Genomic DNA, 67500 nt, shown 5'->3' on the forward strand with positions numbered 1-67500 from the left:
TCTGTAGCTCTCATCCACAGACTCAAAAGTTAGAACCACCCTTTACAACATGATAAACAGTGGCACAGAAAAGTAATGCTCAGTTGCTTTCGTTTGAATGGTCAAACTTTAAGGATTTCACCCAACAGACTCCAAAGTTAGAACCACCTTATACATTATAACAACCGATACCAAGGGAAAGTACTACTTAAATAGTAGGTCTAGTAGCTTTCATTTGAAGTCTTTGATTGGTCCTACTTTGGATTTTATCTTATCTACAGTCTCAAAAGTTAGAGCCATCTTTTTAAGCATACCGTAATAAACATGCAGCATCACAGGGAAGTAGTCTACTTAGTTGCTTTTATGTTCACATTTAAATGTTTCAACCACAGACTCAAAAGTTAGTACAGCATAATGTTAACAGTATCACAGGATAGGACTGCCCAGTAACTTGCACTTGAACGGTCACACTCCACGCAAGGGCACAAAAAAACGTATCGGTCTCTTTCATTCTAACTGCTATACTTTGCGATTTCATGCACAGATTCTGAAGGCGAGACGTGGTGGAAGGAGATAGCTAAATTTCTCGTTTGAAGAGGGTAAGGCAATGTTATAATGTTGTTTTACTTAACTTAATATAGAAGTTATATAATACGAACACTAAAGAAACAGTTTCCGAAGAAAATTCCCCTGTTTACATCGGAAGAGCTTGATTTGATGTTACACTGAATTATCTGTGGTCGAAAGGCGTTGAAATGAATGGTCTTATCTTTTTATTTCAATCTTTTACCGCTACAAGCTATATTAAAAACCAGCACCGAACACACCTGCTTCGAAGACTGGAAACAATTTAGACGGGCTTTCTTTGACATCTCTTCATTTTGTCACTCATTTCCTATACAATAAAGTTTCAAGGGTTATATAAACACACATGTCGGTCTTGACATAACCTTGCAAAGTGTGTTTTTTATTTTTTAATCAACCATGTTTTTGAACAAGTCAGGTTCCTCAGAAAACAACTAGACGTTTTAATCATAGTGTCCATTAGCGACTGAAATACTCCAAATACTGTAATTGACTAAATGCGCTTTTAGAACGTTCTATGTGGGATAAAAGAAATTCAATGAAATCTATCGGTTTCGTGTAATTTTATGAACTGAAAAAAAAAAGGAAATTTGAATTTGAGGGTATGAATTGACGATTGTCTAATCAACCGGCCTTTTTTTACACAAGGATATGTTTGTCTTGCCTCATTCAGCAATATTGTTTGAGCAAATAAACTTAGTTACGTAAGAGAAAAGAAACGATCAGGCCACACGAGAGATTTTTTTGAAGAAGCAATTTGAAAAATCCGTTCCGTTTTTAGTTTCCTTCCTTTCCGTTAAACTGACGAATTGTAAGAGAATGGATCTATTCAAAAGCTAACCCTAAACCTGTTTTCTATAAGAAATAAATCTTTTATCACAATTTTCTACTCTTTCTTAGATTTGAGGGCTTTTAGTTCACCAGACATTGACCCTCATAATCTTGTCTGTATATACTAGTAATCGCCCAGGGCAAAGACTTAAAGCTAAGAAAAAGAAACCAGATGTTTTAAAGTCCTCATCTCGCGGTTAATAAGATTTTCTCATCCAATAAAAGTGGGTAAAGAGTTATATTCATCACCGGCGTTTTGTTCAAGGTTCATCAAAGGATGAAAAAAACCGATAACATAGTAATTTGTTAGGTGACAAATGAAAAAATACGATACGTGTCGAGACTATTTGGGCGTAAAAACTAAAGGCCTTGCGGCAAAACGCAAGAGACTCCGAAACTGACGAAAAACACAAAAGTCAGGCTTTGAAGAATTCCGAGACATGATTTTCTAAGCTGGCACCATTGGCCGTCCTTGTTTTGTTAAAAAGAAAATAAAGATATGCAACATGCAGCTCTGAGTGGGGTCATTTTGTGCGGAAACTATTGTGCTATTTTCCGAAACATTTTTATTTTTATTTCATATAAAATCGCAGATAAAACAAGTAATTTAGTTTTTGTAAATAATCCTTAAAGCATGGTACTAAAACTACTTGATGCTCTGCTTTAATAACCCATTGAGTATCACTTCATTTTCGCCGTCTGAAAATGAAGCAATGACGACTAAGTATAATTTTGTAAATTACCAACAGAAGCTACAAAGCACTGAACATAGTCAAATGGGGCGCACCCTTTCGACTGTGGGTGACAAACGTTCAGTTTATCATATACACCTACCGCAGTATTAATATCAATATACAATCACTTTTGAGTGTGTGGGTGAAAGGCGCAGGATTCATAAAGCTGACATCACGTGACATCCTATAGAGAGACCATTCAAATAATGAGTAAATGAATAAATAAATCAAAAATAATTTATTTGTCACCCCAGTAAAATGGTTTTTCAGTAACAATTGCTTTAAAAAGCTATAAGTATATAAAAACTATCCTCGCTAGTGTAAAAAGAGTCTTAGTGTAAAAGGTTCTATGAACTGACTATAAAATTCTCCCACGCGCAACTCATATATTAAGAGCAACCTCAAAATTGATCAAAATATTTACATCTGTTAAGGTTGATTTTTACTGACGCGTTTTTGGCTACGCACGTTAACGCACGTAACTTTTAATCACGTAAATAAAATAGGGGCAAGATAGAAAGTGCCGAGGTTCTACTTACGTGCGACCTTTCATACACTGCCTCTATTTTATTTGCAAACGCAAATTTACGCACGTATGCACGTAAAAATTACGCGAGAATGGAAATCAACCCGTAAGAGTTTGAGGTAATTCATTTCAAAGCTGAGTGGCTCTGTATACAATTGACCGTTGGCTGGTAGCTGTCCTGAATAGCGGTACATACAACTTGTTTCTGTGTCTAGTATGGACATCAGCCCTAGCAATGAAATTGCTGCTCAGATATGCTGGGGCTAATCCGTGCAAAGATGTAAATGCCATTAAAGCGTCTCTGACTTTAAGCTACCGTGCAACCATAGTTTTTTGGAGGAGACTGGTTATGAAAAGCGGCAAACATCAATGATAAAAACAACAGTGCTACAGTTTATGTTGGAAGCACCCTGAAAGTGTACAATCCTTTGTTTTCTGTTGGCAAATTGTTACGGAATAAATTAATGCAACGTTTTTATTGGTCAATACAATCAAAATGATAGGAATTCTTTTGAACGTTGTGCACTTTCAGGTCCACAAAAACATATAACAAAGGAGTCTGACGGGTTTCATAACCATTCCACTCAATTAACTATGGTGCAACTGGCAACCAATCGAGTTGCTTTAATATGGGGGTGATGTAGTCAAATTTTCTTGTCCGGCGGCAACCCTAGACGCAAAATTTTGCACTTTCTGAACTCGAGCAAAGCTTTTCTTTGTTGTACTGGCCCAAACTGACGAACAGTAAAACATTTACTGAAAACCAGAGAATTTATGGTCGCTATTAGCGGCGTTGATTTATCAAATAGATGTTTTACACGATTTATTTGATACAAGCTAGCTGTACACTTGGACACCAGATCAGTCACATGTTCATTAAAACTTAGGTGTTCGTCAACTACAACACCCAAATCCTTAGCGGACTGTGACGGCCTTATCTCCTTGCCAAGTAAGGTGATCGCTAAAATCCCCCGGCACTCATGCTTACATGTGCGAGGTTCCCAGAAATGGCGGCTTAGTTTTACCTGGATTAATAAGAAGGCTATGCGTGCAACACCAGGAAGCAATCTCCTGCAATTCCGCGTTCAATTGAGCTGCAATCTGGTCCGCCTCCCAGACAGGAAACGACAAGTAGCGCTGCGAGTCGTCAACATAGCTTTTCAGTGAGCACCCACTGGGGATCGATGTTAAACAGGGCGGGTCCTAAGATCGACCCCTGAGGAACGCCATGCGCTACTATGCGGGAATCTGAAAATTCACCTCCAGGAGTCCATGTTCGATATTGTCGAACGCCTTTGATAAATTAAGCAGCACTAAAGCTGTAACTTGCTTTCGGTCCATCGCCTTATAGGTCAAATCCGTCTTAAAAATATTCAGCGTTTCTGTAGAATGTTGTTCTTATTTCCGTTCTGATGTTCAGTGAGACAGTTGCTACGTATCATGTACTCTGTTCGCTGGTTAAGTGCTACGTATCATGTATTCTGTTCGCTGGTTAAGTGCTACGTATCATGTATTCTGTTCGCTGGTTAAGTGCTACGTATCATGTATTCTGTTCGCTGGTTAAGTGCTACGTATCATGTATTCTGTTCGCTGGTTATGTGCTGCACGCTCACAGATCTAAGACAGAGCAGGCAGGGGTGATACAGGCCGGTTATTATTAGGGATCTCATGATCTCCGTCTTTCAAAATTGTTACAAAGTCAAATTCTTTTCAAGCTGAGGAAAAAACTGATGTTAAAAGTGAATGATTCACAATGTCAGTTAGAACTGCCAGGATAAAAGGAGGCCACCTTTATTACTTGTCTTTCCCTGGTGCCTTGTTTGAAGAAAATGGCTGAACAATTTTCCGTGTTTCTTAGGATGTTGCTACCCGGAAATAAAATGGAATTCATCTGTCAGACAATGGGAATCAAAGTGGGCTCACAGGAGGAAGATTGTTTACTAAAGCGAACCTCTTTGACTCATCTGCAGCACGAGCCCGGCCTGCTGAAGCAAAGAATTCGTTAAAATCGTTCGCCAATTCCTTCATATTCTTTGAGTACATCGGCCCAGAATTCTCCTTGGGGAGGCCTCAGTTTGGTCTAAAAGTAAGGTGGGGGCGGCCCCCCCTGGCTCCTCCCCTGGATCCGCCATTGCTACTCCCGATAGGAGTCGAACCTATGGCCTTCTGGTAACTAACCGGTTCTAACTTTCCAGTTCGGGACTGGTTTTATCTGTTTATTTTCTATTCTGAGAAATTCTCAACTTGAGTCTGAAGTTTGCCGTTTGTGGTAAACGTGAATGTCTCTACTATCATTTTTCTACGTGTAATTACAATGAGGCGTTTTCTGCACTTTCTCTCACTACGTTAAATGAGAGATAAGTCCGTCGTTGTCAGACTTGTCAGGTCTTTGCTGCAAGACCACAGAATGAAACCACCCGTTACATTTTATTCTGTCTCAACCGGGGGAAGTTCAGCATAATCATCATCTTAGGTCAGGAGCTAACCTCCACTTGCGCCAGATTTGTAAGACCAAGCACACTCAAGATTTTATTAATACTTAAAAGTATTAGTTGTTGGTAGTTAGTAATTTTTGAAGTACCTTTGCGATTTATTATCTATTTTTGTACATATTATTTTACGATTGTAAGTAGCTCTGTAATTCAGCCTTAAATGTACAATGTATTGCTCCAATGAGTTTCTTTTAATAAACAGCCATTATAAGAGAAAGTGAATTAAGTAGTACACAGTTTTTCACTAAGCACGGTGCACAAAATTTGATGCTGTAGGAACCTCTGAAACTCTTGAATGAGTAAATCATCAGACCGAAGTATGTTTTAAAGATGCTATACGTATTTTGTTGTACCATTTTACAAAAGTATTCGAATTTACTGAGCTTGAAATCAGGAATTTTTTTACTTCAAATGATGTTTACTCAGCAGCCTTTTTTGTGGTGTAGGCATTTTTTTTCTGTTTTCATGCCATTCGAAGATTGAAAGATGTGGTTTGTTTCGGTTAATGTTAAAATAGATCAATGATCACGAATTAGCGGCACGGCTTTTAAAAGGGCCAGTTTTGTTGATTGTTCTCCCAGATTTGTACGCGGTGATGCCTGAGGAGATTTAGATAGAAGTCTAGCAAATCCCATACTAGGCCTGTGCCACGGCGTTTTTACGTCATGGTTTATTTTTAGATCCATTTTAGAGCACCTCCTGCGAAAGTGAAAGCTCCTCTCCATCTTTGAGCGCACTAGAAGCATAATATACGGAAATAAACTATATTAAAAGGTCAAAAATATCATTTTCAGGTGCGTAGGTTTTGCGGACTAGTTTGTGGTACTGAAAAGATATTCTACTGAAATTCGCCCCAAATTTCTCTAAAAATAAGCTGCTCGGTGAAAACGCCGTGACACAACTACATGAAAGTTGCTTGCTCCAGATTATGGGCTCGGCTGCTTTGTTCATCAACTACTCCAGCCAAAATAATCCATGCGAAAGAAAGGCGATAAAATGAGCAACAAAGTTGGCTATAAAAAAAGGAGTGCAAAGGGAAAAAGTGAGCGAGAAAGAAAGATCGAAAAAGATTCGCAAACATGAATAAAACTGGCTTATGTGCATGCGCCAGAAACAAACGAGCTGCTTGTATCAGTTGCCAGTTTTGAAAAGTTGAGCCGTTTGTCAGTTGTCAGTAAACCCCGTCCAGACCCTCTACTTTTGACTTTCATTCGAGCCCGCGAGTAGGCTCTCTTGTGGGGCAGCAAGAGGGCCGCGACACTTTTGCGCGAGCCCGAGCCAGCGCGCCGTGCGAGTGGTAACTCCTCGCGCGAAAGTATCGCAGACAACCTAGTTCCGGGTTAATTAACTATCTGGAACAGCCGTCCAACATGTTGGTGTGATTCAGCCAATTAAAAAATCGGATTTTAACCCCTTAAGCCTTCGCACAATTTTCCTTAGAATGGAATAAAACGCAAACGTTTAGCTTTGTGATTTTGTGAAAGAAGAGTTGGTTCATGGCCGAGTATTACCCATAGAGTTATAGGTTGTCCCGTCGGTTAGGTATTCCAAAGTGCCTGTATCTTATCGCAAATAGTGCAGTGAACTTCGCAAATATTTAAAGAACCGTAACAGAAATCAAATTTTAGGGTAAGAAAAATATCATTTTACGGCTCAGTTATATCTATCATTATTTACCATCTTACGATTTTGGAGTACAATTTTAAAACTTTCGCGCAAATTTCTTCTTCCATTTCAACGCTTATTTTGGATTACCGTGAGATTTGTCCTAAAGCTTACGCTGAAAAACATAAACGACCATAAATGATTTGACTTAGTACGACCTGAGAATGACAAAAAAAAATGGAGCGTCAACTTATAGCCTTTTAAATATACCCCGTCAATTCATGTTTCTGTATCACAACGCACTAATCATGTTTGTAAGCAATGATATTTTTAACGCAAATTGTCAGCCTAAGGCATTTCCACCTCGGCAGCATTCATCGAGGACTTCTTTGACAAAGCACGTATACGCACACGAGGGAAACCTTTTTTAGTCTTACAAAATATTGAGTTAAATTGTCAAACCGCACAGGAGCCAAATGTTGGATGTTCTTCAATTTAAAGAATAAATAAAAAACAAAGACTTCGGCGCATTTGTACTGAATAAGGAGAAAAACATTCAGCCGAACTTGGGATTGCTCAATAACCGCTTTGATAACACCATTAACGCGTTTGATCTTATTAGAGCTAAAACATTATCTCAAAAATATGCCGCAAAGATCACAATGTATTTTATTAGACACGCCGAAATCACAAACTTATCGTACTCAACTGATCACGATTGTTTATCGAAACAGCCACTATATGCCGACAACGCGCTCAGCGTTATAAATGTAATGTTTTTTCCTCCGGTCGTTAAGTTTTCACATATTTTAATGGGGAATCAATACTTATAGCATTGAGAACACCCGAGAAACTAAAAGAACAATAAGATAGCAGTATTTAATTTTTGCCGAGACATTATCACTTATCATGATATTCAAGGAAACCTTATCGTCGCTCGCAAACAAAAGCATAATGTCAATTTAAAACACGTGAAATCGAAAAGAGCCATTACCTAAAACAACATTCACCTTTTGTAGTTCAGTACCAATTTACTGTAAAATAACATAGCTATTGAAAAATGCAAAACGCACTGAACGCTTTAAAGATAAATTGCGTTGTTTATGTTATTTCTTTTTGTTACCAAAACTCAAAAGTTGCACCACAGATTATTTTAAGTCAGAAAGTCTTGAATATTCTAATTTTCGGAAGGGGCTGTTTTATTATTGACTTAGTCATCAGATAAAAGCTTCTAAAAGAATTTTCAAGCAATTATCTTTTAAGAGGACATGGCGGAAGAGAAATTGAAGTTGAATTGAATGCCGACAGCGCGCACAAAGGCGTAACAGTGCCTAACAGCAGACATAGTTCTCGAAATCTTTTCATACGCTAACAGAGAAAATTTTGCAAGACAATACAGGTCGTGGCTATTTTAGACGAGGGCAAATATACGGACGTCCACCAAAGCGCATAAATAACACAAGTTCGTTTATTTTGCGCTACTGAAACTCTTTTAATTTCTTTGAACATCTGAATGTCCGCAAACAAGGCCAAAAAGAAAAGAACGATAAATTAACGGCGTTAGAATCATCTCAAATTGGACAACGGCTTGAAAGTTAAATTGAAAAGAAAGCTTTAATTGGTGGGAAAATCTTTCGGTCACAATGGAAGCGTAATAAAACAGCACTTTCTGAGCGACTGTTTATCTAACAACATCTTTAACTATTTATTGAAAGTTTACGGTTAAATCTCCTGAAAAAATACCCTTAGCTACTGGCAAATTGCGGTATTAAAATATATTTCGGATGTGGGGAAGTGTGTTATAATGGGAAATCTCCTTTGAAGTGGAATGTCATTAAAGAGAGCTTCCTTTGTTTACTGCGAACAATATTTTCGCACAACAAGAAGCAATAAACACTGTGTAATGTAAATTTATCGAAAATGCGATTATATGAAAAGCATTCGGGACCATGCCGAGTCAGTATAAAAAAAGAGCATGCCTTTGAAAAATTTATCGTTAATCAGTGAATCACTAACGAGCTGACTCCTGGCAAATGTTCCCCTTCGAACAGTCTGGATTGAATTATCTTTTGTAAATTGCACCGAAAATAGATGCAAGAATTCTTGGGAAAGCCTTTGAATTTATGCACCTGTTTCGAGGCTCAAACTATCAACGATCAATTTACTGATCCGAGACTACTGCGGCCTGCTTTCAAGTGCTCAAATTTACTGCACAGGCCCTCGGGAATCCGGATTTTTAGTGCACGTTTGCTTGAGCATCGAAAACGTGTTTTGAAAGCAAAGCAACAGTCTGTTGTTGAAAGGATTCGAGATGGTATGGAGTTTGTTCGCGGTGGGATATCATTAAGGAACAAAGGGGAGGAAACGAGATTCAAACTAAATATTCCTCTGTCATCTTACAAGGCCATTAAAGGCATTCAATTAGCAACTATTGACGGTCTTCCTTTGAAAGGAAATTCGTTTATTCGGTGAAAAAGAGATATATCTCCAGGAAACGGTTTCCGCGCGATTTCGTTAATTGTTGAGGACGCATGAATAACTGCGTCATTGCATATGTCCCACACTATTCAGTGTAATAATTTAAAATAGGCGATCAACACATTTGACAAACACTCCAAGGGTTACCATGCAGATTTTTAAAAGCATAAAATATGGTTTCCCCCCCAAATAGTTTTGAAAGATTAAGATGTTGTTTTAAAATTTTTGCGCGCGCCAGTCGAGGCATGAACGCCTTCATAAAAGATGATGATTTTGTTCTGAAACAGCGCATGAGCGGAGCAAGTTGAGTCGCCTTTGTACGAATAACATCGCTGTAGCCGGGCAATCAGAGATTACCGAAGGGAATTTGACTCGATCAAATAACAATGGAAAAACGTATGTTGAATAATTTACACAGAACAAAGAATAGCCCCACTTCAAGAAAAACAAGTTGACAGTTCGTTTTTCAGAACATTATTTGAAGTTTGGCCATAAAAGTTTTTGCGGCGGATAGAAGACAATGCAAACACCTCGCTGTTTTTCTAAAAAAATAACGATGAACGAGTGAATTTCAAAATTGATTTGCGACCTCGTTTTTTGTTCCTTCTTAATTTCTTTTTTTCAGACAGTATCAAGTGCATCATGTAAATTGGTAGTTATCAGTTATCGAATAAGAAATATTTACATCCTAACTTTCAAGTCAGCAGGAAATGGATTGTGAAGAAGCTCTTTGCCCGCCCAGAAAAAAAAATTAATTTCAAGAAGCAGGCTGCGATAAGAAAACAAGAAATTAAAAAGAATGAAATAACGAAGGGTATACGGAAATATGTGAGCCATGGCGAGCAGTTTTTGAACAAGCGCTGTCTCGAAACACTTGCGATAAGTGCTTCAAAGAAAAACAGCCTTCCAACAGCAGTTATTTTTGTTCAAAAGCCAAGTTAAACGACATAAACAGAAGGCTTTTGAAATAGGGGTTTAATGAAAGCTTACACCGCATGGCGCGGACTTAGCGAACAAAGATGAACGTGTGTTTCCTTGGTAACTTTGTTCATAATAAACGTGAATGGCTCAACTTAGGACGCGGCGGCATTTGAGCTGTTGCAAATTAGTTGAGTTAAAAAAGAAATTATGAAAACCATTTGTTACCCTCCTAAAGACAAATTAGGTAAAGTTTTTCCCTGATTAATGGTAGAGAGACAGCGAGGCGTAGATGTTACGATCAATAGAGTGCGCTAGAGACGATAATTGTTGCTAAATGAAACTAAATTGAGGTGACACGGAAAAAACTGATGCTTTTGTGTTGTTTGGCCAAGTCGCTAAAATAAGACATGATCTCTTGAGCTCAAAGCAAGAAAACAAAGTAACACGCTTAGTTTTTGGAGCGCACAACTAGCCCGGCAAACAGTATCAAAGCCTCGGGCTGTTTTCTAGCATTTCCGTATCAAACTATGAGGTTAGCGAGGAAGTTCTGTTTTCCATGTTTTTCATGCGGCAATTCATATAGAAATAGAATAAATATTCAAAGGCATGTGACCGAAATCTGAAAAAAGGAAAAAACTCCCTGGTAACAGGCTACATGGACAATCAGCTGTACCAACATAAATTCATTTACTTGCGTCAGTCGCAAAAAGCGCATAGCAGAATCCAAAGTGACTGTTTTCTTTTCAATTTTAATTTCCAACTGAACGAGAACGTGAAGTGTTAAATGAGTACCCCGCAAATTCTAAATTAACCGAGTGGGATTGCTCCCGCAATTAATTTTTTTTAGCCGCGAACGATTGCCATCGAGTAATGGGAGGCTTGTTGAGTAAAAATCGCAAATTGTTAACTCATTTCTGCGCAGTCTTGGCGTTAAATGCTGTCATATAAGAGCTCTATTATAAAATAATTCCAGCTGACCTAACATATAGGTATACAACAGGGCGTCCATGGAGCGTGGTCGATAAATAAAATGCAAAAAAATTTCTATTTTGCCACTGTTAATGAAAACTGTAGCCGATATAAATATAGGTATTTCTTGCGAAGTTCGACTGCTCGCTTAAACTGTGCTGAAAAAATGCCGCACACTCTGGCCTCGTGAAGAGTCAACATTTCGCTGCACCTGCCGCAAATATGATATAAGTTTATAGTTCCTTTCAGTTAGAACGCGAATTTCTATTTCTGTAGTTACTGAACTAATCCCTTTTTGGTCGTAATCTAAGGCAAATGAGAAACGCAAAGTTTGTGTGGGATATTTCACTTTGTTCTGCATCGCGGGAAACTTTTTTAGCGAATTAAATTAACATATCTCACTCTATTGTCAACATCCTTTCGACAGGCTGAAATAAAAAGACTTTTCTTTTCCGCGGAAAAAGGAAAGACCATATGGATAGATTTTGATCGAATCAGTTTCCCGCTTAGTTCGCGAGTTTAGCGAATTAAGATGCGATACGAATCGAAAGTTAGGTGGGTTTTAAGAATACTAATGAAATCGCAAGCTGCGAATCGACCATGGAATGAAAACTGCGTTGTATACTTTTTCATCCCACAAGCTCCGCATTCGGCAAATGTACAGAAGGAAAAAAGCCAGTGCAGTATTTCGGCATGAAGAGAATTTCGTCCGCGACACGACAGAACGATACACTTTAAGACAAGTTCAATTGTACAAAGTTCGGCCTTCAAAATGGGTCGAAGGGGCTAAACAGAGAAGGTTTTCTTTGTTGACACCAAACACAATAAAGTAAAACTCCCTCCATCGGAATCGTAGTCTACGGTTAACAGTTGTAATAGATTCTCTCTCGAATTTTTCTCCTTCTTTGGCGAAAGATTCCACGCGTTTTGGAAGGACTTAGTTTAAAGCCCATTTCACCAGGGTATGGTTGATGAGTTGATATGTTAGACTTGAGAAAAAGAAAACTGAATAAACGTTAATTAAAACATTGAAGTAAAATAATGAATATTCTTAATAGAACAAAAATTCCAATATGGTTTGAAATTATGAATTTCTAACATCACAGATTAAAGCTTATGGATTCCGAAACTTCGCGGTTCTAAATTCCTTTTTGGTTTAAAAGTTTTCTTTAAAGAAAATCATTTCCAAGAGACTGGAAAATAATGGAAAAGTTTAAAGCACGTGCATAAATTCTCTCACACGGGGTGTGAAAACAAAGCCGTAGGATTTTTACTAAATGGATTCTGTAGACACCAAAAATCGCTTTTAAGTATCTTCCTTATTGATGCGACAGAATATGGATGATGGGTCAGGAAATTTATGTTTTGAGTAAACAAATAAAAAAGACAGCCTTGCTGTAAGCACAGGATTTCCAATAAAAACATCTCGGCTCATCTGTATCCGATCTTCATTTTAATGTTACTGCGTTTGACTGGGACAGTGAGTCGCATTGTTGAATACTTGTGTGAAAGTAACAGTCGCATAGATACAACGTGTGGTGGATTTGACTAAGAATTCCTCACTGGAATAGAAAGGTTGTCTTAACAGCGACCATGTACAACACACGGGCAAACAAAGACATCGGCCTCGAGTTTTGCATTGCAGTGAATTAAAATGAGTGAGCGAATCTTCGCTTTTGACAAATATTGCTTTTCAATGACGGCAGTACATAGCCATCTGTTTTTAAACTGTCCGAACTTTCTGAAAGAGCAATTCAATATTCAAATTCTGCTCAGATAAAGCCCCTCAAGGCGGCTATGCGAGTGTCGTGAAATGAAAGGAGAAAAATAAACACTTGTGATCATGTATAGATGATCGCAAAAATACGATCTTCGACCTAAAAATGCGATCGTGCTCTTCGACCAGCGCGCTTTGTTTTTCCTCCTAAAGCTTAAATTTGATCAAACTGACAAGCGATCTTTTCGCGGAAAACTCTTCGCTAAAGAGGATACATCAATCAAGGGGACTAGGAGACACAAGTCATCGGCAATTTTATTAGATTCCATTCTTTGATTTTATCTTTGACTCAATGAGATTCTTCAACGAGGTGATTACCGTATGTCAGCGACTTTGTCTACGAAATTAGAAGGCGCGCGCTTCATATAGACGAGGAGTTCTCAATACCTTCAACCGCGGAAATCTACCATAAAAACTTGAAATGAGCAACAAAAGGCAGTTTAATATTTTCTTTCGTTTACTGAATAGGAACGTTTCATCAAAGAATCCGCTAACTTTCTACACAATATTAATATCAGTAAAGTGGGAAATTTTCCACGGAGCAGCTGCGCGCTTCTCAAACAACAAACACAACTTGCCTTGCATAACAGCGCGCGTTAGTCAACTAACAAATTGGACATAAAAAATTATACAGATTTGAACTACTTATAACTTTAAACTGTCTTTCGCAAATTTACAGCATGTGAAAGAATTCGTCTGAATATACCATAATTCCCTTGCATAAAAATTTGTACAATACATTTTAAATTTATAAGGTTTTACCCTATCACATTGTCCTCGCGTCTTTGTAAATAGAATACTTTTTGCAATTTTCATACAACAAATATACATTGTGGCATTTTTTTTCTGTCTCTTATTTCAGGAAAAAAAGTTCAGCCTTGTCTAACTGGGACTTGCAGGACTATAACTTGACGATTTTCGGGTGGATGACATTTGTTAATGTGGCGAGTCAAACCAGGCGAGCTATAAAATGTACTAGAGCAATGTTTACAAGAGTAAATTTCACCTGTGTGGATTCTTGCGTGTCGATCAAGGCTTCCCTTATTGGCAAAACCATTACCGCACACGTTACAAATAAATGTCTTAGGTCCCACGGCGTGGTTAAGAACGTGTTTAGCGCGGTTTGTCAGGCTGCGGAAAACTTTTCCACAGTACTGGCACGGATAAGGGCGATCATCGTTGTGGTTGTTCATATGTTTTCTCAGATAGGCCTTGCGCCTGAATGTTTTGTTGCATACTTCGCACACAAATTGTCCCTGGCTGTTACCTACAGGGCTGGTGGCTCGTAACTCGGATTCCGCTGCTGTGGTGCCGACTTTGCTCTCTTCGGCGCCAACTTTCGGGCTGCTCGATACTTGATCGCGCGTAGATGGCGATTGGGTCGGAGCTGGCTTTTTCTCGTGCGGCGAACGAGGTCGGTGCCATCGGCGGTGCGAAGCCAGGTTGGCAGGGCAGCTGAAAACTTTGTCGCACTCGGGGCATCGATATTCAGTGTGCTGAATTCCACTACACCTGTGTTGGGCTAGCGAAAATGGATCTGTATAAACCTCCTGACAAAGTTGGCAGATAAATTGAGACTGAGGCAGTGGACCTTTGGTCTTGGGAAAGTCGAACTTATCTTGGCAAATGGCAAACTCCTTGTGTTCGAGAACTGCGGTTTTACCACCATGATCCGTGTGTTTTTCGTTAAGCGCTTCGCGTCCGTTTGAACTGCTGTCTTTATTCTTACTCGGCTTGTCACGGCTCTCGATCGACGTCGGGTTAGGCTTGAATTTCTTGGCTGGGGAATTTTCCTTTTCTTTTTCCAATTTAAAAGGTTTAAAGGCGCTTGATGTGATGTTGTTGTTAGGCGCTGAGGTGAGCAGCGCACTTAACGAGGTTAACACCGGTGGTTTATCCTTCTTCGGCGATGAATGCATAATTTCTGAAACCGCAGACGTAGTGGAAAACACATCACTCTTGCCCGCGCGATATTCCGGAACTGCATCGTACTCAAAATGCCTCTTTTCCACCGATCCAGCTCCGCCACTGTGCAGCCTCTTGTTCTTCTTCACAAGGAATGCTTTAGGCATGATCTTCTCCTTTTGTCTCTTAACCACTACCAGTTGCACTTCGAAAATATTTTTTTCTAGGTCAACCAGGAACCTCGCTCGAACAAGAAAAATAATAGCAGTCGCGAGCGTGAATATTTCACACCGTTATCAAAGTGCCCTCGCTGTTTATGCCTCTTTAGACTGTACGCTGGTGGACTTGAGCGTCGAAATTTCTTCAGTCAGGTTTACTCGCGAGATGTCTACGCTATCCGTTGGAAGCTGAAATGTTCTTGAGATCGGAAACGCAAATGTTTTAATTGTGTCGCCTGAGCGGCAGCTGTGCGCGCGCGTATACGGTGGTTGTTAAGAGGTCTTAGAATGTCCATTGAAATGTCACACGCGAGAGGCCCTCCCTTTGTTAAATATACTTTTTGTTGTCATTCCCCACACGTGTTAGCCATTGTTTCTATGGCGGGTGCGTAGCCTTATTAACATTTCATTAAAACCCGAGGGTGTGTCGCTGTCTCTGAGCTGCCCAAAGGAGAGCAACGGTTTCAGATTTTCGCCGACGCTGCTTAAAAGCACGAGAAAAATCCGCCCAGTACACGCGGATATTGAATTGGCCTATTTGCTCATAAAATCGCTAATATTTTCGCAAAACAACCACAAAATAATGCCTTATGCAAATCGAAGTGTTTATGCATAAACAACAGTTTCCGGCAGAAACGGAACGCACTGTCTAATTACGCAGTAATTTGAAACACGTGGCGATGATTGACAGCTGTCCCAAGACGAAGGCTTTTCATTGGCTTCTCTGCAGTTAGGACAGACCGTTTCATTGGTAGGACCTTGAATGGTTCATGCCAGAACACGATTTACATTTTATTATTATTTCAAACAGCAAGAATTTGGACTCTTTACATGATCAAGTCAAAGAAAGTAAAATCGAATGCCGGAACTAACCATAAATAGTCTAAAGCAGTTTATATAAATAAGAGCAAAAGGAAACATCGCGAAAATAAAATATCCTCCATGAAAGCCATTTTCGTTGAATTAGTACCCTAAGATGCAGTAAAAATTCACTAAAGTTCCATAAAGACCGATTTTAGCGATGAAGAAATTTTTCTACCGCGACAGATGTTTTAGGCCAACAAAATGATTTTCAATAGATTAGGAATTTTACGAACATAATTCCAGGCTCACCAAAATGAAGGTAATATTCTACATTAGTTAACTTTCAGGTCCCTTCAAGAAACAGTGTAAGCCGTTATTAATTTATTTTCCAGACTATGCGAACAAGAATGGCCTTCTCAAACTAGGCAAATTGCATTACTCAGATACTTTCATCTATTAAAAGGGAGAATTCAAAAGCTGTGAAAAATATTCGAACGCGGTTATTGAAGAAAAAGTCTCTTTTTGGGAGAATAGATGTGTTATCGTCGAAAATGTCGCCAGATGCCGTAAAAAGAGCAAAATATTTCGAAATAAATTGTAATAAGTGAACTTGGACATTAAAACCACACGAGCAGCTGTGTTGTCTTTTTTTTTCTGCTTTTAATTTCCTCCCGCGCTGAAAAAAATTTAGTCCTTCATTTTCGGCTTTTTCAACGATTCATATCTACTGATCGCCAAGTTATTTTTTGTATCGGAAAAGTCTTAGCTAAGTAGAAAGTAAATTTTCTTGAACTTAAAGATTTGCTGGTTTAGTTTCCAGGGTGAATTACTGAACTCTGCCGAATTCGCTGAATTTTTCTCATTCAACTCAAGGTGTTCCCCGGAGAAATAACTCAGGGTTCCTTTTAAACAGAAAGTAAACATCCTTCGCAAGCATTGTATATCACCAAGGCATCGCAATTAAACCTATTGACAAACTGTCTTCGCAGCTTTTTCAATCTTCAATTCCATCGGCTCGAAGCGCGGATGTAAGCACACGGAGCACTCAAGATTGGCCAAACCATCAAAAGAGACTTCTAAAGGAATTGTCTGTGGTTCATTACCGTCGCTCTGACTACCCACCTCCCAAAAATTTTATTTTGGGTTTTTTGTTTTAACAAGAACAAAAGAAAAAGCTTTGGTTCTAGAAGGCGTTACTTGCTTTAAGGCATGCACGTTTGTACAAATCCAACATTTGCCCTCAGTAAAAAACTGTCAGAAAATATTCACACTATATATAACAAAGCACTCGATCTTAAAGAATACATTTTCATGGTCACGTTCGCATTGCGCGGGCGTGTTTCTTTGGAACTTTTTAGACAAGAAAAGGACATCGTAGTACAGAGACGTGAAAAATAAATAATTTGGGTGAACTCACTCGAACGAGGATTAAGGATAGGAGTCGATGGATAATTACAAAAACACAGCCTTCGCCGGAGCAGGTGTAATCTTGAATAAATGAATACTATCTTCGCAGAGTATAATTAGAGAATTTATTGTACATTTCTCAAGACACTTTGCCGTGAATTTACATATGTATGGGAATCATCTGTGAGTTTGATCGCCTCTCTCACGGCTCAAATCAAACGATAATAGAGCAATTTCATGGCGACTTGACGGCAGGCCACAAGATCAATGAATCAGCCTGGGCGTTGTATAATAATTACTTAAAGTTTGTTCGCAGAGTTACCTGACTTAATCGCTCAAAACACTGATGAATATGTTTTGTGATCTTAAATGAACAAAAGGGCCAAGTGTAAGTAGAAAAAAGAACGTAGCGATCGGAAATCTGTTGGCGCAAAAGCGACAAAACTTCAAGAATGTGTGTTTTGAATAACGCCACAGGAAAGAAGACCAGAAATTTAAAAGCAATCTTTCGCGCGCCCCCTAGACGTTAATTCCCCGTTCGGGCCTTGTTTAATTTTTCCATATGATTGACTTCGTTCAGAGTTTTAATAAAGTATTTTAGAAATAAAACTAAAATGCTCTATTTTAAAAAACCAATTTCAGCTGAAAAGTAATAAAACGAGTGGAAAATTCCCTTCGTTTGGAATTAAAACATTGCTTACCTTTTACAATCAAATGATTTATATGTTTGTTCCAGGGATGATTAAGAAAATTTATTACCACTGGAAAAATAATTATCTAAGGCACTTTGTTGAGTAAATTTTTGAATTTGTAGAAATTGCTTTAAGCATGATATCACGAAGAATTTGTTAGCGCCGGGCTCGTGGGTGTCGAATTTGCGTGCGAAATATTTGGTACAATACAATCCTAAAGAATTCACTCGAGAAATGGAATTGGTCATCTGAGTCCTGTTAATTGAGTTTTTCTACAACGCTTACAAACGAAGCAAGGTTTTGTTATTCTAATCAACGGCGCGAACGCTTTCAAAAGAAGCTCAGCTCTAAACAGCTGTTTGCATTTGCATTTTAACAAATGAAACTCGACACAATTCGGGCAAAAAAAGGCATGGTGGAGAAAGAGAAAAAAAAGACAGCGTATTGCTAAACACCTTAAATGCACCTATAGCAACGCCCGCTTCCATCGCGAAAGTTTTAGAAGTGAAAAGAGACAATATTAAAAACTTTAATTTAGCCTCCCTGCTGAATTTTTTACTACTAAAAGCCAAAAAGGCAGTCTCCAGAATTTTGTGCGTGATATAATTAATCGCCGAAAATTAGGAAAGGAGATAGACATCCGGACTTATCACGAATTTATCGTTCCCTAGCATGCAGCGTCATAAAAGCTATTCCAGGAGTGGGGGATATGCCAATCAATAATTTTCGAGTCAAATCTAATGAAATTAAAAATATCGAAATGGTGTCCTGCTTTCAAAGAAAGACGAGAAAACATCCGCAATTGGCTTGTCCGTGCATCGCGATGAGTACTAGCTAAAAGGCTTTAGATTACTCGTGCTAAATATTTTGTTTTGTTCACCGAGTGATATTATGGAGTCCAGACCGGTAACCGCATCACTTAGCGGACTAAGGAGTAAATACTTTTAAAGGAAATCGCAATGGATGTGGAGACACGCGACCGTGCCACGCGACAGAACACATGACGCACGACTTGTTCTATTCAACTGGCATTCAACTTCAAAAGACTGCTTGATGCTGGGCGGGACTGTTATAAAAAAGGCAACCATTAAAACACCTTTTGTATGTTAAAATTAGTCGCCTCTCAACAAAAAAAGCGAAAAATGGTTGGGTATGAAAATGAATATATTGTTTTGAGTAGTTTTATTCAAAAAAGTTCTATTTTACTCCGAGCTTGTGCTTAGGCATTAACAACTTTCGGCACGGCTATGAATCGTCATTCGAGTGAATAAGTGTTTTACAGAATTTAAGTATAAAGATACTGCTTCCGACGAATTTTTTATTCTGCAATCATAAATTAGATTTACTGAGCGACAGAACGGCATATATTTACTTTAAGATAACAAACTTTCTATGTCTTTTCCCCGCCAATGATATGATTCCACATGTCAAAGAGCCTTTCCTGACAAAAATAATTGCGCGTCTCATCAACTTTTGTTGATTGCCGTGGTTTTATTTGGAGAAAATTCTAGCTGTCGAATACTTTGGCAAATGACAATTTATGATAAATACTTGCGCACTTTTGGCCTCTAACGAGTTTTTAGATTGATTCAATACCAGGCAGTTTAACTTGTTCGGCAAAACAGCTGCCGCGATTATATACAACGTGCTTGTAACAGTTCTCAATTTGTTGTTTTCGCTTTTTCCCTTTCATTGTCTGCCTCGCTAATTCTCTCAGCAGTAACTAGTGTTCTTGTTAATTGAGAACTTCATAATTTTTTAATGTGTTCGGTCCGCAATAAACCTTTTAGAGCTTCATTTTAGAATTATAAACAATAACTTTTCCATCACCCCTCCTGACTGTAAACTGACCAATACCTGGTAACATTTTCCTCGAGAGTTGATTTATTCAAGGTTTGTCTCTACTCTCCCCCGCGTTTTCGCCAAAACATATCCATTTACATTTAATCTTACCCATGTTATGTAATGTTTTTTTTTTCTTTTTTTCCAGTAAAACTTACTCCAATAAAACCGCTTTTTAAACGGAGTTCAATTTTCCATTCTAATCATCGTTCTTTTCATCCTAAGTTCGTTGGCGGTCTCACGGTATCTTAGCTGCAGAAAAGTGATTCGTTGATTTAGTCTTCGGCGTTTTGCCAGTAGATTACAATTATTAATAACGTCCCTAAAGAAGGGAACTATCATGGCGGAAGTTACTCAATATAACCTCCAGGTTTCAAGGGAACGAGGGATCAACACCATCATTTTCAAAGTTCAATCCTCTTTTCTAAATTACTTATCACATAAGACGGAAGGCCAATATCAAAATTATCACACTCTCGGTCAAGATATAAAGCCAGCCAATACTGTAATGACTGACAAAAGGGGACCGCTAAAATTACTTGGAACAACATATTTGAATGTTCAGTTTTGAGAAAAATCATTGTCATTTAGAATTTAGTTTTTGAAGCAGCAGTTAATTTGGTCTCAAAGCTCCTTTGAAATGACAAATTTTCCAGAAGAGAAAGCGGAGACAAAATAATCCTCCAGGGATCCTATTAAAAAAAGTAGAATCAGCCTTATTTCATAAGTTACTATAAGTAATTTTGAGTTTTTGGATTTCAATGTAAACGTTAAACGTACATCTGATATGATTTTCAAGGTTAGAAAGAGCTGATTACATTATCGATTTTATGTTCTTTTAATTAACGTTTATACGTTTCTAAGCGCAAACCAATGAGGACGAACGATTGTACTGCTTTATCAAACAAACCATTGCATGCCCAATCGACCATCAACAGGGTTTTTTGTACGGCCTGGACGCGGCTATAAATAAGAAAAGTCAAAAAGTCAAAGAAAACAATGGCCGCAGTGTATCCATATTGCTTAACAGTTTAGCACGCTTTGTGTTTGTCCAAAAGAAACTTTCAACACACGTGCTCTCATGTATAGGCCACGCTCTCACTTTACATTGTTTAACCAACTTTTTCTATCATAATTATTGCCATTCGCTTCTCCATTGTCTCAAAAGGCTTGTTCAGACAAGATTCCGTTCAAAAGAATAACCTTCGCACGCCATGTCAGATAATCCTTTGAGCTGCGAAGACCAACTTGTTGTTTAAACTTTTAAACTAAATTACTCAAGTCGTGTTTATCTTTTTCAAAACGCTGATAATAATACCCTACGCAAAGTTTCTTTTGGCCTTTGAACCGGCTCAGAGACCATGCACTAACACTCTTAATCCGGGCTGGTGCCGCGAAAACAATTACCGAAGTTTGCAAACTAATTAAAAGTCAACGGGCGACCCAAAACACGCGTGGACCTCGCTTTGAAACGCGTTGAAAAAAAAACCACTATATTCATATCCTTTGATGCATTTGGCAATTCAACTCCAAACTTGTGAAAACATGCCCAAGTGACAGTATTAAAAGCGAAGTGTGAATCCTTCGCGTGGCTCGCTAGCTAAAATAATAGATCATCGAAAAGAGCGCGTAGCGCAAACAAAGGAGATTAATATTCATAAAGAGAAGGCTCGGCCGACACGCTATCTTGTTAAACATCGTATTATTTTTGGCGGCAAAAGCCGCGTGGCGCACGTTTCATACATGTGATGGAACTAGCGGTACACAGCCCATTTTGGCGGGAGCTCCTTTGTTAGCGTAAAGGTTGAACACATGTCAAATTATGAATGAAATTCCATTGAATAATCAGTAATCTTTGGCGCCTTATGCAGAAATTTTACTATAATATTTTCAAAAAGAGGCGACAATGTTATCTTTGCATTTTGTGTTAATTTGGCTTTTCTACCTTTTCGGATAAAATCACCATTGAAAAGTTAATAATTGAAGTTGACCTTGCTAAGACCCAGTTTTAACAAAGAACTATCTAGGCATTGCAGTTAAAATTTCCTCGTGGATTGTCATGTTAATATTGTGTGTTATGTGTTTTACTCTAACCTGAGCATGCCATGAAAGGTGAAACCATAGCTGCAGCGAACAAAGTTGTTAGAATGGACAAGGGCAACATGTGGCTATCTTTTAAACCGCCGATGCCAACCTAAATGAATTTATCCATTGAAGAAGCACTAAGGGGCTAATACGGTGAATAAAATTCCACCAGTAGGTACTTGTATCTAGTGTTTATTTGTCATTAAGCTTACGATAGCACCTGTTTCGTATATGAGCTTAACAGCTATGTTTAAAACAATACGAAATACCCAATTTTATTTTTCAAAACGCGGAAAATGCAAACACTTAGGACCAAATGAAAATATAACTCAAGAGCTTTCATGATGACGGTCAAGGTTAAGGATTTTACCTACTAGGAATTTAAAAGTTGGAATCAGTAAAATCGGCATTATAAATGACAGCGTAGAAAAGTACTGCTTAGTAGCTTTCATCTGGAATGGTCACTCTTTAGGATTTTATCCATAGACTGAAAAGTTAGAACCACCTTGTACAACGTAATAAACAGTTCCACAGGAAACTTCTGCTTAGTATGTTAGTAGCTTTCATTTAAATGATCACACTTGCACAGCTTAGTAAACAGAACCATAAGAAAGTACTGCTCAGTAGCTTTCATTTGAATAGTCACACTTTAGCTAGGAGTCTATCCACAGTCTCAAAAGTTAGTACCGCGTTAACCTGACTGCATAATTATCCTGCGACCACAAGAAAGTACTGCTTAGTCAATTTCATTTGAAAGGCCACACTGCAAAAAATGAAAAAAAACTACGTTACAGAGTTCTTTTTATAGGCCGAAAACGTTTATGGCAAACGTAAGACGGCTGACTACTTTTTGGCTTAGCGCAAAAACGTCTGCCGCCTTTGAGGAAAACTGACTTAAACTCCAGGTTAAGCCCTAATTTATACTCGCCTTTTGAACTTTGTGTCACGAATATATTTTAAGTTCAGGAATTAATGATACCCGCCGAAGCGAAGCTCTATTAATTTTACTTTACGAGTACCTGTTAAAACAACAAATTGCTGGCTGTACAGTTGAAATCTGAAGCCGGACTTTAAAGACCAACCCTTTAATCAAATTTTGTTACATTGAATTTGATATGACACAGTTAGCTTTATATAAATCTTTAGATTGAAAAATTGGTCAGTTTGGATTCACAAGATAGTTATTTGGCATGCTAAAAAATTTCTGTCCGGAAAGCCTTGGTTAAGAATAAAGAAAGTTGATTGAACAGATTAGAAAGTAGACTTACTGTACATGTGGTAAAATGTCACCGCAAACTTTATTATCCTTTGAAATTTAAGTGAATTTTATTTTCGTTTTTTTGTTTAGTTATGCAGTTAGACCAAGAGTTTTCTCTAATTTTTTTTTAGTGGACATAGTAGAGCGAGCGCCCTAGAAATTTTATACCTCTCACGAGGATTCAGTGATATACCATCAAGTGCAGAACTATGCCATACGGCATTGAAACTTTGAACAGGTACTCGGATTCTTTTGCCTCAAATGTTTTCTATTATTATAATCTTCAGCTGATAGATCTCAAAAGATTAAACCATGTCAACTCTAGGGGGTCTTAGTTGAGACGGAAAACAATGGCAGTCTTGTGTTGCTGCGAGCGATTTACTGAACACAGAGTTTAATAAACCCTTTTTAGTAATGCGTGAACGATCGAAGTATATGCTCCTGCTCAACTAAGGTTGAACTTTCAGAATGAGAATTGAAGTCGGGGTTACTTTGAGCTGAATGTGTATCTGCTCAGACTTGGGAAAACAAATTTATCAGTGAAGTACAAACAGCTACAAGTGATTAACAATAACTTTATAAAACTCGGAAAAAGTTTGCTTCGAAAACAGCAGAAAATTTTTATAAGGAATGGAAGCTCTCTGAGGTATAAAGAAAGAAAGGAAATTTTTCTCCTGAGAGCTCTATAACTATACCTTAGTGGGAGTTTGCTGGGGCAGCGCCCGAAGGTTAAAATACCTGTCCGTTCCGACTAATTGAAGCATTATTTTCCGGGAAAGAGAATTAACAGTGACGCTTGAAATTTTGTTCAGATTTCACATTTTTGCCACCAGAAAAGGCAAAAAACACTAGCTTCTAGAGTTTTGGTACCGGTGAGAATGGGTGTGGCATCTTAACGGCAGCGGCTAATACCGGTCTAAATCCTAGTCTAAAATTAAAACCACAAAACCTTGTACAATTATTATCGCCCATCCTTTCACATGTTTACTAAACATTCTCAAACAATGACCGAGCCACAAGTTCCTAGACTCTGGCAGGTGCCAACAAAGCAAGACGCGGTTGTTTATAAAGGTTTTGCCGTCAAAAAAGAAAAACCACAATAACTTTAAGTTCTATATAACAAGGAACCAATTAGCAAGTAATTCTTCGATGCGTGGGAAAATTCTCTTTTACGAATACGCGACTTACAAGGCTTGAAAATAGCCGAAGCTACAATACAGCGTAATGGCAATTTTCCAGTATTTATGCGCAAGAAAACGCGAATTAGTTAAGCAAGAAAAACCGCTAACCCGTAAGTTTGGTCATAATGCAATATAGCCGACGCGTTAGTTGTCATATCTAGTGTACTAAGGCAAAAGGACATTAGACGGCCGGGCTAAAATTTCATCACATGCTTTTAAATTCGTTTTTATTCACTGATATTTAGAAATCAAACAATGAGTCCGCGGTTACTGGGGTTATAAATTTTTGGCAATCGGTGACTAATTGTAAGTGCTAATTTTTTTCAGTATAACGATGCTTTACAAGGAAATAGAAATTCTAACTTGTAGCAATTCAAATAAACTACACGAGCGGTTCCTTCCTGTTGTACTATATGAAACTGGTTGAGAGCCTTGCTTGTGGCCAATCAAAGGACATCGACAGTTTGCTTTTGTTTCTTTTTAAGCCTTTTGCAGAATAAATTGCTATTATTTTTAGCTTGAGTGTAACATAGTCAGTGTTTGAATCGGGCACCAGCTCCCACCTGTAAGTCAGCTGTGTTCTGTAAAAAATGAATTATCCATAGCAAATATAGAATTTTCAGGAAAGGCACAACGCCTTTCGGCGAATGGTGCATGCAAAAAAAACGGTCAATTCTCATGGAAACGCGAAACTAAATTTTTCTTTCGTTCACAGCAAAGTGGATATGCTTGAGTGAAGTGGACATGGCGGCTGCATGAAGGGTGTTGGATGTTTGCTGATGCAAGATCAGTGATCTTCAAAGTGTTTTCAAACAAAACTCTACACAGGGCAGCAAGCATGCGGCGTTAGTATTCAATGACATGCGGACAGCGATGAGAGTTACATCTCCGGCCACGTGTGCGGGCATCTGTGAAACTGATCATAAACAAAGCTTAGAAAAAAAACCTGCTCTTCGGTATAATAAAAAACACTCGCGTAAACTGAGCGCGGGATGACTAAGTTGCTTGGCTAAATACACAGCATTTGTTTTACGGGGACGTCTTATTTGAACTGTTAGCGTTACGGTATGTTGGACGACAGCCTAAGATTACGTTTAATGATAAGGGTGACGACTGGGACAAGAACTCCCAGCAAGGAACAAAGCACCTGAGAGTTTAGAAGCCATCTCAGACACCTGCTATTAAACAAATAAAAAGATAAAACAACAAGGGGATTTTTTTCAACGCCTTTACTTTAGAATTTGCGGTCGTTACCTCTTTTCATATGTGGGCCAAAGAGAAAAAGCCTCACTTCTCCCGGTCCGAAGCAGCTGTTGATTCAGTGTTGATTCCCCTTGAGAGAGAAAAAGCCCGGATTTGAGACTGAAATTATTAGATCACAACAAACTTGTCACTATCGATTTACACATTAGGGTATTTTGTCGATGAAAGAACTTTATATGCAATGCGCCCGGCGTGTTTCACACTGGAGCTTATTAAACACGTTTTCAAAGCTGCGGTTGAGTTAAACACGGTTTAAAATTATCCGGCATCATCGAAGCTGCATGCTTACTTGTTATTTTTGGTTGACTACAAAGTCAACACAAGCGGAAAGTCACAATTTGAAGCTCACTTGAATTTTTAGCAAAAGCCAGTCTTCCAGTTTGCTGCTCCTAATTTTCATTTTTTTTTAACCTTGGTTAATTAAAAGAGTTTTGTTTTTGTGAATGAGGCTTTAGTTTTGGCTCGCTCAGTTAAAACTAGGAAAGGAGAACCTTGGTTTCAGTTTTTAAAACACAGGTATAGGGAAATAAGTAGGCAACGAGGAAGCGCCACTCAGAAGCATTCGGGCCCGGTTTACCTATCCGATTATTTCCGCTAGGTCTCTACGATCCTCTACAAGATACTCTTTCAAACGTTCGTTTATGATCGGGATAAGCCGTAAAGAACGTCGGGCCCGAGCCCTGAGCGAGAATTTTGGTGGGATTGAAGAACCCTTCCGCTGGGAGGTCCTCAATAAATTTCTCTCAATAATAGAGTGACAAAACAAAAGAAGTCATTAGAAGAGCATATATGAGATAATCACGGCACGTACTAGACGAGGAACCAATGTCGACAAAACTAAACGGCGAAATGATCAAGGAATTCTGTTAGCCTAGCTCAGCCTAATGAAGGAAGATGTATTTGTGTTTCTCTTTAATTATGAATTAACACTGACCAATAATCAAACTTTGTGCGCTTTGCGAAATTCTGGAAGCTCATTGGCTGAATGGAGTGCTTTATTGGCCTATTAACTTAACATTAACGTTTCTGTATTTATATCTCTTCCCTTTGAAAGTTTAAAAAAAAAATTGAAAGTTTACTTCGATTGATCTACATCGCTATTTTGACTGAATATTCGGCCCCTGTGGTTTCTTTTAGACCCCTTCAAATAAAGATTAAATGATCAGTAAAAAATCAACGAAAATGGCGATGAAGAGGGCGCATTGTCTGCCAAAGTTAACATTTTGTCCATAGCACACTTGAAAATGATTTAAACTGTTCCCAGTCCCCTATTTTCCCGTAAGATCGTCGGGGTCGAGCACCGACCCTTAAGGGCGGCCACCCTGGTTGCTGTACCCAATCTCGCTAGGGATGAGCATCAAATCTACTACAGCGGCGGGGGACGGTTTGGGAGGAGCCGAGATTTTTTTTGTTTAATTTTATTTTTCTCGCCTCCCTCTCCCCACTGTACGTTTCAAGTGACAGGTACAATACACAGGCCACAGGTCACAAGAGCAGGTCATTGCTCTATTGATTAATAACTAAGATAAGCAGTTTCCCGTTACGCTAAAACTCTATTTCGGATTGTGATTAGGGCTTAGAAACACTTTAAGTGTTGTTTATTTACCGTAGCATGGTGACCTGTACTGTAACCTGCACTTGTGACCTGTGATCTTCGTTTTGTACCCGCCGCATTTGAAGCCCCGGTAGTTGCCTGTGAGGGTAAGTGCTCGATCCCGACGAACTTACAGAAAATAAGGGACTGTAAACAGTCTTAAAATGATTCTTCATGCAGACCATATTTAGCACGCGGGCTAACCTTGTTCCCCGGTTCTCTCTCCTACCCCTAGGGACCGGTAGGAGAGAACCCTGGGAACAAGATTGCAAGCAGGCCAGATTTGTTAGCCATCAACAAGAAGGAGAAAAACTGCCAAATAGTGGCGTTAACAATCCACTATGATATGAAGGGAAGGAGCAAATGAGCACCATGTTCAAATTCAGTATTTTTATCTTCCTGGCAGTATGTAACCTTGCTGATCAGAAATGCATGGGCTTTCTTAGGAAAAAGGCAAAAATTCCCACTTCCAAAAATGAGCAAGCATTGTACCAGTCACCTAGAAAACGAGCTAAGATGCTATGGTGCTAATCTCATAATCTCAAAGTTTTATTTCGTTTGTTAACTTTATTGCCAAAGGGTAACAAACACAAACTTTCATCAACAAGATGACTGTACAATCTCAAGTTTACAAATCTGCTTTAACGCTTATTCTGTTAATAAATATTAGTTATTCAGAATTTCTTTACAATATTCTTAGTTGTAATATACAATAAAATGAAGAATAACGGTAAGAAACTTTGTATTATTCTATGTCATTGTCAAGATCGTCATCACCATTTTTGACATCTCCACTACTTTTACCGCCACAGCATACCATCACCACCATCATCATCATAAACACCATCACCACCATAGCATACCATCACACCCATCATCATCACCGACACCCCACTAATTTCACCACCATAGCATACCGTTACCACCCTGGTCACCATTATCATCTCCACTACTTTCACCATCATAGCATACCATAACCACCATCATCACCAAAACCACCTTCATCATCGCCATTATTGTCATCTTCACCACCTTTCCTACCACAGCATAATACCACTACCATCATCACCAACATCATCATCTGCACAACATGTACCTTTACCACAATCAGCATAACCACCTGCCATCAATATCATCACCATCATTACCACTACCATCACCACCATTATCACTACCATAATCACCCAAACAACTCAGCTTCATCACCACCATCATTGCCCTCTCCACCACATGTACTTTTACCACAATCAGCATCAACTTCATCATCATCATAGCCATCATTGCCATTACCAACATCACTATCATCAGCATCATCATCACCAACACCACCAATATTATCACCACCATCATTACTGTTAACATCATCACCATCACAACTATCATCACTGTCATCATCACCAACACAGCACCACCTTCATCATCATCATCAACAACACATCAAAAGTTTAAATTTTTCTTTTGAGATGTTTGCACCCCTAAATCTTGAAACTTAGTACCAGAAATCAATATTCAAACTGATAGAGTTCAGGCTACTAGAGGGTAAATGCCCCCAGAAATACAACAGCTTGAAACAGTGAAACAACATGTCACATGACTTGACCTTTTCAAGACTGATATCACTATACATATTCTCCATACTGCTTGCCATACATTTTCTTTAGTATTTATGAGAAGAATTTATTTCACGACTAGAAAGATGGTGATCACTCGTAAGTCTTAGGGGCTAAGAAGCAATTATACTCTGTTATTTGCAAAAACTCATAATTCAAAAAACATTTAAATTATTATTATTATTATTATTATTATTATTATTATTTTTGTATCAGCAATCACTTTGTGCACTCCATTCAACAAAAATTTCTGATCAAATTTCTGAAATTTTTCAGAGGCAAGTGCAATGAAAAAATGACCGATCTTGTTTTATTTCTCTCTGGGATAAATTAACACCCTGAATCAGTTGAATCAAACTAATCCAGTCAGTTTTGGACATGGGAAGTGGCAATACAGTAAAACCCCGCAACTAAGAACATGGATTTTAAGAACCTGTTAGGCTAAAATTTGCCAGTTCAGTCCCCTCTACATAAGAACCTGTTTAGCCAAAAATTTGAAAGAGCTTTTTATTTTCTAAAATCTTTGAAAAAATTATGTAGACTTGGGCAAATGAGATAAGTTAACATTCACAATCCTCTTTGGAGACATAGGTTCCTTATCTCCCCAACTGCAATGTAGATTTCATTGTTCATACTCTTAGTTATATTGTATTTTTTTCTTCAGAAAGAAGAAAGAACCTACTTAAGAACCTAAACAGCCTTAATTTGTGCTAACTTCCATTTATATAAGAACCTGTTTAGGCTAACTTGGAAAAACTCTGGTTCTGAGTCACGTGGTTTTACTGTAGTCAAATGGAATGGCAAATTTCCTGAGACCAATCCAACCAAAATTTTTCCAGCTGTACCAAATGATCCATCTAATTTTGGACTGAAAGTTTCAGAAATTTAGGTCAAATGAATTACACCCACTATAATTGCTGCAACTTCTAATTATTCCTTCAGTTGGCCTTTATACTAAGTGGTTTCTGCATCTGTAAAAATATTTTGTCAGTTCCTCCAAAAAGTGACAGCACAACTTGAGTAGCCCCAATGAAGAACACATACCATCTTGCAAGCACAGATGCATACAGCAGAAGTGAAATGCAGACCGCGAATGCTACCCAAAATATCAAGCATTTCACAAAGAGATATCTAACAGTGATTTCAGTCTCGCTAGCCAACTCTGGAGGGGGTCCAAACTGTTTGCTTTTAGTGTAAAAATTTTTCAGTCTCTCTTCCTTTTCTTCCCAACGTTCACAGCACCAGGCTTCCAGACCTTTCGTATCTCGAGGAAGCTCCTTGTCAGAGTAACGTCGAAGATGAAAGTGAATTTCATCAGGAACATTTCCCTTGAGTAGGTCCATTTCTTGAAAACAGTAGTTTTGTGAATAGCCAATTGTGACATCATGAATTGCATCTAGTCTACCTTGACGAAGTTTTTCAATGCAATAAGTGAATCCTCGGACACGAGGATGCAATACATAATCGTAACATGGAAGGTTGTTTTTTTCTGCGAATGAGTCACTCTTAACTTTGCTGCCTTCTTCAAGGTTGGTGCCCTCTGGAAACAGAAGAAGCTGTAAACAAGCTGATGAATCTACAAAATAACTGAGCACTGTGTTAAGATAGCTCTCATCCTGGTCCCAGCGACGTTTTAAGAAAATGTACAAAGCATTCTGCATGGCCCAGCCTGCAATTAAGGAAAATAATTCCCTTAAAGAATAATAAATTAAATTACCGTATTTCCTCAAAAAATAGCCATCCCTCGATTAATCACCTCCCTCAAATTATCAAATAATGTCAATAATACAAAATCTTTTTTCTCAAAAAGGGGCTAGTAAGTGCAAAGTCTGATATATGAAAATGATTTTTACTTACCTGAGTATTAAAAACTTCAGAATATTTTCCAACCAAAGAAGATTAAAATAGATTGCAATTGAGTTCGAAATCTGTTCATTCTATTTTCCAAAGTTTGATTTTGTCGTTTGTAAATTTAAATGATTGGATAATGATAATGGGAGACATATTTGTTTGCTCTGAAGCAGTGATTTTGTCATTTAGAGGGTGATTTCCTCTGACCAGTAATATTAAGTTTCATAGTTAATAACTGTAAAAACTAAACAAAATGACTGGGCACAGCAATTCAGGTTAATGATTAACATGTCACTTTATTGTTAAAACACCAATGAAATACCAGGTGAGCTTTTGTGCCAAGAAATGATATCCTCACACGTAAAAAAAACCAACATGTTATCTTCACACATGAACAGTTCACTGTTGCTATGGTTACATAATAAATCGCACCTTTCCTAGCCAAGAAAATATCAAGATGATTGGTTTGGTATTTCATCGGTGTTGATATACAGTAAAACATTGCATGGCTACTAGGTGATGTGAAATTTCTCTTCTCATGTTGAAAAATACTCCACTTGTTCACTGTGCTCACTTGTGAAACCCTTGAAGAAAACTTTTGTATCTCTACATTGCCATGTAATATCCTCTATTTAATATGATAATTATTTTGGGCAACAAAGAAGCAACAACCAAGCATAAATTATTCTTCATAATTTTTGGATATATTCACTTTACTCATATCATAAGAAATGTATAAGAAACAGTCATGAAAAAAATTGCCAGGGGGTGGGGGGGGGGGGGGGGTCGTCCCATGTTGCCCGTCTGAATTTTAAAATGTATCGTGTTGGTGTTTATAAATGCTTGTCGCTTATTGTCAGCTTTGCCGTCACTGTCGCAATTTGGCTGAGGGAGATTGTCTCTTGTCGTGATTTCATTTTACCCGCTGTCACTACTTTTTGGGCCATGTTCCTTGATGGAATTTACCCTGGCAGGGCCTCATTTATACATGTTGAGACAAGGGTTAAAAGTGAATTACAGACATCGCAACACTAACCTGGACCTGGTGAATACTTGAGCTCATGCTTCATCATGATCTTTTCATGTTTAAGCTCTCCATGGCGCGCCACTGCACTCCAATAGAACATCCAGTCCAAACGGCACCTGTGATTCATAATTATGATGGCATTCTCACTCTTGGGAGGCGTATCACCAGTTATTACAATCTTTACACCAAACAGCATCTCTGAAAATAGAACAATGACGTAAGAGATCATTTCTGAGTTACAAAACCGTAAATAATATTTTAATAATAAATCACTATTTTGACAAAAAATATTGTATGCAGCTTTTTCTGTCTGAACAGAACCACTGCCCAAATATTTCAACACGCACATATGTTTAATCATGTAATAAAATCCCAAGTGTTGGTAGCAGAGCTTTTGCGTTAGGCATGGTATACATTGTATTCAAGTACAGTGGAACCTTGATATAACAAAAGGCCAAGGGCCTGGCAAAACTTGTTGGCTATAACGAGGTTTTGTTATATTAAGGTTCTTTTTCATATATTTTACTATTACTGGGGTAGAGATTTAATCGTTTGTTTTACCGAGGACTTTATTATATAGAGGTTCGTTATATCAAAGTTCCACCACACTGGTCACTTATATACCAGGCACCAGTAATTCAAAAGGTGGATAACACTATTCACTGGATAAATCCCTATCCAATGGATAGCACAATATTGGTTTCCCTAATGCTTAGCTGCTGGATATTGATTTATCCAGTTGAAAGCACTATCCGACGTGATGTTTGAACAAGTTACCAGGGCCAGGTCAACAGTTTAACCCTAGGGGACTCCCATATTAAAGTGACAGGGTGCTCGTCATCTCGCTCTGGGGTGTAAATTGCAGATTTTGGTCTCACTTAGGGTGTTTGGGATGGAAAGTCACTATATTTGCCCATTCAGGTATCGCTTAGTACTGACACTGACCACACAGGGGTCGGTCTAAGCTTGAGCCACACCACAGGGGTTTAATTTGAATTTTCTGATGTGCACCCCTGTCACTTTTATATGGGAGTCTCTCCCCCTGGCGGTTTAACTGAGTTCTGGTATAGCAGGAGTGGATGCTAAAATTGCAAAAATAAAATTGCGTACCATGAACTGCGCTCCTTATAAGCCTTGGGGTTATATTTGAGAGGGCATATAACCAAAATAGAAAATTGCTTTCAAACAAGCTACAGCAGTGGTGAAAAAAATATTTTACATTTACTGGTATTTAATAACGCTTCAAAACATCACGATAAATCAAATTCATTTCAATACAAGCTAGAGCAGGGCTTATATTTGGATGAGCTTCTAACTGGACGTAAGGTAAAGGTGAAGGCGCACAAGAGCCAAAGGCCCAAACGACCACAGCTAATCTCGGTTTAATCAGCATGAAGCACTTAGGAGTATTGCTACTTCCCCCTGGATGGATGCTAGTCCATCACAGGGTTATCCCCCAGCAGTATGTCGCCAGTACCCATTTATACACCTGGGTGAAGAGAGACAAAGTGGAGTAAAGTTCCTTGTCTAAGGAAACAACGCGACAGGCGAGGCTTGAACCCTGGTCCTCCAGATCCAGTATTTGAGGTGTTAATCACTCAGCCACACACGCCTCCACTGGATGTATCTTATTGGTACTTAATTTCATGGGAATTTAATTTTGCGATTTTGGTGAGAAAATATTTTGCAGGGTTTTATTTTCAAGTTTTCAACACGCAAATATGATAAAAAGGAATTAAATTTAGCGATTTAAGCATTCTCAACTTCATTTTATTTAAAAAAAAAAGTCTGAAAGGTTTCAAATTTCTAGTTAAACTGGAAAAGCAATGTGCTTTACAAATTAATGTTATTTCACAGTCTTACTGAAGATACAAAATGGAGCTTACCAGTATAACCAGTTAGCAAGTTATATTATTAATTCATATCCTGTATAGGTGGTTTGCACGTTACGTCATCACCGCCATGCTGGTGGACGGTAAACAAAAGATCGCTCATTAGCTTGCTTTGTTTGTCCACCAGCATTTGTTCATTTCACCATTGTTATTTGTGTCTCCCGAGATTGCATGAAAACCACCTATATGTTGTTGCTATTTCAAGTAATATTTTTTTTCTGTGATTTGAATTTTCTATATGAGTATTCAATTTTGCATTCTTGAATTTTGTGCGGATTTATTTTCTTGAGTCTTTATTCTCATAATTTTTTTAGCAATCGTGAAAGACGCAAAATTAAAGACCAGCGAAATTAAGTACCAAATAGTTTTTTGTTTACAGCTAGATGGGCCTACATGTATAACTGGAGGGGGAGGGCACTTATAAGCAGCAGTTTATGGCATGGTATTTCATCAAGTGAAACAAGAGTTTCACAAAACAAAATAAAAATAATATAAATATTGAACACATAATAAAACATACAATGGAAATGCAGAGGTTTGCAGATGAAAATCCACTTAATATCTAATAATAATAAATTTTATTAATGATAAGGGATTTAATTGGTGAAGATACGATGAAAACTTGATGTTAGTGTCAAGGAATGTTGAGTAAGTAAATCACTTGAAATAAACAAATAAATATGTTAATTTAAACAAAAGAATCAGAAATTTTAAAACTAATTAGGATTTGGCAAGTGAGTTTCCTATGGTTCGAACATTATTTTATCAAAAATAATTTTAATTTTCCTGACACATCGGTCGGAGGTTAATCGCAAAATCTGATTACCAAAAGAGAGTTTCAGTGAAGATAAATGATTCATTTTTTCCTGCGCGTGAGGGGCGCGTGAGTGTCAAGGAGTTAATGTTTAAGCAATATACCACATGGTTAATTGTGTAACTGGTACATTTTTGGTAAAAAAGGTATAGCAGATTATTACACGAAAATATGTAGTTCATTTTTAGGTAAATTCGATTTTCCTTCATTCGCTCTGATGAATGCTGGAAACTTCTCCGGGTGACCAACTCACCGTGGTAAATTAAATTAAAACGTTTTTTTCGATAAAACGCGAATTTCTTGTGTTCTTCCAAGTTGTGTATTCATACAGGGTGTCGTTAACAACAGATAAATGACATTATGTACAATATCGTTACATAATGTCGTCAATATCGAATTCTACCGTCAAAGAACGCGGAAAACTTACCAAGAAGCGCCTATCATCATGTACACGCCGGAGATTACCGTAACAAAAAGACAAGGTCATGTTGATCATGGGAAAGAAAAAACAAAACAGTTGTTATTTATAACTTAAATCGAACGCGAGATTGATGATTAAGAATGGAATCAAGTCTTTTTTCAAGACAAGAATTGGTGAGAAACATTTCTTGCAAAAAAATCACTTGATTTGCTCACCGGCGGGAGAAGTAACCAAGACACAATCAGTCGATCGTTGATCCAGCGGAACCAACGCGGCCGCAGCCATAACAGAGGAAGAAAAGGGCCCATAAGAAATATAGAACCCAAAGTTGCAGCGAAGTACAGAACGAGAAGGTAGAAAAGTCCGCCAACAAAGTTACGGAGCATTTTCAGCGGCGTCTTCTGTCTGGCAGCCCGACAAACCGTGGCATGAGCGGGCGGGAAAGCGTGACACGTGACGTCACAGACTGTTTGCAGCTGGCCTGTACTTTATGGTAATCAGGGCTCAAATGACTTCGGGCGATTTATCCTTTGAGTTGCAAGACAAGTTGACCGTATATGTCTCGTCTTGTTGTTAATAAATCCTCGCCCTCCATATTGCAAATGAGTTCATCTAGCCTGCAATTAATAGGCGCTATTTTTTGGGCTTTTTTTAAAGGCCTGCGCGTTTGTGGGCAGGGATGAAAGACGAGCTCCCCTAAAAACGCCTGCGTGGGAGGTTAGCGCCTTCCCCTGTCGCGCGTGTCTCACGCCCTCGCTCCCTTCACGCTTGCTACTCTTGCCTGAAAAAGACGGAAAACGCGAAAAAATAACGCCTGTTTCCAGGCTCAGTTCATCCGATTCGGATGCCCATTGGCATGAATATAGCGAGCTTAAGCAAAAACGGCGGCGACGGCTACGAAAACGTCACTTAAAAAGTGAATTCGCGCTACTTCAAACTTCATCCCGCTTATTCCAAACTCGTTCAATTCGTCAAATTAATGTTGGCAAATTTTTCTGGAGTTGAATTCTAAAAGACTGTATCAAAGTTCAGGAAAAGAAAAAGAAAGTCGTTGCCTTGTGTTCACGTCCTCAACAAAACGTGAAATTAGGTACTTTCACGATGTAGTCGTGCAGCGACGGCAAAGAAATTGTACAAAAAAAGAGTGATGAACGAGCAAAGTTGTTGTTTTGACAATCTAAACCGATTGCTTTTTTTGACTTTCTCGTTGCCGTCGCCGTCCTCGTTGCTTAAGCTACCTACTGAGTAAGCAGCTTATGAGGTCACTGCACCATTGCAATTTTCTCCTCGTGTCCAATCCCTCGCAGGGTAATCTTTGATGAGAATATGAGTAGAGTGAGAGGATTTGGGATTTGACCGAGAGAGAGACAACCTCGTCCCCAATGCTTTTCCCTTAAAAAATGGAAAGCACTGGGGACGAGGTTACGAGAGAGGCAATTCGTCAGTATTTCATACTAAACCATTCCTGATTCCATTCCTGATTAAACACTAATCAGTGGATTTGTTCACAAAACTGGACGCTTAAGGTCTTATGGTGACCTAAGATGGGCTACTCAGGCTTCTTGTTTGGGCGGAACTGACTTAAGTACAGCCGGTGTTAGTACTCTCATATCATCCACTCAACAATCGTGGCTGTTCTCCTTGTTGTTTTAGCGTAATAGTCTAAACTCTGAGACTGATCATCGGTCATGTTAATTAGTCAGCGTTCATAGTTCTGAATAGACTGCAAAACAGTCGGTTTTTTCTCAAAGTCGGTTTAATGTAGCTTGAGAGTCTCACGCGCGAAGCGCGCGAGCCTCACACGTCCGTAGCGCTGTTTTGCATCTTTTACAGTCTGAGGTCTGAAATAATGAGGTATGAACTGTATATTGGAACTGCGGTATGAAGAACTAAATGTAAAGAACTGATAATCGCAGTTATGCACTTATGCAGCTGCGGAAAGAAAGCCTAAAAAAATACAGACTCGCGTTCTGGATTCGAATTCTGACCTCGGTGATACCACTGCCGCACTCTAACCAATTGTGCTAGTAAGCTGACCAAAAGAGGGTCATTTCCCTCTCACGAACTAACTAAGGCCACGTATATACGGAGAAACTCAGGAATAGACTGCAAAGCAATCTGATTTTCAAGGTGTTTCCGAAATTCTCGCCTTGACCTAGACTTGTCCACAAGTCGAGCCCAAAATTTTTCTCGAGAGCAAAGCGCGAGCTAGAAATTTTTTATGTTTTCGGTGGCAAAGTGAGCGAGACCGGAACCGGAAACGAGAAGCGTAGGACTTTGAGAAAGTCTAGTCTTGATCAAGTTGACGCGGCTGTGCATGGGCGAGCGACAAACTGTTGAAAAATGAAGAAAAGTTGGTCCGGCTATAGGACGGATAACCCTACCATCGAAAACAGGTGACCCGACTAGGCGGGTGACGTTGTAGCCTTATATATCTAGCAGATTTTTTTTGAAAACGAACCTAAGGAAATTTGCAGCCATTTGAGTGAAAAAAGGCCAAAAGGCAGGTTCCTTGTGCCCGATAGGCACTTAAAAGAAAGAACGAAGGAGAAGAAAGAAGCAATGGTTGCAAACTTCAGTTTTTATAATGGCTATTTTGGAGATAATTTTTGGCCGAAAAAATACTGTTTGACGGAAGACGTCCATTTGGCGGTAACCTTTCCAAAAATCGAGCGAGATATGTAAACGGTTCGCCAAGTTTGTGGAGGTTGGCTTGCCCAGGGCTCGGGAAGGCGAGTGACCCTTCCTCCTGGGGCAAGTTTTGTCTACATAAACGGGACACTAGAACTAACAAATGTTTGTTTTGGATTTGCCCTTCACTGCCAGCTCATTTGAAACCGTACAGCATAGATAACAGAGTTACAGTCAGGTTATTTTTAAAACATTTATAGGAACCATAGTGAAAGCGTATTAAAGAACCCTGTCACTAAGACTGCATGCTTTTAAGATTTAATCACAAAACCTCTGACGCATTAGGCTGGTAGAGTGATTTTACTCGACCGGTGAAACAGAGAATAACAACTAGTGCAAAATATGCACCTACAAGTAATTCTACACCCTTTTTCACAGGTTAAGAAAAATCTCTCTAACACCTCTAATAATTGACTGCCCAGAAGCTATGACTTACCTAATAATGCCTTGAAACGAAATGAATGTAGCCAACCGCACAACATGAAAAGGGAAAAACAGTATTAAACATTATACAACCTAGGGGCACTAGGAAACATAGGCACGTTAAACGTGCATGAGCTATTTTGAATGCTTCAGTGTAACTTTAATGCTTCGGTGTAACCTTACCAAGAGTGATGAATCTACCTCTTTCATCCTAAATGTAGACAGGAACACCCAACGACAATTTTCGGAAAATATCAGTTCGGAAGACGATTTGACGTCTAGTAAGAATTTTCGGAATATTTGTTGTAAAATTTCTTGCTTGCCTGCTTCTCCTAGGATTTTCGAGCATCTAAAAAATGGTATAATTGCCCATTTTTAACGGATTTTTACCCTTAAAAGGTCACCTAGAATTTTCGGGAGCCTTTTTTCTAGCTGAAATTTTCAAAAAGGTAAGTTTTGGTCCCTATAATTTTCGGAGCACTAGACTTTCAGCTAGGAAATCCGAACAGATGAAAAATTTTCAGGGGATAAAAATATGCCTATAACTACCGTTTAAATACTAAAATACGTTTAACAATGCTATGTTTAAGTGGTTTTGAACTACATTCTCGTTGGGTGCCCCTGTGTAGATTGGGTTTTCATGCGAAATTGCGTATTGCGGTACATAAATGAAAACGCGAAACGCTCAGCTGAGTCGATCCTCAAGCTATATATTCACTTTCCTCTGTCTTTCCCTGTTACATCATGCAAGTTAAACAAATCGTTAAAGTGAAATAAATTTCTACTCACCAAACGTTGATTAGAAGGAAAACTCTAAGGTTAAAATGTGACTCATCGAATACTGAATAGTTACGAAATACCAGGATGTTTATCATTGTGGTAGATGGTTGTATCATCATAATTCACGAGGTTTTCACGTGCGATTCTACTCAGTGAAACAATCTTTAACTCCGACAACTTATTTCTTCATGTTTTAAAAGCTATTGCTTCTCAAAAGACAAGAGCCTTTTTTAAGGCATTGGTTACAAAACGAAACAGGTCTTCATACGTCCAAGTTACTATTTATTATTATGAAAAGCCAATCTGCATGAGATGTACAGTCACACAGCTGGCACGTGAAAGTGTTGGACTTTGCCCCCTTTCGTCGTTCGTACGTGAGGGAATTCGAGTTATCATTCAGTAAACTAGTAAACAGATTTATAAAAATAACTCACGCACACAGTTTGCACGTGAAGATGTTGGCCTTTGGCCCTTTTACAATTCGTACGTAAAAAAAAGGCAAATTATTTACTACAAAATTTTCTCAAACGATTTTAAGAAATCACCTCGGCTTCATTATAACATCTGCAATTAAATTATGTTTCATGCAACGTCAAGGTTGATAACCTAACATTTATTAACTTCCAAGAAAATTATCAAACTGCTGAAATATATTTCTACTTATATCATGTTGCTCCACTCAATATAACAGTATCTAATTATTGTGTCAACTAGCTTCTTTCAATTTTATTCCCTAACGCTACTGTTTCTACTGAAGTTACGCATCTTTACTAAATAGAACGAAAAAGGTCGGTTGAACTTTGTAAGCGAGAGAATAATATTTTTAAAGCTTGTTTACAGGATTAACAATACTCGATACAGCTTTCAAAAAAATAAGCTGCCTTTTAAACTTCTAAATCCACATTTTATAGGGCGCATACTTTCGAATTAAAGTCTATATCTAAATATCAATTATTACTTCATTGGAAGAGATTTGAAAATATATGATCTTTTATACTCTACCCAGTTGTAGCAGGTGAAACAGAACTCATACTGACGTGCGTTGTACCGATAGCCGAATTAGGTCAGAAATGCCTCGAGGCAGCATCCACACTTAAATATGAACCCTTAAACAGCTGCATCACTTTTCACAGCGTTTGAATCATGAATATATTTTATGTAATGCTTCCAAACACCTGTACCCGTAATAAAAGACGAAAAAATTGTGAAGGATCAAGATGGCGGTCTCAAAGTGCCCTTGTTCGACCTTTACCAATGCCATGTTTACATAGATGCCAAGATCTCATTGGTTCCTAAGCATCAACTCATAGTACCTTCAACCTTATTGGCTCTTGCAACAAACATCCCAACATACAAAGATACAAAGCCACAAAGATACATACGCTCACACCACTGACATATGAGCTATTTTTTCAAAATAGCTCAAATAATTGATGTGGGAACATATTTGCCGTCAGATGACTGAACTAGTAGGAAACACATTGCGGATATAAAATTTGCGGGTTTAAGATAGGAACACTTTTGAATTGATTTTATAACACTTTTTTCCTACTTCCAAAAAAGTCAGTTTTCACAACATTTATGTCTTGCAGGGCTAAACAGGAAAACATTTGTATATACATATAATTTTGAGGCGAGAGATGTAAGTAGTTTTTAACAAAGTAATTTTTTAAAACAGTCTTATCTTGAAGCATTAGAAGTAAGGTTAGGTACATGGCACAGTAGAGACGGAAAAAGAAAGCATACAAAAACAGGTAAATTGAATTCAGATAAGTCGTACCGGAGGCAGAGTAAGCCATATTACCATAAGTCGATCGTTTATCCAACGAAACCAACTCGGACGTAACCACAGCAAAATCAAAGTTGGTCCCATAATGACAATTGTACCCATGAAGGATGTAAAAGAAAGCACAGCAACAAATAATGCTCCCTTAAAAAACCGTCGATTTAAATTTGTAAACATGCCTATCATCGTGGTCGGACCAAGCAGGTTTGTTATAGATTTAATCGGTTTCCTATAGTAACGCGTCACTTTGATTCTCATGGGGTCCTAAGTCAACAAAAATAACAATGGTTTATTTGCATTACCATTTTCATAGATGGTGTTGCATACGAAGGAAAAAAATAAATAAATTGATAAATAAATTAAAAAGAACGGTAACCCCTCCCTCTTACAAAAAGATAGTTGGGTAGATTTAAGTAGGGTAGGATTAGAAGTGCTATGTTGGGCAAGATCGGCGAAGAAGGTATACAGGCCAGATTTCGTGTTCGACCTGTATTTATTGCAAACAACTACAAAAGCAAGCTATCATCCGGGAACCTCCGAATACATAACGAAAATACATGGGCTGTAACGCAACGGTAACGTGACATCCCCCCCTCTTCGAAAATAAAATAAAATGACATACGAGTAAAAATATCGTCTCTGAGATGTACAGCCAATAAACAGGCCATTGTTGAAGAAATGAAAACGGAAAAAAATGAAACATTTACAAAAGAAAAAAACAAATGTGAACAATGTACAATGTTCCTAGGTACGGGTACTGTTCTTGCGAGGTAACAGTTAATTAAGTTTTCTAGTAAAGGCAGGAGCTCCTGGTAAAGGCTATAGTCCTCAAACTTCTTTGGCATTCTGATCAGCCTTCCTGGTCTGTAGGAACTTGGCGAAGGGTTTTCAACAACTTGACCATAGATCCAAGGAGTTCCCCGCTGAGGTGGACGAGGTTTTGCGTAAACATGGGAATCAAGTGGCAGTGGCAGGAGAGAGGGTCTTGCGTGCTTGTCGTACTGAGCTTTAGAGGCTTCCTTGCGGCGAGTGATCTCGGAGCAAACTGTCCAAGGATCTGGAGGCTCCGGTTTGAGTAGCTCGGCGGAGAGAGGGAGAGTAGATAGGGTACGTCTGCCCATTAACCTTTGAGCTGGGGAGAAGGAGTGCCCAAGAGGTGGCGTATTCCTTATGTTGAGCACTGTCACGTGGATGTCGTGGGACTTCTTAAGGGTAGACTTGGCATTTTTGACACCTGCTTCGGCTTTTACCGTTGCTGTGAGACCAGTAGGGCGATGAAGTGACGTGTTCAAAACCATACGTTTTAGCAAATGTTTAATACTCATTCAAGACAAACTGGGGACCACTGTCCGTGAGACAGGGCAGCGGTATGCCATAGCGGGCGAAATGGGCTTTGGTAAGATCTGTGATGGTGGAGGACTGATTGTTTGTTAGCCGGTCTAATTTGTAGAAATCACTATAACGGTCTACCGTGATTAAGTACTGCTTAAGATCCAGTTCGAAGATATCCTGTGAAACAAACTGCCAAAGCTGCGTCGGGGTGGGGTGCGAGAGCATGGGCTCCAATGCAGTTTGCACTCCGTATTGGGCACAGGTAGGGCATGCCTGACAAACTACCTCTATGTCTTGCTTGGCCAAAAAACTGCGTCTGTTGCGCAACGGAGGCAGTATTCGGCTCCTCTATATGACTGGTAGATTTTGCTCAGCATTCTGGGCCTTAAACAGGTAGGAACGATAGCCCGGCTAGACTTGAGAAGAAGACCATCTGCTAGGCTAAGGTCATCATCAAAAGTGCTTAAATGCTAGAAGATCCGGGGGTATTTGCTGTCAAGTTGGTGGCCAAATGTGGAGGGTGTACTGTTTCAGCTGTTCAAGTCTTGGCAGTAGACGGTGGCTCTGCTTAGCTGTTTACGAGTGGAATCTGTAAGGGTTGGTGAGCGAGGGTCCAGGTGAGCAAGATGCAGAAGGAAGACTTGGAAGGTGTCGGGTACGGAAGGAGCAGCTGCTCTGTCCTGGCATGGGGCCCTAGAAAGTGTATCCGCTAAGTGTAATGAAGAACCTTTTCTGTACACAACAGTGAACTGTAACGCTGTAGGAAAAGCATCATTTTCTGCAGGCGTTTTGGTGTCGAAGGAAAATCCTTCTGGAAGATTTATTGAAGAGACTGATGGTCAGTGTGTACAGTAATTTTGGATTTTCGTAGCAGCCATTTGTCAAATTCGTTGAAGGCTTCAACGATGGCCAGACACTCTTTTTCTATCTGTGCGTAACGCTGTTACGTTGGGGTAGGGGACAGATTGTAATGAAGAGTTGTGAAAGGTACCATCACTGTGCTACTTACTTGGCTGTAAGAATGCTGCCCTTTAACCATAGTCCCAAGCGTCCACTTGGAGGACTACCGGGCTGTTTATGTCATAGTATGCCAGCCACGGCGCATCTGTGACTAGAGCTTTAGCTTCATCAAAAGCACATTGGTGATTAACTGACCATAAGAATGACGTGTCCTCTCCTATGAGGTCGCGCAGAAGTTGTGTGATGCTACATAGTTGAGGACAGAACTTGCTGAAGTAGTTGACGGCACCCAGGAATCTGCGGAGGGCCTGTTTATCAGTTGGAGTGGGCATGGTGACCAAAGCCTGAACGGTCGCCTGTAGTGATAACATGGCCCATGAAGGTCGCTCCGTGGTCAGGTAACCTCATTTTGTTGACATTTAGCTTTACATGATGCTGGTCAAATTTCTCGAGCACAGCAATGAGCTTGCGGTCGTGGTCGATCCTGGCCTCTGTGTCCGAGGCACCACAGCCTGGGATTAAGATGTCCTCGGCGATACTGATGACCTGCAGATCTTCCAGGACCATGTGAATTCTGCGCTGCCATTCCTCAGAAGCTGAGGATATGCCAAATGGTCGTTAGTCCACCTGTAGCGACCACACGGCGTGAACATGGTGGTCATTAGGGATGATTTCACTGTTAGAGGGGTGTTCTGGAAAGCTTCTTTGACAACTATCACTGTCATGTTATTCATCCCATGTAGGTTGTGGATATTCTCTTCCAAAGTCGGTATGATGCACTTCGGACGACGAATGGCCTTGTTGAGGGTCTGGGAAGGTCTAGGCAGCGCCTTGTTTCCCATGGTTTTGTGGGAGCTGGCTTACTTTCTCTTACAACCATGTTAGATATATATCTAGTCGGTTGGTTCAGATTCTCTCATCAGCTGGCCGGTGGCTTCATAGGTATCCACTGCCACTTTGGTTGAATCCAGTTTTGAGACGTTTGACTTCAGGTCAAAGTCAACAGTGGGTCAAGGAACCCAAGTCTCTGAAAGATGAAGTGGCAGTTCTCTGAAATAAACTTGAGAGTTAAAGTTCCAAGCTCAGGCCAAATCCGATCTGAAGTATTTGGAGGGGCTGGGGGTGGGCCAGCAGCCGAATCTTGATTAAGGCTAGACATTGGGGACGGTTGAGTGGTGCTTGTGGAGCATTTTCTTATAAAATCACAGTTAGCACGCCTAGTGTTTTGCTGGCTTTTATACCGAGTAAGGCTGGCTGTTCAGCGTTGATGATGTGGAAGGTGAGATCACACGTGGATCTACCTTAGCTAGCTGTAAGGGTGACATGGCCGATAGGCTTAGTTGGTGGACTGGCATAGGGCAGTATTACAGTCTTCGATGGAGAAATCTTGGCGCAAGGTATGTTGGTGAGGTGGTTGGACGGCAAGGTATTGCAGGAAGCTGCCGAATCTATCTGGAAAGGAATCTGCTTACTGATGGGGGAGTCTAGAATCCTTAAATCAAGCATGACGAAATGGCCTTTGTCCGCGATAGGTGTGGGTGAAGCGAGGGTGGCGTAGTTGCCGTGCTAAGAAGATCACGAGGTTGTTTTTCTGAGAGGGTAAAGCAGTTCCAATACTGAATGCCTTCCTGCTGGGTCCCGGTGGAGTTGGGTTTTGGGGGGTGGTACTGGAGGGTCGCTGGGCTCTGAAGGCCTGCTGACAAACGTATGTGAAATGGCTGGTTTTGTGGCAGTAGCTGCAGATTTTTCGGGACGCTGGGCACAAGTCACGAGAGTGTTGTTGCTTGCTATCCCCAAAAAAACAGGATCTGTTTTCAGGTCTTTCAGGGGGTTTTGGGAGGCCTTTGTTGGCGAGCGCAGATGCAGTATAATGGAACTGTTCTTCAATTGCAGAGGTTGCCAAAATCTTGTTTGTTTGTTGAGCCGTTTCAAATGATAGGGTTTGACTGACCACGAAAGCCAAGGTGAAAGGCGGGTCATCAGGCTTCCGCTGGCCATCTCTATAGAAAATATGTTCCCGAAAACGCGTGAAGAATTCGTTAAGACCGAAAAGAAATTTGTCTCTCATGAATTCTTCCTCATTTGTACCAAATAAACAGCGTCCCGCAGCGGTACGTACGGTTGTTTCCCATGCAGTAATGGAATTTTGGTCAGCCTGTGACATTTTAACCCAGAAGTTACATCGATCCTGCATTAATGTACTTGCGCGAACGTAAAGTTCTTTGATTTTTTGAAGCCATATCCAGGGTTTTTGGAGAGGGATGGGCTCCGCCAGCCTTTATTTGCCCATGGTACGCAATGAAATCGTTCAAGGAGAAAAAATCTTCAGGGATAGACAATATCCCGGGGGAGCTGGTTCAGGCAGAAGGAGACGCCGTGATAAGTGCCTTGCATAAAATATGCAATAAGATATGGCAGACAGGAGAGTGGCCCATACCATAGAAAGGTTTACAATTCAAATACTGTAGATTTAAGGACCAAACTCAAGAGGTTCTTAATATTTCTTGTAGTCAACAACTATATCTCCTTCATAGATATTAAATACCTAATTAAGAACTTGCCTAACCTGAATTGCCGATAACTACCCCAAAATAGAAGAACCTTTTCTTGCCAGACTTCAAAAAATGTCGGTTCTTATACGCGGGTGTTTACTGATTTGTAGTCCTTGGATCTGGATGGATTTAGTGGGGTTGCTTCCTTTTATTAGGCTGTTGGCTGTCTGTTCTGGTAAACACGGGCTCTTTTTATACAATACAGTATATTTTGTCTAGTCTAGGTGTTATGGCAGCCCAGGGAACGCCTTTCGGCGTCTAGCTGTAGCTTAGTTTAAACACCCCAACATGGTCGTGATGACGTCGTGTGCCCGGTTAAAATATCTCTATCCCCAGTATTGGTTTATGTGATTTGCCAAAATAAAGTTTCAGCTAGCGACCTTATTGGCGACCCTCTCGATAAAAAGACTTCTTTAAAGAGGCGTCCTGTTCCCCATTTGGCCGAATTGTTAAGGCGCTTATTCGAGAGTCACAAAAATTGTAAACGCCAAGAAAAACCTCCTGAAATTGAGTTTAAGAAATCTTAGCCCTCCCCCCAACTTTACTGACCCTCCGGCCCTCCAATGATTAATGACCAATCCTTAAAGCAAACCCTAAATAACGTGATGTGAGAATGTCAAATCTGATAGACGAAGCCTTATCCAATGGTTTTCATTCAATCAAATGGGCACAAAAATAGGCATTTTACGTACTTAGATCGATAGCCTAAGTAGTGATAAATATCTGCCACTTTTTGTACGAACAAAGGGTTTTTGCATTTATCGCTAGTCTATTCATGCATTTAGCGTGATTTTCCTTGATTTCGGGAAGGCCTTCGACACTGTGCCTCACGAAAGGCTCCCCCTTACGGCCAAATTTTATGGCATTTCTGGGAAACTGAATAACTGGCTTCGGGTTTTTCTCACTGGTAGAAGGAAACGCGTAGTGGTGAATAGTTCATCACCTAGTTGGTCACCTGTTCTATCTAGTGTACCCCAGGGCACAGTTCTAGGGTCAATTTTGTTTCTTCTATTTATCAACGATCTACCCTTATCGAATGTGGATGACAGTGTGCTTTACCGCCATATTGTGTGTTCGGCTGACCATGGTACGCTTCAGCAGGACCTGTTGCGGCTTGAGAAATGGGCGGCTATGTGGCAAATGAACTTTGCCCCTAGCAAATGCTACACCCTGTCAATCACCCTCAAGCACCAGCCATCATCAATCTTGTAAACTCTGTGCAACATTCCAGATTCCAGATTCCAGTCACTTTCCAGAAATATCTAGGGGTTTACATTACCAGCTCCCATACGGCTGGTCTAAACAGACTGTGGAAGTGAAAAAGAAAGCAAACAAGATGTTAGGTGTACTGCAGAGGAACCTAGCGTGAGTAGCGTCCTATAGCCGCACTGTTAAAGAACGATCCTACTTAAGCTTAGTCCGCGCAATTTTTTGAATACGGCGCCGTTGCCTGGTCTCCATATACACAGAAGGACATCACCTGCGTAGGATCCGTTCAGCGTCGCGCAGCGGGTATCCAGTCACCTCGCCAACAACGAAATCCAACCTCGTCCTCAGAGCGCTTTTCCTTTTTGGGGACGAGGTTACAACGAGATCGCCACCAAGAAATGTCTATCTTAATACTTAACGAAAAGACTAGTCTCTGAAAAGAATTCTTTCACTTTAAATTTGCAATGAAATTTAAGGAGGTAAGGTTCAAGTGACAATATTAACCAACTTTCATAAGAAAGGCTGTTGGATTTGAAACAAATCGCACTACTCGAGCGATGCAAATAAGCCGTATGAAGGTATTAAAAAGTCGCTCACAAAAAATAAATTTAAGATGAGAAGTTCCACGCAAGGTGTCAGTTTAAACTGATAAACATATTTTTAGCTTTGAGAAAGAAGTAACAATCCCAGGTAAGTAAACAGGGTCAATTATTGCAGAGTTATTATGCGGTGGCGAGATGACCGTAAACTGCGCAGTGCGCTTTGTTTTTAACGACTATCACCCAACCAGATATCAAAGTTATGGTGGCAAGATCTTGAAACACGTGGAAGGATTTCTGACTTGATCATAGATTTTAAGATCCAAACAGGCAACGTCAAAATACCTTTTCCTAATGATCTACTCGAGACAGCCTCCCCGTACGTCACGCGAGCCAGCACGCAACATCCATCTCAGTATCAACACTTTTTGTCTAACATTAACTCGCACAAGTTCTCTTTTTTTGTTAGAACTGTCCTAGTTTGGAATGCCTTACCCCCGGCTTCTGTATACGCGGACAATGTTAATGCCTTTCACTCAAGTATTTGTGGTAAAACTACCTTTTTAATTCCCGCTATTTTTGTAATGTCGTGTCGTGCAATTTTGGTCTGAAATCATACTTGTGATTTCAAATCGAACTCGCGCTGCGCGCTCGTTCGATTTTGAAATCACTCGTATGATTTCAGACCAAATTGCACTCCACTCAGTTCAATTACCATTATTAATATAAAGCTCATCCATAGTTTATTGTAGCGTGGGTATTCCCCGCGTTTTTACGCATCAATTTTTCAAAAAACTTTTTACAGTAAATGATCGATTTCTCGCGCGCTGATTGGTCAAGAGTTAGAAATGACGTCAAAATGTTTGACTTACGTTTTGAGCATTATGTCATTTCTATGGTCGATAAGAGTACAGAATTGTTGTCGATCTGTTATATGGAACGGCATTAAACACATTAACAATCAGTTCAGCTGAAGAACAAGAATGCCATGATCATTTTCAGCACCCAAAAAGAAACGAAAAAAAGAAAAGAAAAGAATGAACCAAGAAAGATGCTGGACGGGACAGGCAACAATGGCTAGGGCACCTGACCTTCACAAGTGAAGGCGTGGTTACCCAGCCTATTTCTTCATCCTTTCTTTCCATCATGGCGACCGAAAATCGAAGTGAATCGACAGCGTGCTCACAGCAAACCAACAGCCAGGTTCAGAATGGAACAGCGGGGAATAACGAGCAACAAAATGGCCAGCCTCAACAGCAACAACAGCAAGGGTCAATTTGGAAAGGTCTTCTCTTTCGGATGTTCATTTTTTGGATGATTTCGAATCTGTTTCGTGGCCGGCAGCAGAGTAGCAACACGAACACTGTGGCATCCACGAACATGTTCAAAACGGATCAGAAAATAGTAAGCTTAAGTTATATGTTTCTTCAGCGTTGCTTACTTGGTTTTGTTTTTGAAAAGATCTGTTGATTTGTTTGATCCGTTGTGTTTATTGGCGAGTTTCTGTGTACTTCCTATTAAAGATCGACCGGCATTTTCATCCCAAGACTTACAACTTACAGATCAAAAGAAAATACCACTTTCCTATTTGTTTAAAAGAGTTAACGTAGTTCATAACAGATTTGTAATCAAGAACTGGGCAGAAACACTATATTTAAGAATGTTTTCCCGCAATTATACTTTGTTCGTTATATAGGGGTTCGTTACATAAACTTGGACAGGTGTTAATTTATTCTTTTTGTGCGTGTGGTTTTTTTCTTACTTTTACTAAAAAATATATTTAGTGGTACTGTAGCTTTAACCTTTTCAAACGATAAAAATATCTTAATTGTCAATGGTAAGAAATAGTCATTGTTCCTGGAATCAACACAATCCTTTTTTTTGAGTCAGTTAAACCTTTCACTGCCGGAGTGGATGATGGAGTTTGTGAGGTGGTTCTAACTTTTGAGTCTGTGGACGAAATCCTGTGGTGCAACCATTCAAATGAATTCTCTTTGGAAGTACTTACATGTGGTGTTATTTGTTTTTAAAAAAATTTACAAAATGAAATTTGGGATTTTTGTCGAATTTGCCTTTGGTCATATTTGGCAGTGAAAGGGTTAAGGTGGACAAGGCAGCACACCAATAATCATACCATGGCATTTCATCCTTGACCTGGTACAGATCCTGTATTTGTTTGAACCTCCAGTTTACCTGGGGTAACAATAACCATAAAAGAACATGTATCAGGTCATGATGCCATGAATAAATGCCTGGCATTTCTTCAAGATCCAGTATTGAATTGAGAAAATACCATATAACTGATTACCTTCTACACAAACCACCCGGGTGGAAATCTTGCGCATAAACATAAAACTATAAGATTTGACGTGGTGGGAGAACAACCCACCAAAGAGTAGAAAAATTGCACTCCCTAAAATCACAGCCCATGTTTTCTCATGCTTCCCAAACAGAGTGGCATGTACCATTTGAATTTTCCAACTGCAATTTCCGTTTTTTCCTTGTAAATGGCCAGCATGCACCCTTGGTTGTAGATAAAAAAAATTTCTTTTCATGAAATCTTGTTCTCAAATCCAGAGATTTTTCAAAATCATTGTTAAAAAAGTTATTTTGATAAGGCTACAAAATAATTAAAAATTTCTGCTCACATATTCAACAAATGCACGTAATTATAACAATAATTATTGTTTCATACATTTGTAGGAACTTTGGGTATATTTGGCAGAGGAGAAGCACTTCACAGATTTCAACAATACTGGAAAACTTATCTGGCATGAAAAGGAATTGAAATATGGCAACTGGACGGATGGCCCTCTAATGGATGGGACTCGGTTATTCAGCACAACAATCCAGGCATCTGAGGTGAAAGATATTTCTTTGTAAAGTCAGTCTTAAATCCAGTTCAGATTTTGAACTATTCATGGGCTTATTTCTATTCAGGTGGACTCAGATGTCAAACTTTCTCAGCCAATATCAGTGCAATTTGGAGAAAGGCTTTGTAATAAAATTTTAAGCGTAAGATTCAGCACATGAAGTTATTGCTTATCATCTGAAAAAAATCCATTCCAAAGTCAAAATTTCTGGCTGAGCCAGGCAGGATAATGACAGGCCCAATCGAAAATATTAAAATAGCCATGTGTGATTGTTTCAGATGCCAAATGTTTCTGCTAGTTAACTTAATTTAAAAATGTTAGGCTTAATGGCTCATGAAAAAGTTTGATACCTGAATTTGGTTTAAGAAAGACACAATTCAAACTTGATTAATGCAACTGAAACAAATTTTAGTATTTCAACATGGGATGGATGCAAAACTGAACCATCTGCTCAGAAAAACAGTTCATAAAATCCTAAATGTTAGGGCTTCATGATGGAATCTGGTTATTTCTAGTGTTTTTTAAACAGTCCATGATACCGACCAATCTTCAACACCATAAAACAATACCCTTTCCTTTCTCTGTTTAGGGTTCCAAGATTGGCGTTAAAACAATGGAAATTAATGCTGCACATAATAAATGTCAGGGAAATTGACATTTAACAAAATTAATCTGACTTACATTAAAGCAAATTTTACTAATTTGTGTTAATGTCCTTTTAATAATATGGTAATAATTTCATTGTATAAAAATAGATGTTCTCTCTTGTTTTTACTTTTCTTTTGTCTTGGGTGACTTGTTAGATGGTGAGAGTACATGTCAGTGGGATATATCTGCATCTTAAAAAGGATAATTTTTCCTTTTCCTTGACTTTGTTTATTCCAGTTGATAATACTTTTCAATTTGACAGTCTGTGTGCCTTGCCACTCGAGGGCAGATGTAGGGAGTGAGGGGGGGGAGGGGGGGGTGGAGGTCCTTGAATATCTGTGTATCCACTTCTTACCACGGACACAGTTCCTCCTTTCGTCACTCATACACTGCACCCTATAGTCACGTCAGGCTTTATCTGAGGTGAACTCTACCCCATCCTCCCGGTCTAACACTTTCCACTGTATATAGCAATATTATCTCTGGAATAAACCTTAGTCCTGAGATGCTGACACTGTATGCTGTACTTCGCATGAACCTAATCAAATTCAATGAATTACGTTCATGTTTGTACGGTACCTGAATCATTTTAAAACAGCAAATGGAATTTGGATCGACTCAGCTGTTTTTCATGCCTGGCTCAGTTGGGAATAACAGCATTGATTCAGATGCTGAACTTCACCGGTGCACCAGTGAACCGCGATATTTTTTGTCATGATACAAATATTGATGTTTAAACAACATATGGCGATATTATGATATTATGATTCTTCATCAACATTCAGAAATTACTGTCTTTAATGACTCCTTATACAAATTCAAGCTTTTTTTATAGCTATTTATTAAACAACGGGACAAGAAAGTTCCATCCTTGCTTTGTATAGCTTTGCATGCTTCTGATCCGACACTTATTTTTCATGATGGTAGCACAAACATATGTGTACATTGCATAGTTCCAATTAGTTGTCAGCTGACAGTCTTGCATGCTGATGGGTAAAACACACTGTTTGAGAACAAGTTAGTTCTCAGTTCAAGTCTTCAAGTCGTTCAAAAACAGGTCAAACACACATTTCTTATTTTCTAATTTTATTTTAATTTCAATCATTTTAATGATTCTATTGACAGCTGTTAAAACAATCAGTGCTACAAATAGATAGCTTCTTACTATGAATTCATTCTTGAGTTTATCACACTATTATTGTGCTCTGTTAATGACAGTTTTATTTATTACCATGCTTTGTTATGAATGGAAATAAATGATTTCAGAGCAGTTTAGTAAGATTACGCCACTTGTCAGTTGTATGTAGTGAACTATTGTATCGTGTATTGTATCGTTTCACCTGTATCCAGACATGTATTGTATCATGAGAAAATGTATCGTTGCAACCCTACACTTGAGCCAAACCAAATGCATAAATTTTAAAAATGTAGTTTACCGAAATGCTAATATTTTCCCTTTTGAATTTAGTTCAGCTGTAATAAAGTTTGGTGATGGAATCAGTTCAGCTGAGTCGGCCTAAATCGGAATTTGATTCGGCTCATGTGAAGTACGGCATCTAAATTGGACCTTTTTGTCATGGTTTAACATGTTTGTAACAATGATTCTTTTGACTTAACAGAAAGTTCAGAACAATGGAACACTTTATATTCATGTTTACATAACCAAACGTGGAAGATTTCCAGATCCCTTGCATTCCAAGTTCAACAGGCTGGCTGTTGTAAATAGATCTATGTGTAAGTACTGGCCTCAGTGTCTTTATGGAGAGCAAACTTAATCAATGTTAGCTATTATATATCCCATTAATCGATGGTTCTGTGTTTATAGAGTTAAAATTCATGTGGCTTACTTTAAGTCACTAGTGTAGAATTTTTTATAAAAGAAGCTCTTATTTCTTATGCAGTGATTTTTTTCCTTAACAAAACTAAGCCATTAGCAGAGCGGTTAGATCTCCTGTTCTGATGTCTCTGTGCTTTTGGAAAGTAAGGCCTGTCATGTTATTCCCTTAACAATCTCTAATGGACACATGTTCTATTTTTTCTTTAGTGTTGACAGTGTTCAGGAAGAAACGAGTTCATAAAACAGTGAATTTGTTGACTGGCAAGGCTGATGCCAATCCAGATATTGTAGATGTGGTTAGTTTGGATGTAAAATAACAGTTGTTTACTTACCTGGTATTAACTTTTAAATGGTAACCAGTACTCTAGATCCCTCTAGTTATATCCTTTCGAGTGTAACTAATAATGTGGGCCTCGGAGCCTGAGCCATTTTTTTCAAGCCTTGGGCCTCTGTTTGTGAGCTGCTGTTTTTTTGCAAAATCTTTCTATTTTATATTATTTTCACTTTTGTAACCCTTGGTCACCTTTCTTCCTCAGAGATTTTTAACAGGGTAGACTTCTATCTACATGTATAGTAAGAAAATTTAGACCTTTTGTCCAGTGGGTGTTGATTTGATAGTATTGAAGTTGAGGGGAGGCATAAAATACAATCCTAGGTTACTCCAAAACTAATATTAAATTCTCTCTTGGATTTAAAAGCATAGAGAAGGGGAAATTAGAAGATGCATCTGGTAGTTGATGTGAATTCATTTTAATATAGAGGGGCTTCTTTCTGGTAACCCACCCTTCCCATTGTTAATTTTCATTTTGGTTCTTTCCCTCTACAGCAATCGCCAGAAAGTAAAAAACCTGCTGAAATTATTTCATACTGGCACCCAAACCTCACAATTAACCTAATGGACGATCAAACACCATGGGTCCAGGGCTCCGTTCCACAACCGATGGATGAGTGTATGTCATGAACTTTCCCTTCTGTTTTGTTTTTTTATTTTTCTTCGATTTGGTGATGAAGAAGGATGGTAAAAGCTTTGAGTGGAATCATTTAATTGTCTGATTTGTCTGACAATATATTTTGGTTTGTTTCAGTTCTTATTTTTGAAAACATAACTGGCAAATACTACCCTCTTTTGTACCTTAACAAGTATTGGAATCTAGCAAGTGATTACATGCCCATCAATGAGACAACAAAGTAAGTTAAAATAAATCATTTTTCTTTGATGAATTTTGAAAAAGGGAGGGCTTGTCTTTAGTATATAAACATGCTAATGCCACTGCACCTCTGTGCATTCATATTCGTGGAGTTAGTCCTGTGAAGCAGAGCCTAAAAACTCCTAAATGTAAATGTCTTCACATCAATTGCAATCACACAGGGACACCATGTGCATGTTCACAGGATGCCCATGTGCATATGAAATACACTGAAGCTTAGTATGCTCATCTTAACAAGTTGAAGCCTCAAAGCTTGTGTGGCAGGTATAAAGTGGTGGATGGGAGGAGAGGGATAGGGAGAAGGGATTTAGATCCATGCTTTTGGACCTGTGTCACAGGTTACACCCTTTCTTCACTCTTGAAACCATGTGAAGCTTGTAATGTTGTATTCTATTTTTCTTGCAGGACCCTTGAGTTGCATCTAACATACAGCCCCATATCACTGTTCAAATGGCAAATGTATGAATCTCAGAGAATGAGACAGAAATGGTTTTCATTGTTAGGCGATGAACCAGAGCAGACCGAAGAGGAACAGGATTCTATTAAGGTAAATTTCCACAAATATGGGGAGAGAATATCAAACAACGACACTGCTACCTGATCACGTCCTTGTTAAAAGTACCTTTTAAATAAATTGTGGACATCTTTTGGGGAATGTTACTACCTATAGCATTGATTGTTATACCATAGTTTGTCTAACAGAAAATCAAAACAAATAAGGTAGGAAAAATGCTTTTAACTTCAGCAGGGTCAGCTTTGTCTGTAGAGCTTTCTTCTGCAGAGTGGGTTGTTGTGGGTTCAATTCCTGTGATTGGACCATTAAAGGGTCTTAAAATCACTGAGTAAGAAGTTGCTGCCTTTGCCTTGCAAATGCCTACACCTGTGCATGGTTCAGCTTGGAACTTTTGTGCTAGAAACATTTACACTTACATGATGTTGTTTTTGTTTTTTTTTTTTTTTGCATTAGCAACTCCTTTCTATTTGGATATAAAATACTTCGCTGATATGTTTCTTTTATTAAAAAAATTCAAAAAATATTGAAAAAACAATGACATTTTAATGTTGAACTAACATCATATTTATCTAGTCAAAAAATAAGAGTTGAAAAATGTAAATACTAAATAAACAGTGCTACACATGATATTGGAGCAGTATTTTATATCCAAATGTTTATTGAAATCGCTTGAACTCCTTTCTTAATCGGACTTTGCTCAGTAACCTGCATTGTAGAACCTGACTGGTGCCCTGGCTGCGGGCAACAAGAGGAGCCCGCAATCCTAATCTCCAGGTTGTCATTATGCATGCATCGCATCTTTGTAGCCAGTATTCGTTTGGACTTCCACTAAGAATGAATGGAATGAACAAAATGCAATTTGATCATGCGCGTTTCGACTTTCTACCCTTGTAATCTGATCACCTGTGTTTTGATTATCTGTCACATGAAACTTATGCAAAGCACAGTGTTGGAGCAAAAGTGTTTTGACCTTTGATCGTTGTCCCCTGCACTCCCTGACCTTTGGTTATTACTAGTAACAATCTTTTTTACTCATCTAGAGAACCTTGGTGGAGACAAATCCTTATCTATTGGGCATTACCATGATCGTCACATTAGTGCACACTGTCTTTGAATTTCTGGCTTTTAAAAACGGTAAGTTAATTTTCTTGCTCACATGTCAAATATCTTCAAATGCATGCAAACCCTGCCATAAGCCTTTAGTGTGGCCAGCTCAACACAGTGAATGTCTGGGTCTTTGCAACTGTGAACTTAACTTTCAAGTAATGACGTGGACATTTATGTGAGCAAAGCAAATATATATTGCAGTATGGCAATATTTGGTATTTGAATCACGGTTGGTAAGCCTACTATAGACCCTGGTGGGGGGAGGGGGTGGGGTGGGTAGTTCCTAGTAATAGTAATAACGGGGATGTGCCGCTTGATGGGGTCACACATTTTTAAGATTTGAGGGGGTGAGAAAATTTTGGTAACTAGGAATTTGAAAAAAATGTGTCAATTCATCTTAGGATTACCTATTTAAAAGGCTTTTAAAGGTAGATGCATAAATAGAAAGTGACCAGGTTGGGATTGCAAAAATTACAGTGGCCCAAAAGTGAGCAAGATGGGGTTTATATTTGGGCACAGAAATGACTATAATGGGGTAGGAGTTCTGACAAGCTAGTGGTACATACACAGCAAAAATTTACCCAAGGTTTTTCTGTTCCCTAGGTTATAGACAACCATGCTTCTTTTAAAGGAGCTGATATTGTACGGTCTTTATGCCTTGGGAATTGTGTTAAACTCCACTTGCACACTTTAACCTTTCTGAGAAGAAAGGCAGTTCACCTACCCTTGATGTCAGAGGTCTTTTTGCTCACCAGTTTTGAGAGTCAGGGACTTTTTTTCTCACCACTTTGCTACGACTCACTTTTGCTGATTCATCACTTAGTTCTGTCGCCCCCAAACCCCTGGCACCCAGAGTATAGTTCACCTTATGATGATCAAAACCCAACATCACAGTGTGCCTAATTCTCCTTACCTTGTTTAACTTGTCTCCAGTTAGTAGGCTCCTTCTAGAGTTAGCCAGCTAATAGTTCTAACACAGTGATGAAATTGGGTGATGATCATGATGATTGAGTTATATAACTTTCAGATATCCAGTTCTGGCGAAGTCGTAAGACTCTGGAAGGCCTGTCTGTTCGTTCTGTATTCTTCAATGTGTTCCAGTCAGTCATTGTTCTCTTGTATGTGATGGACAATGAAACTAACACTGTCATCATTATAAGCTGTTTTGTTGGACTCTTGATTGAAATTTGGAAGATAAACAAAGCTGTCAACATTAAGGTACGTACTTACTTTTCCATTTTTTATTCTGTATACTTCTGTGAGGGATACTATAAAAAAAATCTGAGACTGCTCCTTTCACTCTCAAAAGTGGCTAAAGTCAAAATTCAACAAACTTTTCAAATTTCAATTAGTAAAATGCTTAAAAATAAATAGCACCTCGTGAAAGTACTGGCAAAGAGGTTTCATCAGAATGGTAACACTGCAGGATTTTGTTCCCAGATTCAAAAGTTAGAATCACTGTACAAGACTCTATTGTTCACTCTGGGATTGAAAGGGTTTAGTGCTTAATGTCTTTTGATAGTTTTTAAACCCTTTTAGCCCCAAGATCAACATACAAATTCTCCACGCTGGCCTCCATACATTTCTTGAAAAATTGGTGGAGAGAATTTGTTAAAAGATCAACGCATATTTCCTCAAGTGATCATTTATTAATTCTCATAACCTTTCTACTTGATTATATACTGATATTGTGAGCAGAAAATTGATGTTGGTCACTCTTGGCACTTAGGGGTTAATACATCTGAAAGTTGCAAGAAATGCTGACGTACATAAGGAGAAATGGATTTTTATCGATACTTTTGTTGTTTTCTGAATGACACTACGCTCTCTTTTCTTCCACAGGTGGATAAGGAAAACCTTTGGTTTGGTATTATACCAAGAATCTCTTTTGCTGATAAACAAACTTATGTAGAATCTGAAACAAAGCAGTATGATATGGTAAGCTAAAAAATGCTTCCTTTATTTTCTCTCTTTCTGGAATTTTTAAGTTTCACTTTGACCTTCAACACCTTACAGAAAGTGGAATAAAGTTGCTTAGAAATTTAACGAAAACGTGGAATAATATTATTTAACCCTCATCAGTGGTATTTTTCACTCGCAAATGTACGTCCTTGGACTGTGCCACCCACAAAATCTGGAGAATTACACTAAAACTATATATATTTCCCTTTTTTGCAGATGGCATTCAAGTATTTGTCGTGGTTATTGTTTCCGTTGTTACTCTGCTACGCTGTATATTCACTCTTATATGTGGAGCACAAAGGATGGTATTCTTGGGTGCTTAGCATGCTGTACGGCTTTCTGCTAACATTTGGTAAGGTGGCGGGTTGTGAATCTTTGAGACCAGAAATACCACATTAAAGTGAGATTTTTGTCTGAAATAGGCCATCATTAGTAGACTCTTTCAGCATAATTTTATAGTATTTGTGTGTACTATCAATGTATTTGTTAAGCCTCTTTCCTGACTTGGCACATTTTCATTTAATATAAGCAATAATGGTCACCCAACTAGTTTAGACTACGAGTAGTCCCCCATTTTTCCTCTGGGATTGTAAAGCGAGTGAAATGCGAGCGCGCGCCTTTTCTCGCGTGGGGTGATTTTCACGTGCGCTCTCGTTACGCTCGCTCTACTATCCCTGAGGAAAAATGGGGGACTACTCGTAGTCTACAACTAGTTTAGCTTGATAGTTATTTTGGGTGCCCAACTACTGTATGTTTTGTTATTAATAATTACATTTCTTGTAAATACTTTTGGTTGTCTACAGTAGAAAGCGTTGTTGCCTATGCTTAGTTGTCAGGTTTTTGTTGTTTGCAACTATAGTGAAGATAAATGAAAAGTTACAGTTTGTAAATCAATGAAAGTCATTGAACAGCCATCTTGTCGACAGTTGTTGTTTGTGGTTTACTCTTTTGGATGGCCAAAATTTGGATGACAACCTCAAGATGTAGTAAAAAAACATTCTGGTTCATGATGTTGTGTCAACAAGCTTTAAAATTTTAGCAAAATCCTTAATTTCCTTTTTTTGGCATGGGTCTTCAATGCTAAACGCTTCAGTACATGAGATAGCATATTTTTAGGAACAATGCTCTGAATTTCCCTTTTTTATATTGTAGGATTTATTATGATGACTCCACAGTTATTCATCAACTATAAAATGAAATCTGTGGCTCACCTTCCATGGCGCATGATGACGTACAAGGCACTCAACACTTTCATCGACGATCTTTTTGCTTTTGTCATCAAGATGCCGACTCTTTACAGACTTGGCTGTTTTAGAGATGGTAAGGACAATTATGTCACTAAAAACGTACAAATAATCAACTTTTTTAGGACATTTATCAAAGTGAGAAACCCAGAAGTTCTGTTTTGTAATTCAGTCAAGTCTCTGTAGACTTTGAGCAGTCTGTCTTTTTTCGTAGTCTGCCCTCGTTTTTTGCGTGCCGCTCGACGCTTGCGCATGTGTGCACACCCCTCATTACATCTGCGGCTTACAGACACTTCTTCAATACAAACACCTCTTTCTGACTCTCCCCAGTCGTCTATGATCATTCTTGCGCGGCCACGGATTGGTTAGGGAGTGGGCGGGGGGGGGGGGGTGGGAGGGGGCGAGGGGGGGAACTTGGATGACAACTTAAAGAAGGGAATGGCATCTGTCAGTCGTCTCCTCCTTTTGCCCCGTTTATATAGAGAAAATTTTCCCGGGTAAAAGGGTCACCAGCCTACCCGAACTTCCTTAAGCGAGGCAACTTTTCATACATTTACTTACAAAACTTGGCGAACCATTTACACGAGAAACAAAAAAGTTGGTTAGGCTAGAAGGTGACCCACCTAGCCGGGTCACCCTTTTTGTTGGTAGGGTCCCCCTTTACCCTCCCGGGTTAACTTTTCACCATATAAACGCTTTGGCTCGCCCAGCCGGGTCAACTCGGTCCAGGCGAGACAAAAGGGAGTTTATGCAACGACGATGACAACGGCAACGACACCGGCAAAAAAGAAACAGGTTTACTGAGATTGGAAGAAGAACAACTTTGCACATGCATCACACTTTTTTGTCCATTTCTTAGCCGTCGTTGCACAACTACAACGTGAAAGTGCCTAATTTCACGTTTTGTCGAGGACTAGCCTGTGAACAGGCCTTTGGTCGAGCGGAGAACTATCTTTTTCCCTAAACAGAGAGCCTGTTCGCAGGCTAGTCGAGGACGAGAACACGCGACCACAACTTTTTCTTTTCCTGAACTTTGATGCAGTCCTTTAGAATTCAACTCCAAAAACATTTGCCAACATTTGACGTATTAAACGAGATGGAATAAGCGCGATAAAGTTTGAGGCGTAGCGAATTCACTTTTTAATTGACGTTTTCGTAGCTGTCGCCGTCGTTGTTGCTTAAGCTCCCTAATCAGAGCATGCGCGAGTGCTATTAGCCCGAGCAAAGGAGTCAACTTGTTTTTTTCTCATATAAATGTTCGCTAATGTTGACTCCGCTTGAAGGGTGACCCTTCTACTCTGGACAGGTTTTCTCCAAATTTAAAAGGGCTCTCAAATTAACGGCTCACAAGGCTAAGCTCAGTGTTTTTATTTGTTGCAGACATTGTTTTCTTTATCGCCTTGTATCAGCGGTGGATTTACCCGATTGATCCTAAACGCGTTAATGAATTTGGTACAACGGGTGAAATGGTCGACAACACTGCTGTAACAGCAGAGCAAGAATCCAAAGAAAGTAAAGTCAACGAGAATGGCGCCGTGATAACCGAGGCCGAAGTGGTATCGGATAAAAAGAATGATTGATAAGCTCAAGATATTGAGACTGTTGGAAACATTGCTAAAATTGTATCGCTAAAGCTGTATGTAGAAGTATTATGAGTACCATAAACTGCCGCTTATAAATCCTGGGCTCCTGCATCTTGGTAAGGGGTTGAAGGAAGGTTCTTAAACAGAATAGAATAAGTGCTTCGAAACAAGCTGTAGCAGTGCCAATCAAAATACGTTTTGCATTTACTAGTGTTTTATTATGCTTCAAAACGTCATCATAAATCGAATTCATACATTTGGGGACGCTTTTACTCCCCGGGGGGGCTCATTATCAAATGAATTTTTTGTTTACAGGAGGTTGGGCTAATAACTGGGGGGCTTTTAAAAGCAGGGGGTGCTTATATCTCGGGGACTTATTATCGAATGTATCTTTTTGTTTACAGGAAGTTGGGCTAATAACTGGGGGGCTTTTAAGTGGGGGCTCTTATATCCGAGTGGTTCATTATCAAATATATATTTTGTTTCCAGGAAGATAGGCTAATAACTGGGGGGCTTTATGTGGGTGACCTTATAAGCGGCAGTTTGCGGTTTCTTGTAATCAAGTGCTTTTTAATTTAAAATTTGTCATCATTAGAAGTTGGCAAGTTCGATTTTAACAACTCACATGGATTGTGTAACTTTGGTTTCTTTGGTTTACGTTACTTTCGTAATTATGAACAAAAGGGGAAAATCCGTATTAAAAGTACCAAAAATGATTCAGTTCACAATGATTAAATATTACTGTCTGCTATCGTTGCCAGAACTGAATGTTATTTATTTGTCATTCCATTTTTCTCATATTCGTTCAAAATCAGGGATAGACATTTTACTATCAAACTCACTTTTATTTTACATGTACCCGGGAAACCACAACGGGCCAACATAAAATGACTGAAAAGGATAACCGTATTTTAACAAGGGATTAACTGAAAGTATTTAAAGAAAGAGCTTCCCCAATTATACTTTATTGCTCGTAAGTGGATAAATCATTGGGCTCAAGAACATGTCTCAACCGACTCCTCTTTAGATCTTTGGAAATTCCAAGTGGGAGGAACAGAGGGCGGGAGGCAAATTCTCTACCGCAGATATTGCATAAATCAATACAATTCGCCACTTTACAAACTAGACGGAAATTGGGCCAAGGTAACTCCAGCAAAGACTTCTGGGGCTGTTACCAGAAACAGGGAAAAAATTGGCCAATAGCTGACCGGCGCGTCCCCAGTAGCGATCCCAGAAACAATTGCGGGAAACATTTCTGCTCCAGTTCCCTTCTTTTTAAAGTGGCAGTTTTCATTAAGGCAGTAAGGTCCTAACTAATGAATATTCTTCTGTGAAGGAGCCGGTACAGATTTTTATGGAACAACATGTTATGTAAATGGGCCGAAACTAGTTCTTTCCTTATTTTTCAAAGTGTTTCAAGTTTATAAATGGCTACAGCCAAGACAAATCCTAATAAAAGTCTCCCATTAACTATAAATTGAAGAAATGGTTAAGGTAGTTATGCATGCAATTCATACAACAATTAATTATTAAAAGCCTGAAAAATATCATTGCTGAAGCTTGGCTTCTTTTCAGTTTAATTTAATTTAATTGCCTGCATTTAAACTAGATGGTTATTTCTTCACTTCATTTCATCTCCTTAGTTCATATATAATTTATTTCATGTTGACTTCTAAGAAAATTTCAAACGTCCTACACAGACAAACCATGGCCAGTTATTGCTACAAAGTGTTTGAAATCCTGGAAAACAGTGATAACCCACACTATTGATGACAATAATATTATTCTTACACTCTTGGGACAAAATAGAGATTTAGACTCTCGTTTACGACAGACAACAAATGTAAATAACTGTTCAATGTGACCAAGTTTTCTCTTTACTTGTTGTTTACTGTTCTATATATATATACTACACGGAAATCAGTGGATTCATGGCAGTTTTATCCATAAGAATTGTTCTGAGATGTGACATCAGTGCCCAGTGGTTCAAAAGATGGATTTGCTATCTACTGGATAAATCTCTATCCAGTGGATAACTCATTGGTTTTGCTAAAATGTATCTGCTGGGTAGTGATTTATTTGTTAGATCGCACCATCCAAAGTTTGAACAACCTGGGCCTGCTGTTTTTATTTTTGAAAATTTCTCACTTATAATCTGACGTTTGCTCTAAACGTAACTCTAAAACTCTCTAATATAGTAGAAGTTTCCATAAACTTATTCTATTATAAGTATTTATAAATTAAGAAATATATAGTTGATGCTATGTACTTCTTTTACTCTATTTTACCTGTCTGTAAGCAATGTTATTGTAAGTCTGTACTTCGTATCATTTTTGAGCTAAGATAAGTTGAAGACAACTGTGTTTTGGAGGTTTTTTAAAGATTATATCTCAGTTTAACAAGTCTCAAATGTAAAAGATAGAACACCACTACTCTCTTCCTAATGCCACTAAATAAATAGGCCATAGTTTGAGTTGCCCCAAGCCTCTGTCTCAAAGTGAGGCTAAGTGCAAAGCCAGTGATATGGAAATGATTTTTCACTGTCAGAGAAATGAAACTCATTATCACAAGAAAGGTTCTGCAATTAGGGTTTTTGGGCTTAATGTTAAGGTTATTTGGTAGTTTTCACCATAGCTAGTAGAGGAAACTGGTTATGAAAGCCATCAAACATCAAAATTTAAAACAATGGTGCTGTAGTTTATGTTGGAAGCTCCCTGACCGTGCACAATGCTTTGTTTTTTTGTTAACAAATTGTGACTGAATAAATTAATGCGATGTTTCTTTTGGTCAGTAAGTTCAAAATAATTATAGGAATGCCATTGAACGTTGTGCACAGTCAGGTCCAAAAAACCTAACAAAAAGATAACAAAAGAGTCTGACGGGTTTCATAACCATTCCACTTTTACCGAGTAAGTCATTACCCTGTACGTAAAAATGTAGTAGTAAATTAAAACTGTGTATATTTTACTTATCTCCTCCAGTCAAGACCTCTTAAGGTACCCAGTTTAAGTTCCTATTGTTGATATTTACAAAGTGGTTGATACTATGATGCATGCTTTGACATCCATTTGACCTAAGCTACAGTATGAAATTGGATGGGACAACAAGTTATTTTGGAAGCCTCTTTCACTTTTGCCTGCATCTACAATGAAAGATTTTCTTCTTCCTTCCACCCCAGTACCAAAAGAAGCTCCTTAAATTCCATAATTATAAGATCGAATTATTTTGAATTTTGCATTTTTTATTTTACAGCAAAGACAATGACCATTTTATAAATAATACAGGGTTAGATCCAGAAATTTGTTCCGGGGGGGGGGCTGGTTCACCAGTGAATGCTAGCTGTTAAAGCAATTTGACCACCATTTAGTAACAAACTTTAACAATCCTTTCTTGCCATTGCATATCCTTCAAAAACAGGATAAGCTAAGTATAGATGCTTGTTGTAATGATCATAATGCAGTACACGTAACAATCTTTTTGTAAAGGACACTGCTTTGCATTCATCTTTTGAGTTTTATAGCGACAATTTTTCAAGTTGAACAATTCTGCAATCAAATGACCCAGAGCGGTATTCTGTGGTTGGAACGGTACGTCCAAAGAAGTTTCCATGTTAAGCTGAAGTTAGTTCAATAAATACAGATTAGGTCTGATAGGTCTGTTATAGGTCAGGGGGGCTCAAACCCCCTCCCTTCCCCTTCCTCGTCAATCTGCCAACAATATTCCAGTACCTGTCACACCAATGTAATAGACTGATCTGAAATGTTTTTAAAATCCCACATGCTCCTCAGAGGCTTTATATGAAGAAACTCAGCTCTCCAATACAGTTATTCTGGACTTGCTTATATCACCCCAGCAGAAATCCTACCAGGTACAGCTGGGCCAATGACAGATCCTGACTACTGATGCTATCTTGTAGTAATAGCCAAAGTAATTTGTGACCCGGCCTAAGTGCAGCAGGGTTTTGTAAAACAGTCATGTCCATTGTGCTATTCTGCAATAATAGTTACAATTAATTTACTTTTCAGAATCATTCTTATGAAAAATATAAAATCAGCAAAGTCGCAAGTTTATGCTTAAAAGTAAATGTTTCAAACAGTGTGGGAGCAGTGTGGGAGCAGCAACTGCAAAGTTATGATCAACCACCATGTATTCTAAGATTAAAAGTTATTATTTTGCTCTTATTCCATGCTGATGTAGATTTTGTTCTATTATTTTCACAAGTGAAAATACTGTTTGTGCTGTTGAATATGACCCTAATAACTTTAGAAACACTTTATTTCAGGAGTCACAGATATTAATTAAAACCCTGAGGGCACTACTGAAAAGTCAGGACTGGCTGGAGCACCAGGTCAGTTTTCACAAAAAAAGTCACCACTGCAATGCACTAAACTTTTCAGGAATACATTGATCTGAGTGAAAGTCCTAATTATTGATGGAATTCTCTTCTTGAGAGTCTAGCTATCCAGTTCTGACTAATAAAAATGAGTGCCCTAGGAGTAATTCAGTCACTTGCCTCCTCTTGACCGATAGATCGTGGGCCTGATTCCCCACTCATTTCCAATATAAATTCCCAGTGTTGTGTAGATATTTGGTTTGTAGCGCAAAATTTCAGTTATTCCAAGCTTCCTGAGACTTTGTTCAGCAGCCCACACTTCCTCCTTATTAGTGAAGTCTTCAGTGTACACACAGATGACATAGTAACTCTCTTGCTCACCACTGTCACTTTCAAACATATTAGCAGCAGTGCCTGATGTTCCACTGACCACTGCTTTGGCAATAGCTGTCCAGGTTGCATCAATCTTAGATCTTGAAAAGAACAAAATTTGCCAAAACATTTTGGTAATTAATTGCATGTATTTAGCTATACTTCCAGCTGGGTTCTCTGCGGGTTTTCCCACAGTTTTGTCTTTTGGTACCCCCTTATTTCTTGTGAATAATTGCTAAAGCATGCTCTCATGTTATGGTACAGCCTGAAAATGTGGATGCCACTCATCACTCCCCATCCCTGGCGTTACATTGCCGATAAAAATATAGCAGTGGTAAAAACATGTTGAAAACATAACATATGACAGTTGAAAATTGAAAAATTCAAAGCAACTTCAGAATACCCAGCCACTTTGAAGCGATATCAATCAACTCCTCCAGTGGTCCAACAGTGTTTAAGTAAAAAGTGTGGTTTCAGTTCACACTCCTGCAGTCTCGCTCCATATAGTCAATGAATCTGTTAAAATAAAGTAAGTAAAACAACTGCTCCCACAGTCCTGTAATCAATGAATCTATTAAAATCAAGTAAGTACAGTTCCTGTAGCCCTGTAGTAAACAAATATATTACATATATTAGTTTAACTTATTTAAATTTCACATGAAGGCTGTAAGGAACAAAGAATCATGCACCCACATAGGATTGTGCATTACTATATTTGACGGCCTAAAGAACATTAAAGAATGATACATACACCATTTGACTTATCTTTGCACTTGTTATGTTAATATTTTTTATGAATGTGGGAACCGCTTTTACAGATGTATATTAAGTGGCCAGGTATTCTGCAGTTACGTTAACCAAAAATACATCAAATGCATTAATGAAAAATAAAAGTTAAGATTTGCAATATATATGTTCATGAACAAAAAAATTCTAAGCAGATTTGAATCAACAAAAAAGAGGGTTGAGATGAAAGAAAAAAAAAACATGACTTGAAAACAAGAGATTGCTGACCAGTTGTCTTGTCAGTCGATGGCTTTGTTCCATTAAGACAAAGCTTCCACCCTTTACTACAGATAATTTCTTCTCCCTTGCTAGACTCAGAAGACTTAAAGAGGGAGCTTAGTTCAGCGTCATCGTCATCCGTTTCGGCTCCTCAACGAGTAAAGAACACTTTCGATTTTGTACGCCAGACCTGCACATCAAGATCAAAATGATGTCGTAGACCTCACATACCAGGAGAGGAAAACCCCTGCTAATAATTCTCTGAGCATTCCTCGAAGTAGAAAATATGACAAGAACCCTGAAGTGTGAAGAATGCAAATTCTTGGTCATTTTGTTGAGTTTTGCACTCATAGGTAGTTATATACACTAAATAATACTACCTCTGAGTGCAAAACTCAACAAAATGTCATCTACACCAACCTGGAACAGCAAGGAAACATGTAGTTAAAGGTAAGGAGCTAATTGTTTTGCAGTATTTCGATTTTTTGGCTCCACTGAATCTGATCCATTTATACAAGCTTTGGCTGTACCAACCCATAAGATGGGGGTGTCAAATTTGGTGGAAAACAGAGGAAATTCCAGTTGAAAATTAACCAGGAAAACCATCTATGAAGAATGACATGTCATGGTAAAGGAATATCCATTTGGAACTATTGCATATTTGTTGACTCCTTTTCAGGCGAACATAGTCTACTCTCCAGCTCCAAACCTCTTTTGTTGATCCTGTCGAATATAAAGCTCATTGACACCTTTGAGGTGAATTAGGATGTGCTCTTACAGCTATTGACTGCGCTGCCTGTGGATCGACTCAATTTTTCTTTTTTTTTGTGGACTCATTTCCCATTGATTTTTTTGTCACAACATTTGCTTCATATCATTTCGTTCATGAACTTATATTTCTCATTGCAATCGACGTATTTTTCAATTTTTGACTTACCATACGTATTATTTTACCACCGATCTCCCCATCGTGGCACTAGATGCTAATCGCCGATGCGTAAAATCGTGGAAATCAGTCTGATTCCGCGCTTTTAATAAACTTAAATTAAACTAAATCAATTAAACCAAACCAAAACAGAGTGCTTATGATATAAAAATCACTTATGATAAAGAAGACGGCTAAGAAAGATTTTGTGAAGCTGAATATATAATATATCAAATTCTACAGGGGCATCAAACGACAGTTTCCTCGTTAACCTGTTTCAGAGGTGTTCCGTCATCCTGGGGGAACTCCAGTCCTTTCGTAATTACAAGGGCTTCAGTTTTATTATCCCGAAAATTTTAAATACAATGAAACGTAATACGAAAGTGAGCATTTTTCTGATTCCTCGATCTCTTCATCACATTTTTGAATCCGAAAACTTTAGGTTGCCTTTTTTACGAAAAATAGCCTAACATAGGGAGTGAAATGTGAAAAAAAAAATCTTAAGAAAATCGTATTGCATTCGAAAATTTTACGTGAATGGAACGGTCATTTAGAAATTTTTAGCCGTCCTCAAGAAAATTCTAGGCAATATCTGCTTCTCCGAACCGATATTTTACATGAAGCAGTCGTTGACCGTGAGGTTGATTCTATATTTCTCAAAGTAAACTTAAGCTTAAATATTAACTGTTGTCCTTCTTACCTTGGACAATATATTAGCCACTTTCCAGACATGTAAGCATATTTCTTTGCAAGTCTCTGAACGTAATAGTGGGTAATTCGCCCCGGCTTTTTTATCCTTTGTTCCCACTCTTGCAGAAGAGTTGTCTTTTGAGGTTCGGCTATGGCGTGTGGGTAT

The 67500-nt window shown here is 38.8% G+C and overlaps 4 protein-coding genes across 6 annotated transcripts in view; 1 reads left to right on the plus strand and 3 right to left on the minus strand.

The window, feature by feature from the left end:
- Positions 1-13134: 13134 nt before the first annotated feature.
- Positions 13135-15376, minus strand: LOC140944921 (insulinoma-associated protein 1-like). The gene has a single exon (XM_073394028.1). The coding sequence runs from the start codon at positions 14967-14969 to the stop codon at positions 13770-13772; it is 1200 nt and encodes a 399-aa protein (XP_073250129.1). The 5' UTR covers positions 14970-15376; the 3' UTR covers positions 13135-13769.
- A 13556-nt stretch (positions 15377-28932) lies between these two features.
- On the minus strand, positions 28933-35183 carry LOC140944922 (lysocardiolipin acyltransferase 1-like). 2 transcript variants are annotated; one of them, XM_073394029.1, is made up of 3 exons: positions 34977-35183; positions 31644-31832; positions 28933-30425 (listed from the first exon to the last, which is right to left on the minus strand). In XM_073394029.1, exons 1-3 carry the CDS (start codon positions 35044-35046, stop codon positions 29695-29697), a joined length of 990 nt encoding a protein of 329 aa, XP_073250130.1. In that variant the 5' UTR covers positions 35047-35183; the 3' UTR covers positions 28933-29694. The 2 variants fall into 2 exon arrangements, with proteins under 2 accessions (XP_073250130.1, XP_073250131.1); XM_073394030.1 differs by lacking the exon at positions 34977-35183 and adding an exon at positions 34768-34867.
- Positions 35184-48166: 12983 nt separating this feature from the next.
- On the plus strand, positions 48167-60227 carry LOC140944914 (putative lipid scramblase CLPTM1). 2 transcript variants are annotated; one of them, XM_073394018.1, is made up of 13 exons: positions 48167-48437; positions 49737-49895; positions 52174-52288; positions 52599-52699; positions 53218-53341; positions 53477-53579; positions 54005-54146; positions 55154-55247; positions 56248-56438; positions 57063-57158; positions 57399-57534; positions 58335-58502; positions 59807-60227. In XM_073394018.1, exons 1-13 carry the CDS (start codon positions 48180-48182, stop codon positions 60004-60006), a joined length of 1887 nt encoding a protein of 628 aa, XP_073250119.1. In that variant the 5' UTR covers positions 48167-48179; the 3' UTR covers positions 60007-60227. The 2 variants fall into 2 exon arrangements, with proteins under 2 accessions (XP_073250119.1, XP_073250120.1); XM_073394019.1 differs by having other exon boundaries at positions 52599-52687; positions 59807-60215.
- A 4280-nt stretch (positions 60228-64507) lies between these two features.
- The window catches only part of LOC140944099 (UPF0696 protein C11orf68 homolog), a 3127-nt gene continuing 134 nt past the window's right edge, over positions 64508-67500 (minus strand). Inside the window, exons 1-2 of the mRNA XM_073393222.1 lie at positions 67345-67500; positions 64508-64815 (exon numbers count right to left, since the gene is read on the minus strand). The exon at positions 67345-67500 is cut by the window's right edge and continues 134 nt beyond it. Of these exons, the coding sequence (XP_073249323.1) occupies positions 64515-64815; positions 67345-67500 (457 nt within the window). The 3' untranslated portion in view covers positions 64508-64514. The remainder of the gene's footprint in view (positions 64816-67344) is intronic.

This window comes from Porites lutea, chromosome 7, assembly GCF_958299795.1.
Source record: "Porites lutea chromosome 7, jaPorLute2.1, whole genome shotgun sequence".
Taxonomy (NCBI): Eukaryota; Metazoa; Cnidaria; class Anthozoa; order Scleractinia; family Poritidae; genus Porites; species Porites lutea.

Excerpts from the sequence above, each read along its gene's own strand:
- LOC140944922 (XM_073394029.1), bottom strand. The coding sequence starts at position 35,046 with ATGGCTGCGGCCGCGTTGGTTCCGCTGGATCAACGATCGACTGATTGT. Across the intron at positions 31,833-34,976 it reads CTTGGTTACTTCTCCCGCCG|AGATGCTGTTTGGTGTAAAG; the intron begins GTGAGCAAATCA and ends TTCTATTTTCAG. Across the intron at positions 30,426-31,643 it reads CAAGTATTCACCAGGTCCAG|GCTGGGCCATGCAGAATGCT; the intron begins GTTAGTGTTGCG and ends CCTTAATTGCAG.
- LOC140944921 (XM_073394028.1), bottom strand. The coding sequence starts at position 14,969 with ATGCCTAAAGCATTCCTTGTGAAGAAGAACAAGAGGCTGCACAGTGGC.
- LOC140944914 (XM_073394018.1), top strand. The coding sequence starts at position 48,180 with ATGGCGACCGAAAATCGAAGTGAATCGACAGCGTGCTCACAGCAAACC. Across the intron at positions 56,439-57,062 it reads ACAAAGCTGTCAACATTAAG|GTGGATAAGGAAAACCTTTG; the intron begins GTACGTACTTAC and ends TTTCTTCCACAG. Across the intron at positions 58,503-59,806 it reads ACTTGGCTGTTTTAGAGATG|ACATTGTTTTCTTTATCGCC; the intron begins GTAAGGACAATT and ends TATTTGTTGCAG.